We start from the raw sequence: 58,646 nt of genomic DNA, 5'->3' as shown, positions 1-58,646 counted from the left end.
CTGAACAGGAACGCCACCTTGGTTGGGCGCACGGCCTCCTCCTGGGAGGAGGGTTGCCCTCTAGGACGCCGATCCGCCCCTGGAGGCACACACACCTCAGTAGGCTGTTCACATATAACCCTTCTGTGCCCCGGGCAATGCTAGCCCTCGGTGCACGGGATCTGGTCTGCAGGTCCGACCTCTGGGTCCCAGAGTTCAAACTGTATCCCCACCAGGGAGAGGATTTCCGGTCCCAATTCACCCACAGGGAGCCCAAGCTGGGTCTATGTCTCTCAGCCTCTGAGTCGGCACCGTTCTCCTGGGAACACCGTGCCAGCAGCACCTGGGAGGGCGGGTGGGTAGGGAGCTCACAGTCTGAGTTCCCCTGAGTCAGCTGTAGGGTCCCAAAAGGGAAGGTCCCATTCCCTGGAGGTGCCTCTGGCTGGTGGCTGTATTGTCTCTCTGGGCAGCCGCGGGTAGGGTCAGCGGAGGGGAGGAGGAGCCAATATGGCGCCTGCCGCGCGGCTTGGGTCTGTGCACACGGAGGTGCCCGGAGGAAGTTGGGAACCTGGTGCCACGTCTGCTACAGGCTCACCGCTGGCTGGTGGTGGCGGCGGTCTCTGGGCTGGTGTCCGCAGGTCTCTCCACCCGCTGGGGAGCCCACCAGCAGTCCCAAATGCAGGGGAGGGGAAACAGAAAATCCACCTACCCTTGCCGCTGGTCTCCGGACTGCTCCGGCAGTCTCAGCTTCAGAAGGAAATGTCTTAATCTGATCAAGGTTATTCATGAAAAGTAAAGCAACATCATATTTAATCGTAATTGTATTTAATTGTAACATTGAAATCTTTTCCTTTCTGAAGAGAAAGCAAGAGACCATCTTTCTTCTCTGATAGTCCAAATTACACTAAAGGTAGCAGCAGTGCAATAAGGCAAGAAACAAACCAAAAGGCATAGAAATTTATAAGGAGGAAACAATAGTTATAATTCTTCAGATGACATAGTTGCTATGTAGAAAATCCAAAATAATCTACAGATCAACATTAGAATGAGCAAAAAGGAGAATGTTTTCTGGTTGCAAAGTCAACATGAAAATAAGTTGTATTTCTTTTTCTTTCTCTCTCTCTCTTTTTTTTTTTTTTGGTTTTTCAGAGATAGGGTCTTGCTTTGTTGCCTGGGCTCTGGAGTGCAGTAGAGCAGTCATAGCTCAAATGATCCTTCTTCCTCAGCCTCCCAAGTATACAGGACTACAGGTATGCATCACCACACCTGGTGAATTTCTTTTAAATTGTTTTGTAGAGATGGGATCTAGTTATGTTACTCAGGCTGGTCTTGAACTTCTAGCCTCAAGTGATCCTCCTGCCTTGGCCTCTCAAAGTGCTGGGATTACAGGCAAAAATCAGTTGTATTTCTGTATAGAAGCATCAAAGAATTAGAAAATGAAATTTTAAAAGATGGTATTTACAGTTGTATCAAAAATGTCAAATACTTTGAAATAAATATAACAAAAGATGCACAAAATCCCTCTGGAAGCTATAAGATATAATTATGAGAAAACAATGCAAATCCAAATAAATATTTTATTTATAAATAAATATAAATATTTTATATTTATATAAATAGAAAATATTTATATTTTATATTTATTTATATTTTATATTTATTATATTTACATATAATATTTTAAAGGCATGAGTTCCTTCCAAAATGATCTATATATTCAATGTAATTCCAATAAAATCCTGAGCTTGTGTGTGCGTACGTACATGTATAAGTAGATTTAAAGTAGATTTACAAATTTTATATAAAGGCAAAAGACCTAGAATAACTGAGATACTTTTGAAGAAGATCAAAGCAGAAGGCCTTATTATATTGGTTATCAAGACATTTTAAAACAATGTCGCCCGGCACAAAGAAGTGACGATTACCATAAGGCAAATGATTACTTTAGGAGAAAGGGAGAGCTTTGTGATGTGGATGGAACATATGGGAAGCTTCTGGGGTGCTCCCAAAGTTTTATTTATTGATCAGAAGATAATTACATGGGCTCCTGAGTGACTAGTGGCAGCACATGGGAAAGATTTTTTTTTTTGTTTTAGTAAGAAGTTTCTTATGAACAAATTGTGCTTAATAATGAAGTGATTATTTCATATTTTTCTAGTAAATTTGCTATATCCATCATCCCGGAATATCAAGAAAAATGTTATATAAACTCAAAGATGATAATCCCATGTTTTATTTAGGCTTATCATTTATGTACATACATTCAGGAATAACCTGTTTTTACTTATTTTATTTATTTGTTTATGTAGTTTTTATTTCAGAATACTATGGGTTGGGGGGGAGTCTAATTTTGACTGGTTTTGAGATAATCTCAGTTGCTGAGAAGGCATCATTTTCCTTCAGTGAGCGCGGCAGCATCCCTGGGAAGGAATGCTTGGTAAGGACAAAGCTATTGTCCTTGCTCAATGACTTTCTTTGTTCCCCATAGAAATTTCCTGTGAAATATGGAAAAGGAACGTGTTGGAAGGACAATGGCCCTGTGATCCCCGTGGTCTATGATTTTGGCGATGCCCAGAAAACGGCGTCTTATTACTCACTTAATGGCCAGAGTGAGTCTTTAATGCTCCTCTGAACTCTTGGTAGGAAGAGTTTCAGTCTTGATTGAATTCATTCACTTAGGACAGGTAGCAGTTATTAATTAGTAACCATGGCCCGGATCTCTTCTATGCATGTTACTGGGGTTGTTCCACTTAGTCTGCTTGACGGCCTATCGGGCTGAGCTGTCATTAAACTCATTGTAGGAAACAGACGCACTGAGATGTTGGGGAACTTGCTGAGATCACAGGGCACGTACACAGGGGAGCTCGTATCTGCACGAGGAAATTAGGCTCCAGACTCTTTAGTCCTGACAACCCCACTGTCAGCTCCTCAGGAACTTGTTAGGACCAGGCCCAGGTTCATGTACACAGGGCAGAACAGCCAACAAAATGGGGAGGCCTATTTTTGTGTTTGTGTGCGTGTGAGGAGTAACCATTAGTTTATTTTGTGTGAATCTAAAGTCGGCAGCATAGTATCTTTCACAAAGGCTCAGCCTATGCTATCAAAGCCATTATCATTGACATTTGGATTTTTTTTTATTTTAGCATATGGGATTTTAAAATAAAGGAGAGTAAGAAAAATATAACAAGGAACAGAGGGAATCTGCCTTCTAATCGCTGCAACTCCGCCCTTGGAGGTGTTCAGTGTGATTTTCTTGCATAGCTGAATTTCTCTTCACAAGCCTCTGGCATACCAGAGACCCTCCCTGAGGACAAACTCTTGGTTTCTGGGCTGGGAAGAGAACCCCGATAGGAATTTTGGGGTCAGGGTGGACCATTCGTTGGCCTCAGAGGAGCTGAGCTCCAGCAGTGTGGCTGGAGAGTTGGGCTGTAGCCTGAGCTTCAGCATAGAGAATCTCTGGGCTGGAGTAAAGAGGTTATTTCTAGCATCTTCCTTGAATGATGTTTCCTGTCTCTTGTTTTCAGAGGAATTCACTGCGGGATTTGTTCAGTTCAGGGTATTTAATAACGAGAGAGCAGCCAACGCCTTGTGTGCTGGAATGAGGGTCACAGGATGTAACACTGAGCATGTGAGTCTTTGTGGGGAACCACAGGGACTGCAAGGTTGAGCTTGTCACTCTGTGTTGGTATGTGTGTTGTGGGTGGTATGAGTGTGGTGTGAGTGTGTGTATGTGTGTGGGAGTGTGACTTTCTCTTGCTCATTGTTGGGTTTCAGGGGCAAAGCTGTGGGACCCTTTGTCCAGGTACAGACATCCTGTACTTTTGAGGATGAAATCGGGGCTGAGGCTTCACAAGAGCCACTGCTGGATGCTCAGCCTTTGGGATAAAGCACTCAGTCTCCTGCAGCTGGGGTGAGGCTTCCATGCGGGAACATTCTGTGGAAGCCTTTTGAAACTGAGATTCCTTGTCCTTTTTCATCTGTGGTTTAGCTTTCAGACAAAACCTGGTCCTGCCCAACCCTGGCCTGGGCTTTCATAGCTACGCAGTGTGTTGGGGTTACCAGGAGGGTCCTGCACATCACGTTCTAGAACCTCACTCAGGCCATTCCCCCATGTGCCTGTGGGGATAAATGATGGGTATCTATGAATTTTCAGTATTTTAAATGGTATACCAGTTGAACACAGATGATGGGAAGAGTAGAAGTCTAGAATAGCTCACGGTTTTCATTTAGGTGAATGAGTGTCATTTACTAACTCAGGGTGTCTGGGTGATGAGCAGTTTGGGGTTCATGAAGAACATTTAACTCTGTTGGTCCTATGGAGCTTGAGATTCCTATGCGGAGATCCAGGTTGGATTTCAAGGTTTTTAGCAAAAGAAACATCTGCACAGGAGATAGAGATTTGAGGGCCATAGTAATTGTTAGTAACTGAAGCCAAGGTGGTCACGCAATCTATAAGGGACAGGGAGAGGTGTCCCATACTGAGGAGAAGCACTTAAAGGATTTTAGAAGGAAGAGACCCGCCAGGGAATCCTAGAATGAGTGTTCAGAAAAGTTGGAGGACAGTGAGGAGCAGAAAATGAGTTCACTAAAGGTCAAGGTTTAGAGGTGTTTATGGGAGGAACAGATCAACACTGCTAATGGTGAGTCTCTTGAGGACCAAAGACTCCATTGGATTTGGCCATTAGGCTGTCATTGGCCTCACCAGCAGATCTCTCATCTGTGTCTCTTCCTCTCCCTGTTTCCCAGCACTGCATCGGCGGAGGAGGGTTCTTCCCCGAAAACAATCCCCAGCAATGTGGGGATTTTTCTGCCTTTGACTCGAGTGGATATGGAACTCATGTTCATTGCAGCAACAGCCGGGAGATAACTGAGGCAGCTGTGCTTCTATTCTACCGTTGAGAGGGGTGTGGTTCAGAACCCAGACCTCTTCTCCCAACCGTGGGATCCCAAGGATGGAGACCACCTTACCAACTGGATTGTTAATGGCAGAGGAGAAGAGAATAAATTATATTGCATCAAAGCTTGGTGTGTATCTATGAATTATTTTCCTGCAGGGAGTGAAACACTCTAGCAGATTTCAAAGAATGTCTATTGCTCTGGTTGGTTCTACTTCAACTTCTTTTGTGCTTGGAAAATCAGGGCTTAGGAATTCTGATAGAGGAACATGCCCTTGCCACCCTCTTCTAGGTAGCCCTTAAAATAGCCAGATGATTAAAGGGCAGGAGGAAGGATTTTATCCTAACCCTTCCTAAGGCACATGGACTGAACAATTACATCCTTAACCTGAGGATCCTGAAGAAGAAAAGAGTTCATCTGTGGGGGTGCACCATAGAGGAACGAGATACACCCAATGTCCCTATTTGGTATATTGTAGCCTTAGTGGTTGGAGCATTGTTTGTAGGGAAACACTGGACTGGCAGATGTGATGAATGATGATGACTCTTCTTGCCTGGTTCCTTCACTGTTCCAGGGTTCTCATGTTTGGGAGCTTATTCAAAGGAGCCATGTGACCAAATCATCCCCAATGTGTTACTGGTGTAGATTGGATGGCAATGACATCGGTTTTGGCCCATGACTAAATATTAGACATTTTATTATTTCCTCTAGAATGCAAATCTGATTATAACAAATTCTTCCAATTCTCCTCACCATAAGTGCCAATTTCTTCTCACTGGCTAGAAGGTGAAGTTCAAAGTTCTTAGGCCTTAGGGAAATTAGAAGAAGAGGAAGCAGAGGTGGGGAAGAAGGGATAGGGGACGCTGAAGAAGTTTGCCTTAAAAATGTTTGGGAGGGTTCCCTTTGTTTAAACTAGCTTTATTGGGGCCTGTGTTAGAAATTGTCACTATTCTCTCTGTAGTATTTTACTTGCTTTCTGCTACCTGATCTTTCCTGCCTTCTCTCTTATCCCCTGTGCCCATTCTCCATCCTAAGACACAGATGTCTCTGCCCCTCCTCACTCTCAGCTGCCCTTCCTCCAACTAGATCAGACAATAAGAAACCTGAGTAGGTTTTCACCTCTCACCAGTGTTCCCCTGTGTGACTCACCTGTTGTATGCTAGTATTGGCTGGGAGAGCACAGAACAGTGGTGGGACAGGCGTGTGAACATTTTTTCTCTTTTTGTATCCTTTTATTAATTCCAACAATATTTATTAAATGTGTAGTATTAATATTTCCTGGGCAAGGTGCTGGGATCACAGTGATAGAGAAGACAGATGAGCCCAATTCTAAATCTGCAGGTGGCAGAACCCATGGGTCCCCTTGGTGCACGGTGGGAAGGTCTCACAGGAGAGTCCCAGGGATCTGTGGGAGCACAGAGGAGCAGCACCGAATCCCGAAACGAATGTTAGGGAGGACTTCTCTGAGAAGGCGACTTTACCTTCACTCTCCCTTCCACCCTGCAGTGACCACAGAGATCTCTGAACTGGGAAAGTTTTCCCCTGTCATTATATTCAGCGTGCCCCACATCTGTAGTGAGAAGTTGTTCAAGGTCCAAGCTCTGGAATCAAGGGGAGTTAGTACAAATCCTGGCTCTCTAAATTCACCTTACTTTTGAAAAGGTTAGTATACATCATTTTCTCATTTTTTTAAATCCATAAAAACAGATAATAGCAGTATAGTAGTAAAGTTTTCGTGTGTTGTTTTCATGTCACAGGTGGTTTTCATAAATATTAAATGGAATAACTTGTACAGCCTGCAAAAGAGTGCCTGGCTTGTAGTAACTGCTTGATATATGTTAGTTCATATTATATTTTGAAGGCTTTTGAAAGTCTATTTCAATTTAATTTCACTCACTCATGAAAAAGAAATTCAGGACACAGTTGTTGAAGAATCATTGTTCCATCATTTTTGTAAATCTGAGGCAGGTGTGAAGAAAATTAAAAGGTGTTTCCTGAGTCACAGAATGTAGTGGTAGGGAGGGAAAAATCAGAGATATTGCAAGGATAGTTGTACGTGTAAGCAATTTATTAAAACACTGTAAATTTATCTTGCTTTTGTCTATAGAAATAGCAAACAATTTTTTTTTATTATTCTAGGTGTTCTATGTTCCTTCTGTCTTTTTCTTTAATTTCAAAATATTAGGGGGGTATAAGTATTTTTGTTACATGGCTTGAGTCAGGGCTATGTATGTGCCCATCACTTGAACAGTGTTCATTGTACCATTTAGGTGGATTTTTGCCCATCCACCCTCCCTCCTCCACCTTGCTTGATTTCTAATGATGTTTGCTTTCCTCTGTGCACTTGTGTGCCCATTGGTTAGTTCTAATTTATTGGAAAGTACAAGTGGCATTTGTTTTTCCATTCTTGAGATACTTCACTTAGGATAATGGTCTTCCAAATTGCTGCAAAAGGCATTAATTCATCCTTTTTTATGGTTGAGTAGTATTCCATGGTATACCTATACTACATTTTGTTAATCCACTCATGAATTGATGGGCACTTGTGTTGACTCCAGATCTTTGCAATTGTGAAATGTGTTGCAATATATATTTGAGTACAGGTGTCTTTTTGATAAAATCAGTTCTTTTCTTTTGGTATCCACATAGCCAGTAGTGGGATTGGTGGATCAAACTGTAGTTCTACTTTTAGTTCTTTAAGAAATCTCCATACTGTTTTCCATAGGGGTTGTACTAATTTGCAATCCCACCAACACTGTATAAGCGTTCCTTTCTCTCTGCATAAATTCCAGCATCTATTGTTTTGGGACTTTTTAATAAAAGCTATTCTAACAGGAGTAAGGGGATATGTCGTCCTGGTTTTAATTTGCATTTCTGTGATGATTAGGGATGTTGAGCATTTTTTCATATGTTTGTTGGCCATTTGTCTACCTTTTAAAAATCGTCTGTTCACATCTTTTGCCCACTTTTTAATGGAGTTGCTTATTTTTGTCTTGCTGATTTGTTTGTGTTCTGTATATTAGATTCTGGATATTAGCCTTTTATCAGATGTGTAGATTGCAAAAATTTTCTCCTATTCTGTAGGTTGTCTATTTGCTCTGTTGATTATTTCCATAACTGTGCAGAAGCTCTTTAATTCAATCAAGTCCCATTTATTTATTTTGTTGTTGCTGTAATTGCCATTGTGGTCTTTGTCATGAATTCTTTGCCTAGGCCAATATCTAAAAGATTTTTGTCCTACTTTTTGTTCTAGAATTCATGGTCTCACGCCTTCCATGTAAGTCTTTTATCTATCTTGAATAAATTTTTATGAGTGGAGATAGATCGAGGTCTTGTTTTAGTCTTCTGCCTTTGGCTATCCAATTTTTCTCAGCATCATTAATTAAACATGGCTTCTTTTCCCCAGTGTATCTTGTTGTCTTCTTTGACAAAGATCAGTTGACATGGGGGGGGGAGGGTGGCAAGGGCAATATATGTAACCTCAACAATATTTGTACCCCCATAATATGATGAAATAAAAAGAAAAACAAAGATCAGTTGACTGTAGGTAGATGGATTTATATCTGGTTTCTCTATTCTGTTCCATTGGTCTAGGTCTCTATTTTTGTACAATACCTTGATGTTTTGGTTACTATGGTCTTGTAGTTCACTTTAAAGTCTGGTAATGTGATTTCTTCAGCTTTGTTCTTTTTGCTTAGGATTACTTTGGCTATTTGGGCTCTTTTCTTGTTCCAAACAAAGTGTAGAATTATTTTTTCTAGATCAGTGAAATAGGCCATTGGTATTTTGATGGGGATTGCATTGAATCTGTAAATCATTAGGGTATTATAGACATTTTCACAATGTTGATTCTACCAATCCATGAACATGATATATTTTTCCATTTGTGTTGTCTGCAAATTCTTTCCTCAGTGTTTCATAGTTCTCCTTATAGAGATCTTTCAACTCTTGGTTAAGTATACTCCTAGGTGTTTTATTTTCTTTGTAGGTATTTTGAATGATATTGAGTCTTTGATTTGACTCTCAGCTTGACTGTTATTGGTATATAGAAATGAGATTGATTTGTGTATATTGATTTTGTATTCAGAGACTTTGATGATTTATTTATCAATTCCAGAAGTCTCTTGGTGGAGTCTTTGGGGTTTTTCTAGATACAAGACCATATCATCAGCAAAACCCAATAGTTTGATCTCCTTTTCCTTAATTTGGATACTCTTTATTTCTTTCTCTTGCCTGATCTAGCTAGTACTTCCAGTACTATGTTGAATAGAAGTGGTGACAGTGGGCATAGTTGTTCCAGTTCTTACGGGGAATTCTTTCAACTTTTCCCCATTTAGTATGATGTTTGCTGTGGGTTTGTCATATATGGCTTTTATGATTTCGAGATATATTCTTCTATGCCAAATTTGTTGAGGATATTTATCACGAAAGAGTGCTGGATTTTGTCGAATGCTTTCTGTGCATCTATCAATATGATAATATGGTCTTTGTTTTTGCTTCTGGTTATGTGGTGAATAACATTTATTGATTTACATATGTTGAACCATCCTTGCATTTCTGGGATGAAGTCCACTTGGTTATGGCTGATTATCTGTTTGATGTGCTTTTGAATTTAGTTTTCCAGCATTTTATTGAGGATTTTTGTGTCTATATTCATAAGAGATATTTGTTTATAGTTTTCTTTTTATATTGTGTCCTTTCATGGCTTTGATATCAGGGTGATACTTGCTTCACAGAATGAGTTGGGGAAGATTCCCTCCTTCTCAATGTCATGGTATCATTTCTGCACCATGGATACCTTGTAGGTGTGGTAGAATTTGGGTTTGAATCCAAGTGGTCTGGGGTTTTTTTTTTTTTTGGTTGTTGTTGAAAAACTTTTTATTACTGCTTTAAGTTTGCTGCTCATTATTGGTCTGTTCAGGAGTTCTATTTCTTCCTGATTGAGTCTTGGAAGGTTGTGTGTTTCCAGGAATTTGTCCATTTCCTCTACATTTTGTAGTTTATGTGCGTGGTGATTTTCTTAGTATCCATCAACAATGTTGTGTATTTCTGCACTATCAGTTGTAATATCTCCTTTTTCATTTCTGATTGAGCTTACTTGGGTCCTTTCTCTTCTATTTCTGGTTAATTTAACAAGAGATCTATAAATTTTGTTTATCTTGTCTAAGAACAAGCTTTCTGTTTTACTGAGCATTTGTAGTATTTTTGTTTTGTGTTGTTTTCTATTGCATTTAGTTCAGCTCTGAGCTTTGTTGTTTGTTTTCTTCGCTTTGGTTTGGTTTTCCTTCTCTAGGTCTTTGAGATGTGATATTAGTGATTGGTTTTCCTTTGTATGTCAGCTGTTGCTTACATCTAGCTGCTTGTAGAATTTTTTCCCTCATTTTGATTTTGGCCAGGTTGATTACTAATGTGTCTTGGAGATGTCCTAATTGCTATGGATCTTCCTGGTGTTTGATGACCATGTGGTATCTTGACATCTGAATCTCTGATGATACTAGAGAAGTTTTCCTTAATAAGTCCCTTGAATAGATTTTCCATGCTTTTAGGTCTTTCTTCTTTCCCTCAGGGATACCTATAATTCGTATGCTGGTTCACTCAGGGATACCTATAATTTACCTATAATTCATATGTTAGTTCACTTTGCACATCTCTTTAAGTGATTGCTCTGCCTTTTTTGTTATCTTCTCTGCCTCTTTAAATGACTGGGTTACTTCAAGAGCCTTGTCTATAAGCTGTGATATTCTCTCTTCTCCTTGGTTTAATTTGTTGCCGAAGCTATTGGTTGTGTTTCAAACATTTCTAAGTGACTCTTTCATTTTTTTAAGTTCAATTATATCCTTTCTTATGTTGTCTAGCTCTTTAGTGACTTTTTCATTAATTTCCTGAAATATGTTTTTGGCTTCTCTCTATTTTCAACTTTCTTTCCAATTCCATTCCCTTATCTGCCATCCATATTCTGAATTCCATTTCTTTCATTTTGGCAATTTTCTTGTGGTTGGAGTTCACTAGTGTAGCTCCATTGTGATTCCCTTGGGAGTATCAAATTGTTCTGGTTTTTTATGTTGCTAAGGCTCATTTGCTCGTTTCTTCTCATCTAAAACCTCTTTTCTTGACTCTGGGCTAATAGATTTGCAGGGTGCCTGTTCTTTGCTGGGAACTCTCCTGCTTAATATTTTCCTACTCTGGAATGGGGATGCAGCAGGAGAGGGCCAAGTGCACCACAAATCTATAATGCAGCTTTCTGCTTTGTCGTGTTTGACTATAGTTGCCACTGTTCAAGTCTGTGCCGGATGATCTTTATGCTGGGTGTTGGGTTGTTCACTAGATAGTTGTAGGAAGTTTGAGTTGGGGGCTGGGCAAGAGCCTCTCCACTGTAATCCCAGCTACTCAGGAGGGTGAGGATGGAGGATCACTTGAGCCTCGTGGTCAAGTTTGCAGTGAGCTATGATTGTGGCACTGCACTCCAGCCTGGATGACAGAGTGAGACCTTGTCTCAAAAACAAAAAACAAAAAATACCTGCTCATGGCAATAGGCTTCGGCCTTAAAGTTCATTTTGGACTATAAATTAGGGTTTGATTGTCCATTCTGAGGAAATCACAAAGGCCATGCTGGAGCCTGCGAATCTCCAGAAGCTTTGGAGCCTGGGGTGAGACATGCTGGACATAAAAAGGCAGGGACATCTCACAGATTAGCTCTGAGGGTTGCAACTGTCTGCATAGTTATGTAGAAACTTTCACTTCTCAGGGAGGGGCCTCTAATTGCAACTGTTTGGATGGGATCCAGGCAAGCTCTAGGAAAGCTGGAGATGTTTTCTACTCATGTTTTCCTCATTGTACTTCCCCTCAAACAAAGGGTGTATGGCAAAATAATCGGATTCGGGAGAGAGATCAAGGATTAGAGAATTCCAGGCTGCAATGCCATTTTGAAGGGAATCCATGTCTCTAAAAATCAGTCTAGGGATAGCCAGGCCATTGTCTTTATAAAGTAATCTTTTCTACTGAAGTGCAACATGTATACAGAAAAGTGCACCAAATTATAAATGTGCCTCTCAATGACTTATTGTTAAATGAACACACTCTTATATCTATCACTCCCATTCATTACCTCCTCCCTCTACCACAAACCTAACCAGTGTTCTGACTTCTAACTTCATAGGTTAGTTTTACCTATATATAAATGGAGACCTGTGGTATGTACTTCTGTCTCTGGCTTCTTTTGCTCAATATCTTATGAAAGTTATCTCTGTTACTACTTGTAGGTGATCATTTTCATGGCTGTATAGTATTTCATTGTATAGTCAAATATATGACTGTAGCATATAGTATATGACTATAGCATTGTATAGTCATGTAAATGACTATAGCATGATTTACTCACTCATGCTATTATTGATGAACCTTTGGGTTGTTTCCAGTTTCATTTTTCCTATTGTAATAATGTTCCTATGAGCCTTCTGTACATGCACGTTTTTGAGTATATCTCTGAATATTAGTCCTCTGTCAGATTAATAGTTGGCAAATATTTTCTGTAGGTCTTCTTTTCACTCTGTTGATTGTTTTCTTTGTTGTGCACAAACTTATTCATTTGATATAATCCCAGTTGTTTATTTGTTGCCTGTGCTTTTGAGTCTTATTCATAAAATCTTTTCGCAGACCTTATCATATTCTAGATAATATGCAAGTTTTTATAGGGGAAACAAGGATGAAACAGATGTCAATTCTATCCTTAAGAATCTTTCAGACAGAGGAAAATAGGTGTGTAAAATAACAAGTATAAGGGAAGACATAAAATGCTAAGTGTCAGTAACAGGCAAGATATATTTAGACGAAAAAGGAAACTAAGAAGATGGAGATTCCTTCTGGTTAAGGAAACAGGAGAAGTGGCCTAGCATGATAAATAAAAGTTTAAGAGGTACCAATAAAGTTTTAAGGACAGTCTCAGCACAGAAAATAGCCCCGAAAAGCAGGGGGAACACGAGGTTGGAATGGGAAATATGAAAGGCGGGTGCAATTGTTTTTTTTGAAAAAGATACTATTATAAATGAGATGATTTGGTTAATTGATACTACGAGTGTGACATGAACTGGATCAATTTTGCTGGAGCTAAGGAGGCTGCTTTGCCTGAGGAGGGGAGTTAATATGGTCAGTATGATGCTAAGTTGAGAGAAAAGGAGGAGAAGTGGGGCGTGGGCCCTGTAGGATACTTTATTTATTCTGATTTTGCCTTGATTAGGGCTGGCCCTGCCTTAGCACTTCTGGGCTCTAACTGGGCTGTATTCACTCAGTCCCTAGCAGGTATCCCTTTTGTGTCCTCTACGCTAAGTCAGGTAGCACAAGCCCAAGCTGAGAAAACCTTAACATCCTTTAGTTGGCTGGTGGAAGTTCTGCTTGCTCTGAGACCTTTCCCTGCCCCATCTCCTGGGTGCTCAGGCTTCACACCTTCCTCTGACCAGCAGGTGCAGGTTGGAGGAAGCTGAGCAACTCTGGGCCCTGCAGGACTTTGGAGGCTGCAGCTCTTGCCTGTGGGCTCAGGGCTGAGCAGGACTCACTGCTGGGTCTGACGGTCCCCTTGACCACCCTCCGTACTTGTCCACTTCTTCCTGAGGCTGCAGTGGAGTTCGTCACCTGTCCTCTGCCCTCCCTCTGCAGTTACCATTTCAACTCACCTGTCCTTAATCACTGGTAATGGGCCCTCAGAGCTGCAGCAGTAGCAACGGCCGTGACAACAGCCCTGGGACTGGGACTGAGGTCTTTTCATGTCAGCCACTATATGCTCAGCACATAGTATCTTGCCTACTTGCTTTTTCACCATATCAGTCCCACAGCCACACCCCTGCCTCCATCCCATTCCAGCCCATCCACAGACACTGTCTCCAACCATCTTCCTCCTTCCCACACCTGACTGTTGAGGGCTGCAGAAGAAAATTCAACAGCAAAGAGAAGCTATAGGTTTACAGTCTCCAACCTCAGCTGAGCCCCCAGTGTCCTGGAAATCCTTGTTTCTGGTCCATGGCTTCTCCCATCCCCTAAAAGTGATTGTGCATCTTCACCATGTCTTCAAGGCCCTGTGAACCATCACAGCCTCTGCAAGCCAGCAACCTCCTTCTCCAAGACAACAGGCACCTGTTAGGGCTTCCACCAGCCTCGCTAACAACTCCCCAATGTCAGTGGACCTCATCTACTCCTTTAAATGACCATGTTCACCTCTGCTCAGAGCATGTTCTTGACTTAGTGTCCCTCCCTGTGGACTCTGGGCACCACAGCTTCCTCTAGGAGGTTACTGGGGACAGGCTTGGTCTTTCTTCAGCTGCTCTTTTCTGATCGCTTTTCCCCCTTAGTTCATTTCCCTCTCACTGGAAAAACCAAACTGAAAAAACAAAACAGCATCTAGTGTTCATCTTAGCTCCTCTTCATTTGAAGACAAGCCTATCTTAAGAGCATAAACTGATATAATATTCCATAAAAATAAAATATAATGGTGTAATTTCAAAAGCGATCCCGAAGGCAGTATAGCATCAAGATTGTAGATCACACATTGGATTCTTTTTCATTTTAATTTTTTTGGTTTGTTTCCTGCTTTTGGTAATGCTTCTTTTTATTTTACTATCTATTTATTTATTTCAAAATATACAGTCAGAATTTTATTACAGGGTGGTGGGCAAAAATCTAGCTAGAGTGGCTTCAGGAGAGAAGGCAAAGAGAGACTTTGGATATAGTAGAAATGAATAGCTCGGACTTCTGTATAAAAAAAGGAGAATAAAAGGGGTGATACTGGTGAAGGAAATAAAGTCAAAAGAGATTTTTTAATATGAAAGAAATAATCATACGTTGCTATGAATTATTAGGAAGAAAAGTCTTGATGAAGGAAACAGAGGACAGGGTTGGTTGAGTGGACAGAGAGACTAAGATCTAAGTTCCATAGTGACGGTTATGCAGGCACAGAGCAAGTGGGGGTTGGCAGAGCAAGGGCAGTCTGCAAAGGCTTGTCTCTGTTTTCTTTGGCTTTCTCAGTGAAGTGCAAAATGGGGTCATCATCTTCCAAACGTGGAATTGGCTTCACTGGTTCAACCTCCTCTTGCTCTGCTTCAGTCTTAGTGAGAAATTAGCTGACAGAGTTACTGAGTGCTCGTACTCTGTCAAGTGCTCTACTAGAAAATCTATTTATTTATTTTTAATTCAGGATATTATGGGAGTATAAACATTTTGGTTATAGGTAATGCATTTGCCTCGCCCAAGCCAGGGCTACAAGCGTGCCCTTCCCCCATACAGTGGGCTCCACTTCCATTAGCTGTGGGTTTGCCCCCAGAGCCCCCACCTGACCAGCACCCCAAGAGTATTACTACCATGAGAACACCTTAGTGTTGATCAGTTAGTACCAATTTGATGGCAAGTACCTGTGGTGTATGTTTTTCTATCCTTGTGATACTTCACTTTGAAGGATGGGCTCAATCCCTATCCAGGAAAATATAAGAGGTGCTAGATCACCACTGGATTTTTTTGTGTAGTTGAGTAGTATTCCATGGTATACATATACCACATTTTATTAATCCACTCAGGTATTGATGGGTACTTGGGTTGATTCCAGATCTTTGCAATCGTGAATTGTGCTGCTATAAATATTCGGATGCAGATGTCTCTATTACAGAATGTCTTTTTTTCCTTTGAGTAGATTCTTAGTAGCGGGATTGCTGGATCTTATGGTATTTCTATTTTTAGCTATTTGAGGCATCTCCAAATTACTTTCCACAGGGGTTGTACTAATTTGCAGTCCCACCAACAGTGTAAGAGTTTTCCAATCTCTCCATATCCATGCCAGCATTTGTTACTTTGGGACTTTTTGATAGAGGCCATTCTCACTGGAGTTAGGTGATATCTCATTGTAGTTTTGATTTATATTTCCCTAAAGATTAGAGATGTTGAGCACTTTATTGTATGTTAGCTGGCCATTAGTCTGTCTTGAAAAGTTTCTGTTCATGTCCTCTGCCCATTTATTGATGGGGTTGTTTGATTTTTTTTCTTGTTGATTTTCTTAAGTTCTGTATAGATTCTTGTTATCAGCCCATTATCAGATTTGTAGAAAGCAAATATTTTTTCCTATTCTGTAGGTTGTCTATTTACTCTAATAATAATTTTTTTTTTTTTTGAGACAGGGGCTTGTTCTGTCACCCAGGCTGAAGTGCAGCTGAGTGATCATAGCTCACTGAAGACTCCAACTCCTGGGTTCAAGTGGTCCTCCCATCTCACCCCCCCCCAAGTATTGAGGACTATAGGCATGTGCCACTGCACCTGGCTAATTAATTTTAGATTTTTAGAGACAGGGTCTTGTTACATTGCCCAGGCTGGTCTCAAACTCTGGGCCTCAAGTGATCTTCCTGTCTCAGCCTCCTAAGTCACTGGGATTACAGGCATGAGCCACAGTTGATTCTTTAAGTGTTTAATAGTCTGGTCAATAACTTAAGCATTTTCCCGTATAACTCATATTCAATTTGTGATAGCAGAAAACTACATTCTTCTATGTAGGGCTCTACTTTCTGATTGACAAGTGGTTACATAGGAGTTTGCTTACATTTTAGGCACTTTTCCATATTTACGCTAGCTCTCACAATTTTATAAAAGGTAAGAATAAAATAAAACCACTATCAAACTCTTAAAAATTGAACTCATGTTCTGTCACCTCACTCTCCAATCCTGCTGGAGAGAGTGGGTTTGCTCCATCCTTGCAAGAGCCACAAGCCAGAAGAGCAGGTGCCCTTTCCCTGCGGCTGCTCTGCCTGCAATACCCCCCTCCCCAGTCATTTCTCTCCATCCACCAGGCAGGCCCTGACTCGTTCTTCCAATGGCCGCTCCTAGCCACGTCCTCTAGGCAGCCGCCCACACCCAGGGCAGAGGAAGGCATGCTTTCCTTATGCCTGCATCTCACCTGGGTGTACCTGCACAGCACGTTGCAAATCGCAGCTTAGTTGGCTGTTTTAGGTCTAGCGTCCTCTAGACCGTAAGCTCTTCAAATCAGGGCTCAAAACTTTTCTGTTATGTCTTGAGCCAGTGCCCTTAATAACCCCATTCTTTAAAGTAGGAGTGATATTAAAAATATCTACCCACAGATATGGCATGAGCAACAAGCAACTACGGCAGATGGTGGCTCTGAGCAGGGTTGCCAGCCTTGTTGGTGTGCCCTGCCTGTGTGCACCCACAGTGCTGGCTGTGCACAGCCTCCAGCTATTGTCCTTACCTGCTTCTGTTTTGGCTCTGCTCTTCTCTTGTTATGATTTGGCTCTAGTTCTTTTTTTTTTTTTTTTTTTTGAGATAGAGAGAGTCTCATTCTGTTGCCTGGGCTAGAGTGCTGTGGGGTCAGCCTAGCTCACAGCAACCTCAAACTCCTGGGCTCAAGTGATCCTCCTGCCTCAGCCTCCTGAGTACCTGGGACTATACAGGCATGGACCACTATGCCTGGCAAAATTTTTATATATGTTTTTAGTTGTCTGGCTAGTTTCTTACTATTTTTAGTAGAGACGGGGTCTTGCTCTTGCTCAGGCTGGTCTCGAACTCCTGAGCTCGAACGATCCACCCGCCTCAGCCTCCCAGAGTGCTAGGGTTACAGGCGTGAGCCACCGTGCTGGCCTGGCTTCTAGTTCTCATTTACAATCCTGCCCTACCTATGGACTTTGGTTTTGTGGCAAGTACTTTTGGCTCCCATGCTGGAGCCTTAGACTCGGCTTGTCTTGTGGCTCTTGGCATTTCCTCCTGTGAAATACTCAGGACCCATCTGTAGTCTCAGCCCATTAATGCCGTAGGTGAGGTGGAGCTCTGGATGCCTGTCACTTGGCCCAGTGCCTGGCTAATGGACTATAACCGTTGATGTGCCTCCCTGTCTATGGGGTCTTACCCTTGTCCCTGCACACGGCTGACACTGCCATTGCCACTTAACTCTCTGGGCACTTCCCTTCTTCAGTACTGACCAAGGTGATGGCTCCTGTCCCTGGATAGCAAGGAGATGTGCTGGAGGCCTGGGAGTGAGAAGGAGCAGTGACTGGAGCATTAGGTGCTTGTCCCAGACACCAGGCTCAGCACCGGAGGCAGCAGGGATGCGGGGTCCAGGGTCAGAGGTCAGCCAGGACGCCAGCTGTGGGCAGCGCTGGAAGGATCAGGGCAAGGTTGGGATGTGTGTGGAACGGAGAAAGTTTGTTGGTTAGCACGCACAAGACATGCCCGGGGATTATGGACTTCACAGGGAACCAGAAGTGTCCTTTCAATGGGAGGTGATGAAAGCCAGAGAAATTTCAGTGCCATTAATGCCAACTGAGCATGGCCTCCCTACGGAGGTACCAGTTACACTGAAAAGAGTTAATGATTGCCAGTGAGGCGCTCTGGCCTGTAATCCTAGCACTTTAGGAGGCTGTGGCAGGAGGAAAACTTGAGGCCAGGAGTTGGAGGTTTCCGTGAGCTATGATGATGTCACTGTACCCTAGTCCAGGCGACAGAGCGAGACCCTGCCTCAAAAAGAAAAAGAGAAGAAAAAAAGAGTTAATGACATAAAATTGAAAATTGTACTGTGGTTACATCTGAGAACATTCCTGTTATTAGAAAACACACACTATTTTAGAGGCAAAGGCCCATGAAGTATGTAACTTACCCTCAAATGATTGAGAAAAAAAAAGTGTGTGTGTATGTGTGTATGTGTATATGTGAAGAGAACATACATGGTAAAGCAAACAGCATAAAATACTAACCATAGTTGAATCTGGTGAAGGGTATGTGTGTGTTTTTGTACTAGTATCTTTATTTTTGCAACATTTTGTAAGTTTTAAATTATTTCTAAACAAAGGTAATAAAACACTGAAATTGCAGTATGATACATGCACTAATTAGTGTTAGGACAACATTCAGTAGGGGGGACAAAGGTGGAAGCCATCAGCTTTGTCTGGGCTGGGTGTCAGGGAAGGCTTCAGAGAGAAATTTAAGGAGGGACTTGAAGTATGACATCGTGACACAGCTGTCCTCGGGCACTGGAGCTTCTGGTTGGGTGGGAAGGGGAGGTTGCAGGGAAGGACTGTGAGGTCTGAGCTAGCCTGCCACTCTGCTATCACACTGTCACACTGTGTAGCCTGCCCCGACAAAGCAGGAGTCCCCTCCTCGAATGGTGAGGGTCACCTATGTGACCAAGAACGCAGCCCCCTGCCCCTCCAGCCAGTCTCCCATCCCTTCTCACGCCCAGAGGCCCTGGCTCAGGTACCCTCAAAGGGAAGGGGTCAGAGGGAGGGGCCCACAGGCTGGGCTGGGCAGGGCTGAGCTGGGCAGGGCTTGGGTGGTTTGGCTCTCCCCATGAAGGGCTCAGCCTTGTGCCCTGTTTCAGGATCCTCTGCAGAGAGAGCTCTGAGTTCTACCTGGCAAGGACCTTTCCGTCCCTGGCACCTGGGAGGAAGGAAGTAGGGAGCTATCTGTGCTGGTGAGGAAGATGTTTCTGAGACTGAGATAAGATCCTTGTGTGTGGGCAGCTGATGTCTAGTCTCAGACTCAGAAATGGAGAGTTTCAGGGAAAGGAGCCTGTGGCCCCTCTGTAGAGTTGGATAGGGGTGGGGGATATTCCTGGAGGTTCCAGAATGCTCAGCAGCCCATCACTTTGCATTTGAGGTTTCCTGACTCAGAGCTGTCAGGGAGTAAGGACGGGAGGAACACAAGGATGGGCCAGTCAGTGCCCTTGTGCATCTTGCTTCCCCGTAGAGCAGCGGTCCCCAACCTTGTGGCACCAGGGAATGGTTTTGTGGAAGACAATTTTTTCACAGATGGGGCATCACTGCCTCAGCTCCACCTCAAATCATTGGGCATTAGATTCTCATAAGGAGCATGAAACCTACATCCCTCACATGTGCAGTTTACAGCAGGGTTTGTGCTCCTATGAAACTCTGATGCTACCGTTGATCTGACAGGAGTGGGCGCTCAGGCTGTGATGAGAGCTATGGGGAGTGTTTGTAAATACAGATGGAGCTTTGCTCACTCTCCCCCTGCTCACCTCCTGCTATGCAGCCTGATTCCGAACAGGACACATACCAGCACTTTTCTGCAGCCCAGGGCTTGGGGACCCAGCCTTAGAGGGCGATGACCCGACTCTGCTTCCTGCTGTTCCTCTCCATGACCACCAGAGGGTGCAGTGCAGGTAACGCTCTCCTGGGAGAGCAGTTCCTTCTGCTCCCTTCTGGCTGGCCGGGGTGGTGGTGGTGGGGGGGACGGGGGGCGGCGGGGGGGGGGGGGCGGAGGGAGTAGAGCTGAACTGGGTTCTAAGTCCTGGGCCAGAGGAGGAGTCATGGAGATGCACGGAACTGACGGTGGAAGCTTGGGCAACATAGCAAGACCTCCTCTCTACAAAAAGATAAAAAATTAACCAGGCATGATGGCACACACCTGTAGTCCCAGCTGAGGCATGAGGATCGCTGTAGCCCAGGGGCTTGAGGTTGCAGTGAGCTCTGATGCCGCTGCACTCCAGCCTGGGAAACAGAGCAAGGAACTGTCTCAAAAAAATTGTTCTAGCAGAGTCTCCTAGAATATCCAAACACTGAAGACTAATCTTTCTATTACTACATCCTTAGCAGACTCTGGTCTGGGATCTGGTTAAGGTCTATTCTTGCAGTTGTAGACATTTAAGTGTTCTTTATTTCAATAAATGTCATCTGAATCCTTTCCTAATCATACAATGTGCTAGTATCCCTTGGTATGTGGGAGAAAACCTTATGTAAAATATAGGCACTATGCACTGTTGTTGATTGAGTTTTGGTTTTCCCAGCTGAGGTGAGCTGCTGGTGGCAATGGGAGAAAAAAAAGAAGGTTTTTGAAATAATTTTTCTTGCTGATAATCATGCTTTTCACACATTTGCACACATTCTCATGTTGCTCCTGGTATTTCACTCCTTACAACAATCTTGTGAGGTAGAGTTTGTTATCCACATTTACTTACATGGCAACTGAAGTCCAGAAGGCTGGAGGGGTTTGCTCAGTGTCACAGAGCTAACTAGGACCAGATCCTGGACTGGAGCTCAAGTCTCTGGGCCCACAGGAAGTTCTCATTCCAGTGTACCAACTATGTGTTCATGTCAGAGCTAGATATTTCACTGAATATGTAATTCATAAAAGGCACCATTATTATTTGTGCCATTCAATATCAAATACAAACTATCACATGCCATTGAATGAAGATGCATTAAATATCTGAGATATAACAGTGTTAAATACAGTGCTATAAAAGGTATAAGTTTTACCTGAATATCTGACTTGGAGTTGGATACAGTTCTATTTCCTTTCATTAATATATCCGGAAAAACGTGATTCAACACTTTTTATTTACAAATATACAAAGTGTTAGCTTAACAAATCTAGGGACTCTTAAACCTTTTCCTGTGAACTGCCATGAAAGACATGTAAACAGTGAAGAGGTCTTACTACTGTGTTAAGATGTTAATAACGCAATATAGGATTGATGCAATACCTTGGAGGAAGTCATCCATTCCACTGGTGAGGGAGGAGAGGAGTGAGTAACGTTTTTGCTCAGGAGCCTGGGAATGACACTGGGACTGGAATGATGGAGCAGGTATTGAAGCATCAGAAGGAATTTGTACTGGATCAGTGATCTAAAATGCAGTCTGAGGACCAGTGCTACCATAGAATGAGCCTCCTGCCAACCTGAATGAGTTTGCATTGGTTTCCCTGAGTTCTATGAGCCATTCTAGGAACTCATTGACCTCAAGAAAGGGATTGTGGGAACCTCCCATGTATAGCTGGTCGGTGAAAGTATGGAAGACCTGGACTTGTGACTGGCATGAGGAATGGAGGAACAGTCATGTGGTCCTGATCTCTTACCCTGCAGGGTCTCTTCTGTCTCCAGGTAGAATTGTCGATATTGAGTTAAATTGTAAGGCACCATGCCTATATCTACCAATAATTGGAGAATTGCTTGGTGTGGAAAACCCCCCACATTTTGGTGGCCAGAAATGTTGAGTATAGTCAAGAGTTAACAGGAGCTTTCCTTACAACCAAAGATTGAGTAGCTTACCATAGGTAGAGTTCAGGTTCAAGGAGTTCAAAGAAACTTTTTAAGAAGAAGTAACTCCCAATTTATTCAAATAGAGACTATTACATACTCACTTTATAAAGCTAGCATAACGGTCAGGGCAAAACCTCACAAAAGAGCATGTGAAAGGAAAATAACAGACAAATCTTACGCATGAATACAGATGCCCAGTTTCTCAGTAAAATACTGTCAAGCTTTATACATATCTCTCTCTATATATCTATCTATATATAGATATCTAGATAGATATATAGATATATAGATAGATATATATATGCATAAAAGAATCCATGATTGCCAAGTTGAGTTTATTCCAAGAATGCAAGTTTGCTTGAACATTAGAAATTCAGACTGAGTGTGGTGGCTCATTCCTATAATGCTAGTACTTTGGGAGGCCAAGGTGGGAGGATCACTTGAGGACACAAGTTTGAGATCAGCCTAAGCAAGAGCCTGACCCAATCTCTACAATAAATAAGATAATTAGTGGCGCGTGGTGGTGCACACCTGTAGTCTCAGCTACTTGTGAGGCCGAGGCAGGAGGATCCCTGGAGCCCAGGAGTTGGAGGCTGCAGTGAGCTATGATGACACCACTGCACTATAGCCCAGGCACAGAGTGAGAGTGTCTGAAAAACAAAAACAAAAACAAGTCAGGAAAAGAAAAACCAAAACTTTAGAAAATCAATTAATGTAATTCTCTTGAATAACAATAGGATAAAAAGAATACATCTATCATATTGATAGATTTAAAAAGATGACAGATACAATTTGACATACATTCATGGTATAACATCATTCATGAATATTTTGAACATTCAATCATGATGAAAACAAGTATAACAAAGGATTTCCTTCCTTCCTTCCTTCCTTCCTTCCTTCCTTCCTTCCTTCCTTCCTTCCTTCCTTCCTTCCTTCCTTCCTTCCTTCCTTCTTTCTTTCTTTCCTTTCTTTCTACAGCCATTTTATTCTTATAGTGAAAACAACTCTGTTTGTAATCTCACCAAGCCTTACAGACACAGTGACTCGCAAGGTCCCTAATCAATTGCTCTGAGTTGCCTGGTAGCTCAACAGAGGCTCCAGGCCTCAGTTGTCTTGAAGAGTGTTGCCTTCCCCAGTATCTGAAGCAATCTTCAAGGCAACAATCTGCAAGACAACTGAGACCTGGAGCCTAGGTCAAGCTATCTAGTGGGGCTTGCATCAGGAGGGCCAGTCTTGCTCTCTAGTGGACCAGGCTACTAAGGGCTAGGATCAATCCTACATCTGGATACTGTATCTGGCCTGACCCCTGGGTATGCTGCCCCAGTGCGTGTGCAACCAGGCCTCAGTTTCCTTTCCCAGTGCACAGTTTTCTAACCCTAACTAAAGCCCAGATCACTTGGCTGACATCCCAGAATCACTTTTTCCTTCTCAGTCTTTGTGCTTTGGACCTCCAGGACAATGGTGAGTAGAAGTGATGAGAGCAGACATCCTTGCTCTATTCCCATTCTTTGAGAGAAGGTATTTAGTCTTCCACCATTAAATACAATGTTAACTGTACATTATTTGTAGAGGCTTTTCATTAAATTGAAGAAGTTGCCTTCTATTCCTAGTTTAGTGAGTAACAAGGGAATTTTTTAATCTCATAAAGATTATTCATAAGGAAGTACAGCAACATTATACTTAATTGTACCACATCAAAATCATTCCCTTTGTGAAAGGAAACGATGATACCCAGTTTCTTTTCTAATAGTCCACATTACAGTGTAGTAAGGCAAGAAACAAACTGAAAGGCATAATTGGTAAAAAAGAAATAATAGTTGTAATTTTTCAGATTATACAGTTGATATGTAGAAAATCCAAAATAACCTAGAGATCAATATTAGAATGAGTAAAAAAGAGAATGTTCACTGGTTGCAAAGTTGACATGAAAATCGGTTCTTTCTTTTCTTTCTTTCTTTCTTTCTTTCTTTCTTTCTTTCTTTCTTTCTTTCTTTCTTTCTTTCTTTCTTTCTTCTTTTCCTTCCTCCCTCCTTTTCTCTTTCTCCCTTTCTTTTTTCTTTTCTTTCTTTCTTTCTTTCTTTCTTTCTTTCTTTCTTTCTTTCTTTCTTTCTTTCTTCTTTCTTTCTTTCTCTTTCTTTCTTTCTTTCTTTCTTTCTTTCTTTCTTTCTTTCTTTCTTTCTTTCTTTCTTTCTCTCTCTCTCTCTCTCTCTCTCTCTCTCCCTTCTTTCTTTCCTCCTTCCTTCCTTTTCTTTCTCTCCCTCCCTCCCTCCTACCTTCCCTCCTTCCATCCTCCTCCCCTTCCCCTTCTCCTTCTCCTTCTCTTTCTCATTGCTTCCTTCTTCTTAGAGACAGGGTTTTGTTTTGTCACTCAGGCTCTGGAGTACAGTGGAGTGATCATAGTTCAAGCAATCTTGCTTCAGCCTTCCAACTAGCTAGGACTACAGCTGTGTGTCACACACCTGGCTAACTTTTTTCTTAATTTTTGTAGTGATCGGGTCTCGCTATGTTGTTCAGGCTGGTCCTGAACTCCTGGCCTCTGGTGACCCTCCTGCCTTGGCCTCCTGAAGTGGGGTTACAGGCAAAAATCAGTTGTCTTTCTATATAGAAGCATCAAAGCATTAGAAAATGAAATTTAAAAAGATACCATTTATGATAGCATAAAAAATGTCAAATACTTAGAGATAAATACAATAAAAGATGCACATAATCCCTATGGAAAAGCTACAAGATTTAATTATGAGAACGCAATGAAAACCCAAATAAATGGGGAAATATTCTACAAGCAATATTTTAAAAGCATCAGTTCTTTACAAAATGATCTATGCATTCAATATAATTCTAAGGTGTGTGTGTGTGTGTGTGTGTGTGTGTGTGTGTGTGATTTAAAGAGACTTATAAATTTTATGTAGAGGCAAAAGACCAAGAATGACTGAGATACTCTTGAAGAAGAACAAAGTAGGAGGCCTTGCTCTATGGGATATCAAGATGTTTTATAAATCTGTAAGACTGAAAACAATGTGGCACAGGCACAAGGAAGAGATGATTACATTAAGGCTAGTGATTACTTTAGGGGAAAGGGAGAGGTTTGTGATGTGGAGGCAACAGGAAGCTTGTGGGGTGCTGGCAAAGTGTTATTTATTGACCAGGATGATAATGACAAAGGTATTTCCATTTTTGTAATTCATTAAACTGTATAGTTAAATCTTAATTCTTTTTCAATATATGTGTTGATTTTTACAATGAGGCTTTCTTTGTTTTAAACAATAAAACAGAACCAAGTGACTTGGAGATGCAGGTGCTGGGCTGGAGCGAGGTGTGGGGAGGGGTTTCTTCCACACTGTTGCATCTCAGTGCACCCATGGTCTGTGAAGTTGGTTTTTGTTTTATGCCTCTGGTACACTTGGAATTATTTTGACATGGACTGGCCATTGATGCTGAATCTAAATCCAGAAAATGCAATACTCCATTAAAAGCAATGTCTATCCCTTTGTTTTATGATCTTACAAAGGGTAGACAATTGCTTGTAATGGTGTATTGCATTTTCTGGATTTATGAACACCCCCCGCAATAGTTTCCAGCTTGTCACTAGCCATGACCTAGCCTCAAACTCTGGCACGCTCCTCAATCCCAAATTAGGCTGAGTAGTGCAATACCAGTTGGCTGCAATAGATATCTTCTAGCATTTCTTTCTCTTTCCTCCAGATCTCTTCACTGTCAATCCAGTAACATTCCTTGTTGGTTCTAGAGTTATCCTTTTAACTCCTCTCATGAAAGATTTGTGATTAAGGAGGCTAATCTAAAACACACATAAGGCCCAGAGGGGGCAAGAGAAAGGCGGAGAGGGCAAGTGCCAGGCGTTCATACAATTGCACTGACCAATAGCAACGGGCTCTTCATTGCTTTCAGACGTGTGAACAATCCACCTCGAATGAGCACATAGAAACGACCACGTGGGGACACAAGGGGATGTGGCGATCTGTAAGCCCAGGAGACAGACTTCAGAAGAAACCAGCCCTGCCCACATGTAGATCTTGGACTTCTAGCCTCCAAAACTGTGAGAAAGCAAATTTCTGTTGTCTAAGCCACCCAGCGTGTGGTATTTTGTTATGGCAACCAAGCAAACTAGGAAAGCACGTGATCTTCCCTGGCCAATGAGACATGAGGAAAAATGTACAGGAGGTCTGTGAGCAAAGCTTGCTCTCTCTGAAAAAGGAACCACAGAAAGAGATGATCCCTCTTCTCCCCTGTCTTGTAAGTGGTGCCAGGAACACCCATAACCATCTCGTACTCAGACACAGGAGGAAGCCAAGGTAGAGAGGCTGAAAGAGCCTAGGTCCTTCAGACATCGGGAAGCTGCTGAGTTCCCCCAGCCCTGAGCCGGCTCTCTCTTTTGGATTTCAGATTTCATGATGTTTTGCTTTTTGTTTAAGTCACTTTGAGATGGGTTTTCTATTAGTCACAGTTGAAAGCATCCAAACTGATCTAGACTTGAACTAAACAAGTGTCAATGGCCATGGGATTTGGAGGAGATGGTTTGGGAACAGGTTCAGAAGGAAGTGGGAAGTAGAATTCCAGGACAGAATCACTGATTGTGGGATGATGGTGGTTAGAAGGTGGAATGTCCATGGTACATGAACAGATCCACAATTTTGGCTATTAGATGCTGTCAATTGTAGGTTGTTCCAGGACTTATGTACCACTAATGAAGAGATGCATAATGAGGGTAAAGCTGATAAAATATGAAAAAAATGCATCTTAAGATCAGAAAAAGAAAGTACTAAACTAAGTATACATTTTCTCTGGAGCTTTTCTTCTTGGGTGCTATTTTATTTTGGTCTACCAATACATCTGAGTATTTTTTGTAAACCAGTACTATGATCCTACAAAGTAGAAACTATTAGCTTCACAAAAAAGAGATTCACGGTATTTTCCTAAGAACTGCAATATTATTCATGCTATAATGACATTACATGGTAATATATGTCGTCACTGAGGAGGATGTGATCAATTCTATTATGGCTGAAGGGAGAGTTTAAGAAGTGAAGGATGACATCAGGATGGGAATGATACAGGAGGTTTGAAACATCATTTGACTGACTCATTTGATTTAGTCTCAAATGTACTCTGTAGCAAATTTTCACTAGTTTGTGGAAAAATGGGAAAAATTAAGGACGAAGTGGTGAGTCTTTCTGTGAAACTGTGTATATTCAATCTAACGATTTATATTTCTTGTGAAATGATCATTTTCCTATTTTGCTGTTAAAATGTCCTTTCTGTATGAAATGATGATTATTGTAGATATTTAATTAAAAATTTTTTTTGCAAGAAAGGAAGACACAAACAAAAACTCCATGGCAACTCTAGTTAGTCTCTTCATCTATTTTCTTTGGGAAATATATTGGTCCATGGAGTCACCAAATCTGGGAACAACACCAGTAGGCTAGCAGGTGACCTTTAAGATTTGTCCTTTAGAGCCTGCTAATTGCATGAGTTATCGTTGTGTAAAGCACCTGGCCTGAGTCCTCACCTGCACCGGGCATCCTGCCAGGGGAGGGTGGGCTGGTGGCCTGGGCCAGGCCCCGCTGGGCTTTCTCCATAAAGGGCCCAGCGCATCACCCACAGCAGGGGCCTCTGCAGAGAAAGCTCCACCCAGCTGGCAGCTGACTCTGAGCTCCTGGCTGCTGTGAGGGAGGAGGCAGCTCCCTGTTCTGGAGGGAGCTCAGCTGAGATTCTCACATGTCTGTGAGTGGGTAATCCTGGTTTGAGCTCAGGTCTGCTTTTGGTCCCAGAGATGTGTGGAATTGAAAGCAAAGGCAAGGGGCTTTGGAGTCTTTGTAGGATCGGACAGTGGTGGGAGCAGGGATGTAGAGAAAAATGTGGTGAAGACAGTTGTTAGGGACAGGTGCAGGTGGGCCACAGTAATCCCAGGAAAAGGCAAGGAAGGCAGAAATGAGGAGGCCAATGGGCATGTAGAACCTAAGCCACATCTGCAGGAATTTGTGGTTGGGGACTTTCCCTGTCCAGGAGCACGTGCAGAACGTAGGAGCTCATGACCCAAAGTGACCTTTTCCCCATTGACATAGTAAAAATCACACCCGCCAGCACCATGGCAGTTTACAAATGTCATGGCAACTCCTGGAAGTTACCCTGTAAGGATAACATTGGGGAGGGCCCTTAGGTCTAAGAACGCCCCTCCTCTCACAGGGAAATAATGAATATTCCACCCACCATTTAGCATATCAGAAGGCATAGCCATAAAAGCAGAAGCGTGGCAAAACCCCAGTGTCTCCTCAACTTGGGGAGACAGACCTGTTTCCCCTCAGGAAACGGACTTTTGCTTCTACTTCTATGCTGAAAAGCCTGCAATAGAAGCTGCTGTGTGGAAGTGCTAAGTGTCTGTCATGGCTCTGTGTCACCAGCCCTGCTTGTGATTTGTCCAAGGAAGGAGCCAAAGAACCAGGACAACAGCTGTGAAAAAATGGACCCTGACAAGAGTGACCTTCATCTTGTTTTCTTTAGGTCACAATGACCCAACTTGGCTTCCTGCTGTTCCTCATTGTGGCCACCAGAGGGTGGAGTCAAAGTGAGTCACCTCTCTCAGGGCTGAGGTTCCTCCACTGAGCTCTAGTGTTCAAGAGGAACAAAACCAGCTGGGTGGTTCCCAGGATGCTGGTCTCTCTTGGGCCACAGGGGATGGCTCTGAGATGCACAGAGGTTGACTTGGATGTAGGCAAAGTGCTGATTTCTGGCCTCTTGTGGGAGGAATCTGGCCTGTAGCTGTGATGGTGCTGCCCGAGGCATGTCCTGGGTCCAGCTCTGTGCCCCTGTGTGGCCCTGAAGGGGCTCTGGTGAGAATGGGGCTGCTCCCAGCCACTCCCCACATCTGTGGCCTTGGCCATGGGAATTGCCGTGGGAATTGCACTTTCTGCTTTTTGCCCAGAGAAAATTCTTTTCACAGTCTTCCTTTCTTTACCAGAAGTAACAATGGCATTTTAAAATTTGTATTTGTCTTCAGTGTTATTTATTCCTTTTGACATAAGTAAAGGCTGTTTCTAAATATCTTCTCACTTCATCTTCCCAGAAACATCTCAGTAGCTTTGTTTTAGGCATGTGGAAACTGGGGCTCAGATATGTTAAGTAAATTCCAAGGACACTCAACTAGTAGGCACTGAGTTACTTACAACTGAATACCTTGACCTCTAAGCCTGCAATTATTGTCATTCATCTAGATATTTAGAATAGTTTGTGGATTCTTTAGCCTCAGTATTAGCATATAAGATTCTTCATTCTGTGTTTCTGCCAGTTTCTTCGCCATAGTCTTACCTCTGCTCCCTACCTCACATCCTGTGTTTCAGCCACATTGAGCTACTTATATTTCTTCAGCAGGCTGAATTATGCTTTTTTTCCTCCTTTCCAAGCTCTGGGACATGCTATCCTCCCTGCCTTGAAGTCTCTTTTTCTTCCTACTGATGAATCATGTTTATTCTCTCAGTGTAAGCTAAGGAGGACACCTGTCACTAAGACACGAGACAATCCCTGCCTTGCCCCCTTGTACTCCCAAACAGCTGCCCTTTCTCCAGTCTGTCCTTTCCATTCTGCATTCTCCCCTCATAGTCTTTCTTTTGCTCTCCTGAGCTTGTCTATCTGTTTTTGTTTTGTTGTTTTTTGAGACACGATCTTGCTCTGTCACCCAAGCTAGAGTGCAGTGGCATCATCCAGGCTCACTGCAGCCTTATACTGCCAGGCTCCAGTGATCTTCGTGCCTCAGCATCTTAGGTAGGTGAGACTCCAGGTGTGCACCACCATACCTCACTGATTTTTCTATTTTTTTTTTTTATACTGAGAAGTTCTCACTCTTCCTCGGGCTGGTGTTGAATTCCTAGCGTCAAGTGATCCTCGAACTTCAGCCTCCCAGAGTGGTAGGATTATAGTTGTGAGCCATCGCACCTGGCCTTGTCTGTCTTTATCATTCATTCTTCTCAATATAATTTTTTTGATGACTTATCAACAACTCCCTCTAGGGGCAAGCTCTTGGGGGGATGTTGAATTTCTTTGACTGCCCAGTGCTTAGGGCAGGGCCCGACACAGGGTGAGGTCACGTGGAGGCAGGCATGCATGAAGCCTGTGCTGGGTGTTGGGTCCAATGGGCTGAATGAATATGACACTGGATATCTCTGGGCTTTACCACCCTGGCAGTGAGGCTCTGCTACCACGGGGTGGAATTATTTGGGACTAGTGACAAGGAGAGGATGGGTTTTGTAACAAATCGGCAGTGAGAATAAAACTTTGCATTTTCTCTAGAGGCTAATACTTCCTTTGAGCATTCGTCCAGCTCTTCTGCGTTCCCATCTCTGCTCAGAAGCTGCAAGGATATCAAAGCTGAGTACCCCAGCTCAGGTGGTGAGTGATGAGACATTTAAACAGAGCCCTCTCAGGGCAATCAGAGTTTTGTTCTCTAGGAGGTATTTCTTTCTGAAGCTAAGAAAAAATTGTAGTAAAATGTATATATATTACATATTGGATAAAATTTGTCACTTTAATTTTAAACCTAAAATTTTATCTGCCACTACCTATCTCTGCAATTGTTTATCACCTCCGTACCCACTCAGCAACAACTCCACATTGCCCTCTCCCCCAGCCCCTGGTAGCTGCTATTCTGCGTTCTGTCTCTATGGATTTGGCTTTTCCAGTTACCTCATATAAGCAGAGTCATGTGATATTTGTCTCTTTGTGTCTGGCTTATTTCACTCAGCAAAGTGTTTTCAAGATCTATCCATGTTGTAGCATGGATATGTCATTGCTTTTTATCCACTGTGTCTGTATACATGTAAGCAAACACACACTCACACATATATACACCCTGCATTTTGTTTGTTCATATGTTGATAAATATTCAGGTTGTTTCTCCCTTTGATTCTTGTGACTCATGCTGCAATGAACACTGCTGCACTAGCATCTGCTTGAGTCCCTTTCCCCAATTCTTTTGCATATAAACCTAGCAGTGGAGTTGCAGGGTCATAGGATAATTCCATGTTTAACCTGGGAGGAATGACACTGGCCACTGGGAGTTTTGTTGACTCTGTGTTCTGCCTCAGTCTCAGGAAGGTGATCTTCTGAGCTCTGGGAGATTCCAGGCCCCCCAGGAACACTTAGTGGCAGGACTCAGGGAGGAGGCTTTAGGCCATGTGTCTGGTTCCTCGGGCCTCTGTGGTCGTGGGGCTGAGATGGCCGTGAGCTCTCAGACAGGCTCTGGCTGGTTCTGTCTGCAGATGGCCTGTATTTCCTCTGCAGCGAGGATGGTGTCGTCTACCAGACCTTCTGTGACATGACCACTGTGGGTGGCGGCTGGACCCTGGTGGCCAGCGTGCACGAAAACAACATGTATGGGAAGTGCACGGTTGGCGATCGCTGGTCCAGTCAGCAGGGCAACAGAGCAGACTACCCAGAGGGGGACAACAACTGGGCCAACTACAACACCTTTGGGTCTGCAGAGGCAGCCACGAGTGACGACTACAAGGTTGGTGGCACTTCCCACGCACTGGGAAAGGGTGAGGAGTGAGTGTGTGTGGCCACAGCATGCAGGAGGGAGGGTGGGAAGGGGGACATGGACACAGGGCTGGAGAAGAGGAAGGGAATACTTATACATCTTGAATCTCAACTTCCTTGCACCGAGGCAGTTAGGGACATTGGTGGTGGGGAGTCCTCACCTGCTGGAAGTGGGGGTGTCTGAGCACATGCGACCTCCTGCCCCACACCCAGAGCCCAGGGCTGTCAGCTCAGCTGAGGGCTGCATGTGTGGGCCTTTGCCTCGTGGGACACCCTGGCCCCGTGAGGCTGAGTGTGTGTTGCTGTGCAGAACCCTGGCTACTACGACATCCAGGCCCAGGACTTGGGCATCTGGCATGTGCCCAACAAGTCCCCCTTGAAGCACTGGAGTAACAGCTCCCTGCTGAGGTACCACACAGAAAATGGCTTCCTCCTGGGACTTGGACATAATCTGTTTCACCTCTACCAGGTACACAGGGCAGCTGGCTGGGGCTGGTTTTATGGGTGTGCAGAGAAGCAAGTGTCTGAGATTTGGCAGAAACTGTCTTTAGTGGTCCAGGCTCCCATCATCTCCTAATCTTGATTTCTGGTGGCTTCTGTCGTGCTTCTCTCAGGAATTCTGAGCCAGGCAAGAGAAAAGACCTATGGGAGAGGATAATTGGGTCAGAAGGCAATGGGAAGAGAGAGAGAGAGAGAGAGAGAGAGAGAGAGAGAGAGAGAGAGAGAGAGAGAGAGAGAGAGATTGTGAGGAGAATGACATGGTCTGGCCTATTGGATGCTTCCGAGTGATAAGCAGCAAGAAAAGGGAAAGACTCTTCTGAATGACTCTGAGATAATCTCAGTTACTTAGAAGGCATTGTTTGCCCTCAGCGAATGGCAGCATCCTGGGAGGGAATGATTGGTAAGGACAAAGCTACTGTGCCTCCTCAGTAACTTTTTTGTTCTTCACAGCAATACCCTGTGAAATATGAAGAAGGAACATGTTTGAGGGACAACGGCCCGGCTTTCCCTGTGGTCTATGATTTTGGGAATGAGCAGAAAACGGCATCTTATTACTCTCCTCTTGGCCAGAGTGAGTCTTTAATGCTCCTCTGAACTCTTGGTAGGAAGAGTTTCAGTTTTGATTGGATTCATTCAGTTGGGACAGGTAGCAGTTATTAATCAGTCACCACGGCCTGGTTGTCTTCTATGCGTGTGACCCGTGTGGTTCCATTCGGTCTGCTTGACGGCCTCACCCGGCTGCGCTGTCATTAACCTCATTGCAGGAAACAGACGCACTGAGAGGTTGGGGAACTTGCTGAGGTCACAGGGCTGGTACACAGGGGAGCTCGCATTTGTAATGAGGAAATTTGGCTCCAGACTCTTTACTCCTGACAACCCCACTGTCAGCCCCTCAGGAACTTGTTAGGACCAGGCCAGGTTCATGTACACAGGGCAGGACAGCCCACAAAATGGGGAGGCCTTTTTTCTTTTTGTAATTGTGAGGAGTAACCATTAGTTTATTTTGTGTGAATCTAAAGTTGGTGGCATAGTATCTTTCACAGAGGCTGAGCCTGTGCTATAAAGTTTAAAGCTGTTATCATTGACATTTGGGATTTTAAAATAAAAAAGAGTAAGAAAAATGTGACAAGTAACAGAGTGAATCTTCCTCCTAACGGCTGCAACCCTGCACTTGGAAGTGTTCAGTGTGATCATCCTGCATAGCTGAATTTCTCTTCACAAGCCTCAGGCAGACGAGAAGCCCTCCCTGAGGACAAGCTCCTGGTCCCTGGGCTGGGAAGATGTCCCTGATGGGTAGTTTGGGGCCAGGATGAACCATCGTTGCCCTCAGAGGAGCTGAGCTCCAGCAGTGTGGCTGGAGAGTTGGGCTGTAGCCTGAGCTTCAGCATAGAGAATCTCTGGGCTGGAGTAAAGAGGCTATTTCTAGCATCTTCCTTGAATGCTGTTTCCTGTGTCTTGTTTTCAGAGGAATTCACTGCCGGATTTGTCCAGTTCAGGGTATTCAGTGTCGAGACAGCAGCCAATGCCTTGTGTGCTGGAATGAAGGTTACTGGATGTCACCCTCAGCATGTGAGTCTTTGTGGGGACCAAAGGGGCTGTAAGGCTGAGTTTGTCACTGTGCGTTGGTATGTGTGTTGGGTGTGGTATGAGTGTGGTGTGAGTGTGTGTATGTGTGTGGGAGTGTGACTTTCTCTTGGTCATTGTTGGGTTTCAGGGGCAGAGCTGCGGGACCCTTTGTCCAGGTACAGACATCCTGTACCTTTGAACACTGAAATTGAGGGCTGAGGCTTCACAAGAGCCACTGCTGGATGCTCAGCCTTTGGGATAAAGCACTCAGTCTCCTGCAGCTGGGGTGAGGCTTCCATGCGGGAACATTCTGTGGAAGCCTGTTGAAGCTATGATTCCTTGTCCTTCATCTGTGGTTTAGATTTCAGAGAAAACTGGTCCTCCCTTACCCTGGCCTGGGCTTGCATAGTTACACAGTGTGTTGGGGGTTTCCAGGAGGGTCCTGGAATCACATTCTGGAAACCTCACTGATTCCACCCCACCATATGCCTGTGAGGATATATGATGGATATTGATGATTTCTAAAGTGTTTACATTGAATACTGGTTGAATACAGAGGATGGGAAGAGAAAAAGACCAGAACAACATCATGGTTTTCGTTTGGGTGAATGAGTGTCATTTACTAAGTCAGAGTGTCTGGATTGTGGTCCATTAGGAATATTTAACTGTCTTTAGTCATATGGAGCTTGAGATTCTTGTGTAGAGACATGGGTTGGATTTCAAATTCTTCAGCACAAGAAACATCTGCACAGGAGATAGAGATTTGGATGTCATAGTGAATTGTTAGTAACTGAAGCCAATGTGGTCATGCAATCTATAAGGGACAGGGAGAGGTGTCCTGTAGTGAGAAGAAACACTTAAGGAATTCATGAAGGAAGAGTCCCACCAGAGAATTCTAGAATGAGTGTTCAGAAAAGTTGGAGGACAGTGAGGAGGAGACAATGAGGTCACTAAAGCTAAATGTATAGAGGTTTTCATGGAGGGAAAAGATCAACGCTGCCAATGGCGAGTCTCTTGAGGACCAAAGACTGACCTGGACTTGGCCCTTAGGCTGTCATTGGCCTCACCAGCAGATCTCTCATCTCTGTCTCTTCCTCTCCCTTTTTGGCAGCACTGCATCGGTGGAGGAGGGTTCTTCCCAGAGGGCAATCCCCGCCAGTGTGGGGATTTCTCTTCCTTTGATTGGAATGGATATGGAACTCACATTGGTTACAGCAACAGCCGGGAGATAACTGACGCAGCTGTGCTTCTATTCTACCGCTGAGAGGGGTGTGAGACCTCCTGTCCTAACCGTGGGATCCCAAGGATGAGGAACAACTTACCAACTGGGTTGTTAATGGCAGAGGAAAAGAGAATAAATCATATTTCATCAAAGCGTGGTGTGTCCTTGAATTGTTTTCCTGCAGGGAGTAAAACACTCTAGCAGATTTCAAAGAATGTCTATGGCTCTGGTTGGTTCTACTTCAACCACTTTTTTATTGGAATGTCAGGGAGGTGTCTCCGGCTGGTGGCTGTATTGTCTCTTTGGGAAGCCGTGGGTAGTGTTGGTACCCATCTACCCAGTATGGGGATTGATGGGTCAAATTGTAGGTCTACCTTTAGTTCTTTAAGAAATGTCTATACTGTTTTCCATAGGGGTTGTACTAATTTGCAGTCCCACTAACACTACATAAATGTTCCTTTCTCTGTGCATACATGCCAGCATCTATGGTTTTTGAACTGTTTAATAAAATGCATTCTAAGAGGAGTAAGGTGATAAGTCATTGTGGCTTTAATTTGCATTTCCCTAATGATTAGGGATGTTGAGCTTTTTTTTCGTATGTTTGTTGGCCATTTGTTTATCTTCTTTTGAAAAACTTCTGTTCATTGGCTGTGCAGAAGCTTTTTAATTTCATTAAGTCCCATTTGTTTATTTTTGTTGCTTAAAGAGCAAACAGACAACCCACAGAATGGGAGAAAATTTTTGCAAGCTACACATCTGATAAAGGGCTGATAACTAGAATCTATTTAGAACTCAGGAAAATCAGCAAGAAAAAATCAAACAACCCTATCAAAAAATGGGCAAAGGACATGAACAGAAACTTCTCAAAAGAAGACAGAATAATGGCCAGCAAACATATGAAAAAATGTTCAACATCTCTAATCATCAGGGAAATGCAAATCAAAACCACAATGAGATATCACTTAACTCCAGTGAGAATGGCCTTTATCAAAAAGTCCCCTAACAACATATGCTGGCGTGGATGCGGAGAGAGAGGAACACTCCTACACTGTTCGTGGGACTGCAAACTAGTTCAACCTCTGTGGAAAGCAATATGGAGATACCTCAAAGCGATATGAGTAGATGTACCATGTGATCCAGCAATTCCACTACTGGGCATCTACCCAAAAGATCATAAGTCACTTTATGAAAAAGACACCCGCACTTGAATGTTTATAGCAGCACAATTCACAATTGCAAAACTATGGAAACAACCCAAGTGCCCATCCATTCATGAGTGGATCAATAAAATGTGGTATATGTATACCATGGAGTACTACTCAGCTTTAAGAAACAACGGTGATATAGCCCCTGTTGTATATTCCTGGATAGAGCTGGAACCCATTCTACTAAGTGAAATATCTCAAGAATGGAAAAACCAGCACCACATGTACTCACCAGCAAATTGGCATTAAAGGATCAACACCTAAGTGGCCATATAGGAGTAACATTTATCGGGTCGGTAGGGTGGGAGGGGGGAGGAGTGGATGGGTGTATACAACCACAATGAGTAAGATGTGCAACGTTTGGGGGATGGACATACTTGAAGCTTTTACTCGACGGGGGCGGGGGGCATGGGCAATATAAGTAACATTAACACTTGTATCTCTGTAATACGCTAAAATAAAAAATAAATAAATAAAAAAAAGGAAAAACTTCTGTTCAGATCTTTAGCCCACTTTTTAATGGAATTGTTTATTTTTGCCTTGCTGATTTGTTTGAGTTCCAGGTGTTAGATTCTGGATATTAGCCTTTTATCACATGTGCAGATTGCAAATATTTTCTTCTATTCTGTAGTTTGTCTATTTGCTCTGTTGATTATTTCCATAGCTATGCAGAAGCTTTTTAATTCAATCAAGTCCCATTGATTTATTTTGTTCTTGCTATAATTGCCATTGTGGTCTTTGTCATAAATTCTTTGCCTAAGCCAATATCTAAAAGACTTTGTCTTACTTTTTGTTCTAGAATTCTTATGGTGTCACTCCTTCCATGTAAGTCTTTTATCCATCTTTAATGAATTTTTGTGAGTGGTGATAGATAGGGGTTGTGTTTCAGTCTTCTGCCTTTGGCTATCCAATTTTCCCAGCATCAGTAATTTAATAGGGCTTTTTTTCCCAAGTGTATCTTATTGTCTGCTTTGTCAAAGATCAGTTGGTTGTAGGTAGATGGTTTTATATCTGAGTTGTCTATTGTGTTCCATTGGTCTATGTCTCTATTTTTGTAAAAATCCAATGCTGTTTTGGTTACTATAGCTTTGTAGTATAGTTTAAAGTCTGGTAATGTGATGCCTTCAGCTTTGTTCTTTTGGCTTAGGATTTCTTGGCTATTTGGGCTCTTCTCTTGTTCCAAACAAAGTTTTGAAATTATTTTTTTTTCTAGATCAGTGAAATAGACCATTGGTATTTTTATGGGGATTGCATTGAATCTGTAAACCATTTTGAATAGTATAGATATTTTCACAATATTGATTCTACCAATCCATGAAGAGGATATGTTTTTCCATTTGCATTGTCTGCAAATTCTTCCCTCAGTGTTTCATAGTTCTCCTTATAGAGATCTTTCGCTTCCATGGTTAAGCATACTCCCAGGTATTTTATTCTCTTTGCAGGTATTTTGAATGTATCAAAATTGGTATTTTGAATTGAGCCTTTCATGTGAGTCTCAGCTTGAGTGTTATTGGCATATAGAAATGCTATTGATTTGTGTATATTGATTTTGTATCCTGAGACTTTGCTGAATTTATTCATCAATTCCAGGAGTCTCTTGGTGGAATCTTTGGGGTTTTCTAGATACAGGACCATATCATCAGCAAAAAGAAATAGTTGGGCCTCCTCTTTCCCAATTTGGATATCCTTGATTTCTTTCTTGTCTGATCTGCCTAGTACTTGCAATACTATGCTGAATAGAAGTGGTAACAGTGGATATACTTGTCTTGTTCCAGTTGTTAGAGGGAATGCTTTCAACTTTTCCCTAGTTAGTACTTGCTGTGGGTTTGTCTTATATGGCTTTTATAATTTTGAGATATGTTTCTTCTATGCCTAGTGTGTTGAGGCTATTTATCATGGAAGGGGCCTGGATTTTTGTCGAATGCTGTTTTTTTTTTTTTTTTTTTTTCATCTACCGAGATGATCATATGGTCTTTGTTTTTGCTTCTGGTTATGTGGTGAATCACATTTATTGGTTTACATATGTTGAATCATCCTTGCCTTCCTGGGATGAAGTCCAGTTGGTTATGGTGGATTATTTTTTTGCTGTGCTTTTGCGTTTAGTTTGCTGGTATTTAATTGAGTATCTTTGTGTCTATATTCATAAGGGACATTTGTTTATAGTTTTCTTTTTTTGTTGTGTCCTTTCCTTGTTTTGATATCAGGGTGATGATACTAGCATCATAGAATGAGTTGGGGAAGATTTCCTTCTTCTCAATGTTATGGTATCATTTCTTCACTATGGATATCTTGGAAGCATGGTGGAATTTGGCTTTGAATCCATCTGGTCTGGGGCTTTTTTTGTTGTTGTTGAAAAACATTGTATTACTGCTTTAATCTTGCTGGTCATTACTGGTCTGTTCAGGAGTTCTATTTTTTCCTGATTGAGTCTTGGAAGGTTGTGTGTTTCCAGGAATTTGTCAATTTCCTCTACATTTTATAGTTTATGTGCGTGGATATTTTCTTAGTATCCTTCAACAATGTTGTGTATTTCTGCACTATCAGTTGTAATATATCCTTTTTCATTTCTGATTGAGCTCATTTGGGTTCTTTCTCATTTATTTCTGATTAATTTAGCAAGAAGTCTATAAATTTTGTTTATCTTGTCAAATAACCAATTTTTTGTTTCACTGAGCATTTGTATTATTATTTTTGTTGTTGTTGTTTTCCATTGCATTTAGTTCTGCTCTAACTTTGTTATTTCTTTTCTTCTTCTGGCTTGTGCTTTTGTTTGGTTTTCCTTCTCTAGGTCTTTGAGATGTGTTATTAGGTTGCTACTGTATGATATTTCTGACATTTTGATGTGGGCATTTCGGACTATGAGTTTTCCTTAGAAATGCCTTAGGGGAATCCCATAGATTTTGAAAGCTTGTGTCTCCTTTGTCATTCAGATCAAGGAACTTTGTGATTTCCATATTAATTTAATTATTGACCCAACAATTGTTCAGCAGCAGGTTGTTTAATTTCCATGCCGATGCGTATAATTGAGTGTCAGTATTGTAATTGATATCTAGTTTTATTCCACTATGGTCTGAGAAGATAGATGGTATGATTTCAATGTTTTAGAATTTATTGAGACATATATTGTGGGCTAAAATAAAGCCTTGGAGAATGTCCCACATGATGATGAGAAGAATGTATATGCAGTAATTTTGGGGTAGGTTGTTCTGTACATGTCTGTTAGGTCCATTTGTTTTAGGGTCCCATTTAAGATCAGTGTTTCTGTATTTATTTTCTGCTTTGATGATTTGTCCAGCTCTAACAGTGTGGTGTGGAAGTCCCCACTAATTGCACTACTACTATATATTTCCACTTTTGGCTCTAGTAGAATTTGTTTTAAGTGTGTGGGAGTTCATGTATTCGGTGATACAAAAAGGGACAGTATCTTATTGCTTTATTTTCCCTCTTATGGTATTGTTTTATAAGAGTTGTGAGCTTTAGCTTTTTTGGATAATTTTACACTGTTGGATATGTCTTGTGCTGATTCACAGATGATGCAATTCTGAGTATTTCCTCCAGGGCAGGTCTGTTGATGACAAGTCCTATGAGTGTTTCCTTATCTGTTAAAGACTTAATTTTTCCATTACTTGTGAAACTTAGTTTTGCTTGATATAAAATTCTAGACTGGTAATTGTTCTGTTTTAGAAGATTCAAGATGGGGCCCCACTCCCTTCTGGCTTGTAAGGTTTCAGTTAAGAAGTCTGCTGTTATCTTGATTGGTTTTCCTTTGTATGTCAGCTGTTGCTTACATCTAGCTGCTTGTAGAATTTTCTCTTTCATTTTGACTTTGGCCAGGGTGATTACTAATGTGTCTTGGAGATGTCCTAATTATTATGAATTTTCCTTGTGTTGATGACCATCTGGTATCTTGATAACTGGATCTCTGATGATACTAGGGAAGTTTTCCTTAATAATTAATTCCCTTGAATAGATTTCCATGCTTTTAGCTATTTCTCCTTGTCCCTCAGGATACTTAAAATTCGTACATTAGTTCACTCAGGGATACTTATAATTCATATGTTAGTTCACCTTGCATATCTCTCTAAGTGATTGCTCTGTCATTTTTGTTGTCTTCTCTGCCTCTTTAAATGACTAGGTTAGCTCAAGACCCTTGTCTATAAGCTGTGATATTCTCTCTTCTTCTTGGTTAGTTTGTTGCTGAGATTTTCTGTTGTGTTTTGAAATTCTCTAAGTGACTGTCTCATTTTTTAAGTTCTATGATGTCCTTTCTTATGTCATCTAGCTCTTTAGTGACTTTTTCATTAATTTCTTGAAAATTTTTTTAGCTTGTTTCTGTCTATTTTCTACTTTGTCTCCTATTCCATTGCCTTATCTGCCATCCATACTCTGAATTCTATGTCTTACATTTTGGCAATTTCTTTGTGTTTTCAGTTCACAGTGTGCCTCCATTGTGATCCCTTGTGGGATTGAATTGTTCTGTTTGTATATGTTGCTAGGGTTCCCTTGCTAGTTTTTCTCATCTGAAACCTCTCTTCTTGACTCAGGGCTAATTGGTTTGAAGGGTGCCTGTTCTTTGCTGGGAATTCTCCTGCTTAATATTTTCCTACTTTGGAATGTTGATGCATCAGGGGAGCAGCAAGTGCACTACAAATCTATAATGCAGCTTTTCTGCTTTGTCTTGTTCGCCTGTGGTTGTCAGTGTTGAAGGTTGTGCTGCATGATCTTTATGTTGGGTATTGGGCTGTTCACTAGACAATGGTAGGAAGTTTGAATTGGGAGCTGGGCTAGAGCCTCTGCTTGGTAGTCCCAGGTACACAGGAGGCTGAGGATGGAGGATCACTTGAGCCTGGAGGTCAAGTTTGCAGTGAGCCAAGATTGCTCCACTAGACTCCAGTCTGGGAGACAGAGTAAGACCTTGTCTCAAAAACAAAAAACAAAAAATACCTGCTCATGGTAATAGGCCAGGACCCTAAAGTTCATTTTGGATGATAAATTTTGGGTTTGATTATCCATCGTGAGGAAACCACAAAGGCCATGCTGTAGCCTGTGAATCCCAAGAGAGTGTAACTTGAAAATTGAAATAATAATTCATTTTATTCTTACACAATTGTTATCATGAGTATAACCTGTTCTTCTGTAGCAATAAAATATAAATAAAAATCACCTTATTAGGCTCCTTTGAAAAAAAAGAAGGCCAGGCGTTGTGGCTCACGCCTGTAATCCTAACACTCTGGGAGCCTGAGGTGGGCGGATTGCTCGAGGTCAGGAGTTCAAAACCAACCTGAGCAAGAGCAAAACCCTGTCTCTACTATAAAAATAGAAAGAAAGAAATTAGTTGGCTAACTAATATATACATAGAAAAAAATAGCCGGGTATGGTGGCACATGCCTGTAGTGCCAGCTACTTGGGAGGCTGAGGCAGCAGGACTGCTTGAGCCCAGGAGATTGAGGTTGTGTGAGCCTCTCTGACACCATGGCACTCACTCTAGCCTGGGCAACAAAGGAAGACTCTGTCTTAAAAAAAAAAAAAGGAAAGGAAAGAAAAAGAGAAAAAAAAAGAAAATGCATGTAATATACTTAACCTACTGGACAGCATAGCTTAGCCTAGACATAAATGTGCTCAGAATAGTTACATTAGCCTATGGTTGAGCAAAATCAAATAATACATAGTCCATTTTAAATATAGAGTCTGGGATATCTGATGTAATTTATTGCATAGTGTACTGAACATGAAAATGAGAATCGTATGAGTATTCCAAGTATGGTTTCTATTTCATGCAATCATAAAGTCAAAAAAACTATAGGCTGAACCCTTGTGAGTTGGAGACCATATGCCCTTTGTAAACCCATGATCAGAGAAGAAAACACAATAGACATGAAACGTATTTGTTATAATATTTGGTAATTTCTCCCAGTTCTTGAAATAGCTCCAGAGAACCTGGCTTGTTGGCACACATCTGTAATACCCGGAGTTTGGGAGGCCAAAGTAGGAGGATGAGTTGAGGTCAGGACTGTATGACCAGCTGGGGCCACATAGCAAGATTCATCTGTCCAAAATATTACAAAATTATCCATGCATGGTGGCACACACTTGTAGTGCGAGCCACGCAGGAGGGTAAGACAGGAGAATAGCTTCGCCCAAGCAGCTTGTGGTTGCAGAGAGGTATGATGACGCCACTGCACCTTACCTTGGGTAACAGAGCTAAAAATGAAAAAATAGAAAAATCCTCAAAGGGATAAAAATGAATGGAGTATCTTGTTTTACTCATAACAAGCCCCTTTTAAGCATGCCCGAGTTAACGTTTATGGGGCTATTTTGTAATAGTCCCTGTGGGTGAGGGGCTGGTTGCCAGGGAAATTAACCAGAAAACAGGAGGGTTGAAACTTTTGTTCCCCCTCTCCTCCTATGAGGACAGGAGAGGCACTGGAGTTTGATTCATTCAGCAATGGACAGTGACCCAATCAATCATGCCATTGAATGAAGATGCATTAAATATCAGAGATCTAAGAGTGTTATATAGTGTGCTATAGGAGGTATACATTTAATTGAATATGTGTCTTGTAGTTGGATAGAGTTGTATTTTCTTTTGTCAATGTATCCGGAAACATATAATTCAATACTTTATATTTACAAGCACACAAAGTGTTAGCTTAACAAATCTAGGGCCTCTTAAACCTTTTCCTCAGAAGTGCTGTGAAAGAACTCTAAACAGTGAAAATGTGTTCCTACTGTGTTAAGATGTTAATAACACAATATAGGATTGATGGAATATCTTGGAGGAAGTCATGCATTCCACTGGTGAGGGAGGAGAGGTGTCATAACGTTTTTGCTCAGGAGCCTGGGAATGACACTGGGACTGGAATGATGGAGCAGGTAGTGAAGCATCAGGAGGAGTTTGTACCGAATCAGTGATTCAAAATGCAGTCTGAGGACCAGTGCTACCATAGAATGAGCCTCCTGCTGACCTGAATGAGTTTGCATTGGTTCATTGCAAAATGAGAAAAATAATGAGAAATATTATTTTTTATAAAAATGGATTTATTTAAGCTAAAAGTATATATTTATGTTGAGATGATGACTTTCCTCTGCTGTCATTAACATATATTTTCTTTTGTGAAATCATTGTTATAGTTGATTTAAAATCTGTTTTCACTTGCCAAAAGAAAAAAAAAAAAGAAAAAATCAGACACATGGTCATTTGTATGTGGTAGAGATTACTTGGTAGGGCTAGAACTCCCAGTGTGCTCTCAGTGTTGTAGACTTCTGAGATTGATGGTGATGATGGTGACTTACAGTTTCTCTGAGAAACTGCCTCAGAATTGCCCATCCTTGTGCTGCAGAAAGCTGAGGTCATGGCTCCTTTGCCGTGTCTGTGCTTTGAGATTTCTTATAGGCAGCCTTCTGGATGGTCACTCTTTCTGCATATCCAATGCTTGCAAGTTTTTTTTTTTTATTGAGCGGCTAATAACCTAGCTATAAAGAGAGTTATTTCATACAATGAAAAATTAAATCTTCAGGAATATGGCAATTCTAAGTTTCTACATACCAACAATATGGTCTCAAAGTAGAAAAAGCAAACATTGTCAGGACTACAAAGACAAATGTACAAATCCAAGACCATAGTGGGAGATTTTAACCTACTTCTCTCAGTAGTTAATACAGCAAGCAGAGAAAAAGCCTGCAGAGATGCAGTAGATTCAAATAGCATGGTGAAGACACTTGACCTAGTGGCCATACACAGAACACTGCATGCTACAACTGCCAAGTATACATCGTTTGTAGACACCCCTAGGAAACTTCCAAAATATTTACTATGCACTGGGTCACAACAAGGCTTACTAAATAGCAAATGATTGTAATCATTGAAAGTATGTTCTCTGATCACAATGCACTTACACTGAAATCCATGAGGAAAGGTAACTGGAAAATCCTGACATGCTTGAAAGTTAAGAAATGCAGGTGCCCTTTGTCTTAAGATGGCATTATATCCTGGTAAACCCATCATAAGATGAAAATACTGTAAGTTTAAAATGCGTTTAATATAGCTAACCTAGTGAACATCATAGCTGAGCCCAGCTGTATATGTGCTCAAAATAGTTACATTAGCCTATGGGTGCACGAAATGAAATAATGCAAAACCCATTTTTAAAAGAGAGTCTGGGATATCCTACGTAATTTATTGTATAGTGTACTGAACATGAAAAATAGAATGGTTGTATGAGTATTCCAAGTATGGTGTCTACTTTATGCCATCAAAAAGTCAAAAAACATTAAGTTGTACGCTTGTGAGTTGGAGACAATGTTCCCTTTTTACGACCCATGGTGATAGATGCAACCAGGATAGACATCAAACCTGTTTGTTATAATATTTGGTAGTTCCTCCCCATTCCTGAAATAGCTCCAGAGTGACCAGGCATGTTGGCACGCGTTTCTAATACCAGGAGTTTGGGAGGCCGAAGCAGCAGGATGAGTTGAGGTCAGTACTGTGTGACTAGCCTGGGTCACATAACAAGATTTATCTGTACTAAATATTACAAATTTAGCCAGGCATGGTGACACACACCTGTAGTGCGAGCTACTAATGAGGATGAGGCAGGAGGATAGCTTCAGCTCAGCAGCTTGTGGTTGTGGAGAGCTATGATGACGCCACTGCAACTTAGCTTGGGTAACAGAGGTAAGAAGGAAGAAATGAAAAATCATCCAAGTGATAAAAGTGAAAGGAGTATCTTGTGTTACTTATAATAAGCCCCTTTAACCGTGCCCGAGTTAATGTTAATGAGCTGATTTTTTGATAGTCCCTATGGGTGAGGGGCTGGTTGTCAGGGAAACCAACCAGAGGACTAGAGGATGGAAACCTTTTGTCCCCCCTCTCCTCCTATGAGGACAGGAGAGGCACTGGAGTTTGATTCAGTCACCAATGGACAGTGACTTAATCAATCATGCCAACGAAGATGACTTAAATATCAGAGATATATAAATATAGTGCTGTAGAAGGTACACATTTTATTTGAATATGTGTCTTGTAGTTGGATAGAGTTGTATTTCCTTTTGTCGATGTATCTGGAAATATATAATTCAATACTCTTTATTTACAAGCACACAAAGTGTTAGCTTAACAAATCTAGGGCTTCTTAAACCTTTTCCTGAGAACTTCTGTGAAAGACATGTAAAAGTGAAAATGTCTTACTACTGTGTTAATATGTTAGTAACACAATATAGGCTTGATGCAACACCTAGGAGGAAGTCATCCTTTCCACTGGTGAGGGAGGAGAGTTGTGTGTATCGTTTTTGCTCAGGAGCCTGGGAATGACACTGGGACTGGAATGATGGAGCAGGTAGTGAAGCATCAGGAGGAGTTTGTACCAGATAAGTGATTCAAAATGCAGTCTGAGGACCTGTGCTAGGGTACAATGAGCCTCCTGCCAACCTGAATGAGTTTGCATTGGTTTCCCTGAGTTCTGTGAGCCATTCTAGGAACTCACCGACCCCGAGAAGGGGATTCTGGGAACCTCCCATGTATAGCTGGTCGGTGAACGTATGGAAGACCTAGACTTGTGGCTGGCATGAGGAATGGAGGAACAGTCATGTGGTTCTGATCCCTTACCCTGCAGGGTCTCTTCTGTCTCCAGGTAGAATTGTCAGAATTGAGTTAAATTGTAGGGCACCATGCCTATATCTACCTTTATTGGAGAATTGCTTGGTGTGGAAAATCCTCCCTATTTTGGGGGCCAGGAATGTTGAGTGTAGTCAAGAGTTAACAGGAGCTCTCTTTACAATCAAAGATTGAGAAGCTTACCATAGGTAAAGTTCAGGTTCTAGGAGTTCAAAGAAACATTTTAAGAAGTAACTTCAAATTTATTCAAATAGAGCCTGTTACATACTCACTTTATAAAGCTAGCATAACGGCCATAGCGAAATCTCACAAAAGAGTATGAGAAAGGAAAATAACAGACAATTCTTACACATGAATACAGAAGCCCAGTTTCTCTGTAAAATACTATCAAGCTTTATACATATATATATGACATATATACACACACACATATATATATGTAAAAGAATCTCTGATTGCCAAGTTGAGTTTATTCCAAGATGCAAGTTTGCTTGAACATTAGAAACTCAGACTGGGTGTGGGGGCTCACTCCTGTAATGCCAGTACTTTGGGAGGCCAAGGCGGGAGGATCACTTGGATAACTAGAGGACACGAGTTTCAGATGAGCCTAAGCAAGAGCCTGACCCAATCTCTACAACAAATAAGATAATTAGCAGGGCATGGTGGTGCATACCTGTAGTGCTAGCTACTTGTCAGGCTGAGGCAGGAGGATCCCTGGAGCCCAGCAGTTGGAGGCTGCAGTGAGCTAGCCAGGCAACAGAGTCAGAGTGTCTTTAAAACAACAACAACAAAAAAACAAGTCAAGAAAAGAAAAACCAAAACATTAGAAAATCAATGAATGTAACTCTCTTGAATAACAATAGGATAGAAAGAATACATCTATCATATTGATAGATGTAAAACGATGACAGATACCATTTGACATACATTCATGATAAAATATCATTCACAAATATTTTGAACATTCAATCATGATGAAAACTAGTATAAGAAGGGAATTCCTTCCTTCTTTCCTTCCTTCCTTCCTTCCTTCCTTCCTTCCTTCCTTCCTTCCTTCCTTCCTTCCTTCCTTCCTTCCTTCCTTCCTTCCTTCCTTCTTTCCTTCCTTCCTTCCTTCCTCCCTCCCTCTTAGAGACAGGGTTCTGTTTTGTCACTCAGGCTCTAGAGTACAGTGGAGTGATATAGCTCAAGCAATCCTGCTTCAGCCTCCCAACTAGCTCGGACTACAGCTGTGTGTCACACACCTGGATAACATTTTTCTTAATTTTTGTAGAGATTGGGTCTCACTATGTAGTTCAGGCTGGTCCTCAACCCCTGGCCTATAGTGATACTCATGCCTTGGCCTTCCAAAGTAGGGTTACAGGCCAAAATCAGTTTCTTTCTATATAGAAGCATCAAAGCATTAGAAAATGAAATTTAAAAAGATAGCATTTATGATAACATAAAAATGTCAAATACTTAGGAATAAATACAATAAAAGATGCACATAATCCCTATGGAAAAGCTATAAGATATAATTATGAGAAAACAATGAATACCCAAATAAATGGGGAAATATGCTACAAGCAATATTTTAAAGGCATCAGTGCTTTCCAAAATGATCTATGTATTGAATATAATTCCAAGTGGTTTGTGTGTGTGTGTGTGTGTATGATTTAAATAGATTTATAAATTTTGTATAGAGGCAAAAGGCCAAGAATGACTGAGATACTCTTGAAGAAGAACAAAGTAGGAGGGTTTGGTCTACTGGATACCAAGATGTTTTATAAATCTGTAAGACTTAAAACAATGTCACACGGCACAAGGAAGAGATGATTACCATAAGGTTAGTGATTACTTTAGGGGAAAGGGAGAGGTTTGTGATGTGGATGGAACATATGGGAAGCTTCTGGGGTGCTGGCAAAGTTTTATTTATTGACCAGGATGATAATGATACAGATATTTGCCTTTTTGTAATTCATTAAACTGTATATTTAAGTCTTAAATCCTTTTCAGTATATGTGCTCATTTTTACAATGAGGCTTTCTTTGTTTTAAACAGTAAAACAAAACCAAGTGACTTGGAGATGCAGGTGCTGAGCTGCAGTGAGATGGTGGGGGAGGGGTTTCTTCCACACAGTTGTGTCTCAGTGCACCCATGGTCTGTGAGGTTTGTTTTTGTTTTATGCCTCTGGTACACTTGGAATTATTTTGACATGGACTGGCCATTGATGCTGAATCTAAATCCAGAAAATGCAATACTCTATCCCTTTGTTTTATGATCTTACAAAGGGTAGACAATTGCTTGTAATGGCGTATTGCATTTTCTGGATTCATGAACCCCCCTCCAACCCGCCGCCTGCACCTCCTAACAGTTTCCAGCTTGTCACTAGCGACGACCTAGCCTCAAACTCTGACACGCTCCCCGATACCAAATTAGGCTGCGGAGTATTGGATATACCAACTGGCTGCAATTGATATCTTCTAGCACTTCTCTCTCTTTCCTCCAGATCTTTTCACTGTCAACCCTGTAAAATTCCTTGCTGGTTCTATAGTTATCCTTTTAATTCCTCTCACGGAAGATTCACGATCAAGGAAGTAGATGTAAAACACACATAAGGCCCAGAGGGGGCAAGAGAAAGGCGGAGAGGGCAAGTGCCAGGCGTTCATACAATTGCACTGATCAATAGCAACGGGCTCTTCATTGCTTTCAGACGTGTGAACAATCCACCTCGAATGAGCACATAGAAAAGACCACGTGGGGACACAGAGAGGACATGGCGATCTGTAAGCCCAGGAGAGAGACCTCAGAAGACACCAGCCCTGCTAACATGTAGATCTTGGACTTCTAGCCTCCAAAACTGTGAGAAAGCAAATTTCTGTTGTCTAAGCCACCCAGCGTGTGGTATTTTGTTATGGCAGCCAAGCAAACTAGCACAGCACGTGATCTTCCCTGGCCAATGAGGCAAGAGGAAAAGTGTACAGGAGGTCTGTGAGCAAAGCTTGCTCTCTCTGAAAAAGGAGCCACAGAAAGAGATGATCCCTCTTCTCCCTTGTCTTGTAAGTGGTGCCAGGAACACCAATAACCATCTTGTCCTCAGACACAGGAGGAAGCCAAGGTAGAGAGGCTGAAAGAGCCTAGGTCCTTCAGACATCGGGAAGCTGCTGAGTTCCCCCAGCCCTGAGCCGGCTCTCTCTTCTGTAAGTTTTGCTCCTGCTGGAGGTTTTTCATGAGGTTTTCCTTTTTGTTTAAGTCACTTTGAGATGGGCTTTCTATTAATCAAAGTTGAAACTGTCCAAACTGATTTAGACATGAATTGAACAAATGTCAATGGCCATGGGATTTGGAGGAGATGGTTTGGAAACAGGTTCAGAAGGAAGTGGGAGGTAGAATTCCGGGACAGAATCACTGATTATGGGATGATGATGGTTAGAAGGTGGAATGTCCATGGTATTTGAATAGATTCACAATTTTGGCTATTAGATACTGTCAATTGTAGGTTGTTCCAGGACTTATGTACCACTAATGAAGAGATGCATAATGATGGTAAAGCTGATAAAATATGAAAAAAATGCATCTTAAGATCAGAAAAAGAAAGTACTAAACTAAGTATACATTTTCTTTGGAGCTTTTCTTCTTGGGTGCTATTTCATTTTGGTCTATAAATACATCTGAGTATTTTTTGTAAACCAGTACTATGAGCCTACAAAGGTAGAAACTATTAGCTTCACAAAAAAGAGATTCACAGTATTTTCCTAAGAACTGCAATATTATTAGTGCTATAATGACATTACATGGTAATATATGTCGTCACTGAGGAGGACCTGATCAATTCTATTATGGCTGAGGGAGAGTTTAAGAAGTGAAGGATGACATCAGGATGGGAATGATACAGGAGGTTTGAAACATCATTTGACTGACTCATTTGATTTAGTCTCAAATGTACTCTGTAGCAAATTTTCACTAGTTTGTGGAAAAATGGGAAAAATTAAGGACGAAGTGGTGAGTCTTTCTGTGAAACTGTGTATATTCAATCTAATGGTTTATATTTCTTGTGAAATGATCATTTTCCTATTTTGCTGATAAAAGGTCCTTTCTGTATGAAATGATGATTATTGTAGATATTTAATTTAAAATTGATTTTTGCAAGAAAGGAAGACACAAACAAAAACTCCATGGCAATTCTAGTTAGTCTCTTCATCTATTTTCCTTTTGGAAAATACAGAGGTCCCTGAAGTCACCAAATCTGGGAACAACACCAGTAGGCTAGCAGGTGACCTTTAAGATTTGTCCTTTAGAGCCTGCTAATTGCATGAGTTATCACTGTGTAAAGCACCTGCCCTCAGTCCTCACCTGCACCGGGCATCGTGCCAGGGGAGGGTGGGCTGGCGGCCTGGGCCAGGCCCCGCTGGGCTTTCTCCATAAAGGGCCCAGCGCATCACCCACATCAGGGGCCTCTGCAGAGAAAGCTCCACACAGCTGGCAGCTGACTCTGAGCTCCTGGCTGCTGTGAGGGAGGAGGCAGCTTCCTGTGCTGGAGGGAGCTCAGCTGAGATTCTCACATGTCTGTGAGTGGGTAATCCTGGTTTCATCTCAGGTCTGCTCTTGGTCCCAGAGATGTGTGGAATTGAAAGCAAAGGCAAGGGGCTTTGGGATCTTTGTAGGATCGGACAGGGGTGGGAGCAGGGATGTAGAGAAAAATGTAGTGAAGACAGTTGTTAGGGACAGGTGCAGGTGGGCCACAGTAATCCCAGGAAAAGGCAAGGAAGGCAGAAATGAGGAGGCCAATGGGCATGTAGAACCTAAGCCACATCTGCAGGAATTTGTGGTTGGGGAGTTTCCGTGTCCAGGAGCACGTGCAGAACGTAGGAGCTCATGACCCAAAGTGACCTTTTCCCCATTGACATAGTAAAAATCACACCCGCCAGCACCATGGCAGTTTACAAATGTCATGGCAACTCCTGGAAGTTACCCTGTAAGGATAACATTGGGGAGGGCCCTTAGGTCTAAGAATGCCCCTCCTCTCACAGGGAAATAATGAATATTCCACCCACCATTTAGCATATCAGAAGGCATAGCCATAAAAGCAGAAGCGTGGCAAAACCCCAGTGTCTCCTCAACTTGGGGAGACAGACCTGTTTCCCCTCAGGAAACGGACTTTTGCTTCTACTTCTATGCTGAAAAGCCTGCAATAGAAGCTGCTGTGTGGAAGTGCTAAGTGTCTGTCATGGCTCTGTGTCACCAGCCCTGCTTGTGATTTGTCCAAGGAAGGAGCCAAAGAACCAGGACAACAGCTGTGAAAAAATGGACCCTGACAAGAGTGACCTTCATCTTGTTTTCTTTAGGTTACAATGAACCAACTTGGCTTCCTGCTGTTCCTCATTGTGGCCACCAGAGGGCGGAGTGAAAGTGAGTCACCTCTCTCAGGGCTGAGGTTCCTCCACTGAGTTCTAGTGTTCAAGAGGAACAAAACCAGCTGGGTGGTTCCCAGGATGCTGGTCTCTCCTGGGCCACAGGGGATGGCTCTGAGATGCACAGAGGTTGACTTGGATGTAGGCAAAGTGCTGATTTCTGGCCTCTTGTGGGAGGAATCTGGCCTGTAGCTGTGACGGTGCTGCCCGAGGCATGTCCTGGGTCCAGCTCTGTGTCCCTGTGTGGCCCTGAAGGGGCTCTGGTGAGAATGGGGCTGCTCCCAGCCACTCCCCACATCTGTGGCCTTGGCCATGGGATTGCCATGGGAATTGCACTTTCTGCTTTTTGCCCAGAGAAAATTCTTTTCGCAGTCTTCCTTTCTTTACCAGAAGTAACAATGACATTTTAAAATGTGTATTTGTCTTCACTGTTATTTATTCCTTTTGACATAAGTAAAGGCTGTTTCTAAATATCTTCTCACTTCATCTTCCCAGAAACATCTCATTAGCTTTGTTTTAGGCATGTGGAAACTGGGGCTCAGATATGTTAAGTAAAATTCCAAGGACACTCAACTAGTAGACACTGAGTTACTTACAACTGAATACCTCTGACCTCTAAGCCTGCAGTTATTGTCATTCCTCTAGATATTTAGAATAGTTTGTGGATTCTTTAGCCTCAGTATTAGCATATAAGATTCTTCATTCTGTGTTTCTGCCAGTTTCTTCGCCATAGTCTTACCTCTGCTCCCTACCTCACATCCTGTGTTTCAGCCACATTGAGCTACTTATATTTCTTCAGCAGGCTGAATTATGCTTTTTTTCTCCTTTCCAAGCTCTGGGACATGCTATCCTCCCTGCCTTGAAGTCTCTTTTTCTTCCTACTGATGAATCATGTTTATTCTCTCAGTGCAAACTAAGGAGGACACCTGTCCCTAAGACATGAGACAATCCTTGCCTTGCCCCCTTGTACTCCCAAACAGCTGCCCTTTCTCCAGTCTGTCCTTTCCATTCTGCATTCTCCCCTCAGCGTCTTTCTTTTGCTCTCCTGAGCCTGTCTATCTGTTTTTGTTTTGTTTTTTTTTTGAGACACGATCTTGCTCTGTCACCCAAGCTAGAATGCAGTGCCATCATCCAGGCTCACTGCAACCTTATACTGCCAGGCTCCAGTGATCTTCGTGCCTCAGCATCTTAGGTAGGTGAGACTCCAGGTGTGCACCACCATACCTCGCTGATTTTTCTACTTTTTTATAGAGAGAGGGTCTCATTCTTGCTCAGGCTGGTGTTGAATGCCTAGCCTCAATTGATACTCGAACTTCAGCCTCCCAGAGTGGTAGGATTAAAGTTGTGAGCCTTTGCACCTGACCTTGTCTGTCTTTATTATTCATTCTTCTCAATATAATTTTTTTGTTGACCTATCAAAAACTCCCTCTCAGGGCAAGCTCTTGGGGGAATGTTGAATTTGTTTGACTGCCCAGTGCTTAGGGCAGGGCCGGACACGGGGTGAGGTCATGTGGAGGGAGGCATGCATGAAGCCTGTGCTGGGTGTTGGGTCCAATGGGCTGAATGAATATGACACTGGGTATCTCTGGGCCTTACCACCCTGGTAGTGAGGCTCTGCTACCAAGAGGGGGAATTATTTGGGACTAGTGACAAGAGACGATGGGTTTTCAGACAAATCAGAAGTGAGAATAAAACTCTGATTTTCTCTAGAGGCTAATACTTCCTTTGAGCATGAGTCCAGCTCTTCTGCGTCCTCATCTCTGCTCAGAAGCTGCAAGGAAATCAAAGCCGAGAACCCCAGCACAGGTGGTGAGTGATGAGACATTTAAACAGAGCCCGCTCAGGGCAATCAGAGTTTTGTCCTCTAGGAGGTTTTTCTTTTTGAAGCTAAGAAAAACTTGTAGTAAAAAATATATATATATATATATATATTGCATATTGGGTAAAATTTGCCACTTTAATTTTAAACGTAAAATTTATGGGCAGTAATTACCTGTACAAGCTTGTGCAACCATCACCACTATCCATCTCTGCAATTGTTTATCACCTCTGTACCCACTCAGCAACAACTCCACATTGTCCTCTCCCCCAGCCCCTGGTAGCTGCTATTCTGCGTTCTGTCTCTATGGATTTGGCTTTTCCAGTTACCTCATATAAGTAGAGTCATGTGATATTTGTCTCTTTGTGTCTGGCTTATTTCACTCAGCAAAGGTTTTCAAGATCTATCCATGTTGTAGCATGGATATGTCATTGCTTTTTATCCACTGTGTCTATATACATGTAAGCAAACACACACACACACATATATACACCCTGCATTTTGTTTGTTCATATGTTGATAAATATTCAGGTTGTTTCTCCCTTTGATTCTTGTCACTCATGCTGCAATGAACACTGCTGCACTAGCATCTGCTTGAGTCCCTTTCCCCAATTCTTTTGCATATAAACCTAGCAGTGGAGTTGCAGAGTCATAAACATTCTATGTTTAACCTGAGAGGAATGACACTGGCCACTGGGAGTTTTGTTGACTCTGTGTTCTGCCTCAGTCTCAGGAAGGTGATCTTCTGAGCTCTGGGAGATTCCAGGCCCCCCGGGAACACTTAGTGGCAGGACCCAGGGAGGAGGCTTTAGGCCGTGTGTCTGGTTCCTCGGGCCTCTGTGGTCGTGGGGCTGAGATGGCCGTGAGCTCTCAGACAGGCTCTGGCTGGTTCTGTCTGCAGATGGCGTGTATTTCCTCCGCACCGAGGATGGTGTCGTCTACCAGACCTTCTGTGACATGACCACAAAGGGTGGCGGCTGGACCCTGGTGGCCAGCGTGCACGAGAACAACATGTATGGGAAGTGCACGGTGGGCGATCGCTGGTCCAGTCAGCAGGGCAACAGAGAAGACTACCCAGAGGGGGACAACAACTGGGCCAACTACAACACCTTTGGGTCTGCAGAGGCGGCCACGAGTGACGACTACAAGGTTGGTGGCACTTCCCACGCACTGGGAAAGGGTGAGGAGTGAGTGTGTGTGGCCACAGCATGCAGGAGGGAGGGTGGAAAGGTGGGAACATGGAAACAAGGCTGGAGAAGAGGAAGGAAATACTTATACATCTTGAATCCCTATTTCCTCCCCACAAGGCAGTTAGGGACGTGGGTGGTGGGGAGTCCTCACCTGCTGGTAGTGGGCGTATCTCAGCACAGGCGACCACCTGCCCCACCCCCAGAGCCCAGGGCTGTCAGCTCAGCTGAGTGCTGCACGTGTGGGCCTTTATCTCGTGGGACCCCCTGGCCCCGTGAGGCTCAGTGTGTGTTGCTGTGCAGAACCCTGGCTACTACGACATCCAGGCCCAGGACTTGAGCATCTGGCATGTGCCCAACAAGTCCCCCTTGAAACACTGGAGTAACAGCTCCCTGCTGAGGTACCACACTGAAAGTGGCTTCTTCCCCCGACTGGGACATAATCTGTTTGGCCTCTACCAGGTACACAGGGTGACTGGCCGGGGCTGGTTTTATGGGTTTGTGGGGAATCAAGTGTCTGAGGTTGGGCATGAGTCGTCATCAGTGGGACCATCTCCCATGTTATGGTGTCCTTGATTCCTGGTGGCTTCTGTCCTGCTTCTCTCAGGACTTCTGAGCCAGGCAAGAGAAAAAACCTAAGGCAGATGATATTTGGGTCAGAAGGCAGTGGGAAGAGAGAGAGAGAGAGAGAGAGAGAGAGAGAGAGAGAGAGAGAGAGAGAGAGAGAGAGAGAAAGAGAGAGAAAGAGAGAGAGAAAGAGAGAGAAAGAGAGAGAGAGAGAGAGAGAGAGAGATAGATTGTGAGGAGAATGACATGGTCTGGCCTGTTGGAAGCACAGCTTCCGAGTGATAAGCAGCAAGAAAAGGGAAAGACTCTTCTGAATGACTCTGAGATAATCTCAGTTACTTAGAAGGCATTGTTTGCCCTCAGCGAATGGCAGCATCCTGGGAGGGAATGCTTGGTAAGGACAAAGCTACTGTGCCTCCTCAGTAACTTTTTTGTTCTTCACAGCGATACCCTGTGAAATATGGAGAAGGAACATGTTTGAGGGACAACGGCCCGGCTTTCCCTGTGGTCTATGATTTTGGGAATGAGCAGAAAACGGCATCTTATTACTCTCCTCTTGGCCAGAGTGAGTCTTTAATGCTCCTCTGAACTCTTGGTAGGAAGAGTTTCAGTTTTGATTGGATTCATTCAGTTGGGACAGGTAGCGGTTATTAATCAGTTACCACGGCCCGGTTCTCTTCTAGGGATGTGACCCGTGTAGTTAGTTCCATTCGGTCTGCTAGACGGCCTCACCCGGGCTGAGCTGTCATCAACCTCATTGCAGGAAACAGACGCACTGAGAGGTTGGGGAACTTGCTGAGATCACAGGGCACGTACACAGGGGAGCTCGCATCTGCACTGAGGAAATTTGGCTCCAGACTCTTTACTCATGACAACCCCACTGTCAGCCCCTCAGGAACTTGTTGGGACCAGGCCAGGTTCATGTACACAGGGCAGGACAACGAACAAAACGGGGAGGACTTTTTTCTTTTTTCATTTGTGAGGAGTAACCGTTAGTTTATTTTGTGTGAATCTAAAGTTGGCGGTATAGTATCTTTCACAGAGGCTGAGCCTGTGCTATAAAGTTTAAAGCTGTTATCATTGACATTTGGGATTTTAAAATAAAAAAGAGTAAGAAAAATGTGACAAATAACAGAGTGAATCTGCCTCCTAACGGCTGCAACCCTGCACTTGGAAGTGTTCAGTGTGATCATCCTGCATAGCTGAATTTCTCTTCACAAGCCTCAGGCAGACGAGAAGCCCTCCCTGAGGACCAGCTCCTGGTCCCTGGGCTGGGAAGATGTCCCTGATGGGACGTTTGGGGCCAGGATGCACCATCGTTGCCCTCATAGGAGCTGAGCTCCAGCAGTGTGGCTGGAGAGTTGGGCTGTAGCCTGAGCTTCAGCATAGAGAATCTCTGGGCTGGAGTAAAGAAGGCTATTTCTAGCATCTTCCTTGAATGCTGTTTCCTGTCTCTTGTTTTCAGGGGAATTCACTGTGGGATTTGTCCAGTTCAGGGTATTCAATGTCGACACAGCAGCCAATGCCTTGTGTGCTGGAATGAAGGTCACTGGATGTCACCCTCAGCATGTGAGTCTTTGTGGGGACCAAAGGGGCTGTAAGGCTGAGTTTGTCACTGTGCGTTGGTATGTGTGTTGGGTGCGGTATGAGTGTGGTGTGAGTGTGTATGTGTGTGGGAGTGTGACTTTCTCTTGGTCATTGTTGGGTTTCAGGGGCAGAGCTGCGGGACGCTTTGACCAGGTACAGACATCCCGTACCTCTGAGGACTGAAATCAAGGGCAGAGGCTTCACAAGAGCCGCTGCTGGATGCTCAGCCATGGGATAAAGCACTCAGTCTCTTGCAGCTGGGGTGAGGCTTCCATGCGGGAACATTCTGTGGAAGCCTTTGAAGCCGAGATTCCTTGCCCTTCTTCATCTGCGGTTTAGCTTTCAGAGAAAACAGGTCCTGCCCAACCCTGGCCTGGGCTTGCATAGCTACACAGTGTGTTGGGAGTTTCCAGGAAGGTCCTGGAATCACCTTCTAGAAACCTCATTGAGGCTACCCCACCATGTGCCTGCGAGTATGAACAATCCATATTGATGATTTCTAAAGTGTTTACATTGAATACCGGTTGAATACAGAAGATGGGAAGAGAAAAAGACCAGAACAACATCATGGTTTTCGTTTGGTTGAATGAGTGTCATTTACTAAGTCAGAATGTCTGGATGGTGAGCAGTTTGTGGTCCATTAGGAATATTTAACTGTGTTTTAGTCATATGAGCTTGAGATTCTTGTGTAGACGAACGGGTTGGATTTCAAACTCTTCCCCACAAGGAATATCTGCACAGGAAATAGAAATTTGCCTGTCATAGTGAATTGTTAGTAACTGAAGCCAATGTGGTCATGCAATCTATAAGGGACAGGGAGAGGTGTCCTGTAGTGAGAAGAAACACTTAAGGAATTCATGAAGGAAGAGTCCCACCAGGGAATCCTGGAATGAGTGTTCAGAAAAGTTGGAGGACAATAAGGAGCAGACAATGAGGTCACTAAAGCTAAAGTTATAGAGGTTTTCATGGGAGGAAAAGATCAACGCTGCCAATGGTGAGTCTCTTGAGGACCAAAGACTGACCTGGACTTGGCCGTTAGGCTGTCAGTGGCCTCACCAGCAGATCTCTCATCTCTGTCTCTTCCTCTCCCTCTTTCCCAGCACTGCATCGGCGGAGGAGGGTTCTTCCCAGAGGGCAATCCCCGCCAGTGTGGGGATTTCTCTGCCTTTGATTGGAATGGATATGGAACTCACTTTGGTTACAGCAACAGCCGGGAGATAACTGAGGCAGCTGTGCTCCTATTCTACCGTTGAGAGGGGTGTGAGACCTCCTGTCCCAACCGTGGGATCCCAAGGATGGAGAACAACTCATCAATTGGGTTGTTAATGGCAGAGGAAAAGAGAATAAATCATATTGCTTCAAAGCTTGGTGTGTCCTTGAATTATTTTCCTGCAGGGAGTGAAACACTCCCGCAGATTTCAAAGAATGTCTATGGCTCTGGTTGGTTCTACGTCAACCACTTTTTTATTGGAATGTCAGGGCTTGGGAATCTTGATAGAGAAACATGCTCTCTGCACCTCCTTGTAGGTACCCCTTAAAATAGCCAGAGGAATAATGGGCAGGAGGAAGCATTTTATCCCAACCCTTCCTAAGGCACATGGACTGAATAATTACATCCTCAAGCTGACGGTCCTAAAGAAGAAAAGAGTTCATCTGTGGGAGTGCACCAAAAAGGAACAAGATGCACCCAATATCCCTATGTGGTATACTGTAGCCTTAGTGGTTGAGGCATTGCCTGTAGGGAAGCTCGGGTCTGGCAGCCTGTGATGAATGATAGTGTCTCCTTTTGGGTGATGCCTTCACTGTACCAGGGTTCTCATGCTTAGGTGCTTATTCAAAGGAACCAAGTGACCAAATCATCATCAATGTGTTATTGGTGCAAATTGGATGGGGATGACATTAGTTTTGAGCAATGACTAAATACTAGACATGTGTTTCCTCTAGAATGCAAATCTGTTTATAACAAGCCCTTCCAATCTTCCCCTCCTCCAGTGTCAATTACTTCTCATTAGCTAAAATGTGAAGTTCAAAGTTCTTAGCCCTTAGGGAAATTAGAAGAAGAGGAAGCAGAGGAGGGGAAGAGGAAGGGAAAGAGGAAGCAGAAGAAGTTTGCCTTTAAAATGTTTGGGAGGATTCTCTCTGTTTAAACCAGAATTATTGGGACCTGGGTTAAAAATTGTCATTATTCTCTCTGTAGTATTTTACTTTCTTTCTGCTGCCTGATCTTTCCTGCCTTCTCTTACTCCTTGTGCAAATTCTCTGTTCTAAAACACAGATGTCTCTGCCCGTCATCACTCCCAGCTGCCCTTCCTCCAACTAGAGCAGACAATAAGAAACCTATGTTTTCACCTCTCACCAGTGTTCCCCTGTGGGTGACTCACCTGGTGTGTGGCCAGACAGTGTGGCCCGGGAGCGCACAGAACAGTGGTAGGACAGTCAAGTCAACATGTTTTCTCTTTCACATATTCTTTTTTTCAGTCATTCCAATGAAAATTACTGAATGTGTACTATCTCCTGGGTAAAGTTCTGGGACTAT

General features: G+C 42.8%; 1 protein-coding gene across 6 annotated transcripts; it reads left to right on the top strand.

Moving 5' to 3' along the window:
- The first annotated feature begins 26,112 nt into the window (after positions 1–26,112).
- LOC109730183 (intelectin-1-like) lies at positions 26,113–57,473 on the top strand. 6 transcript variants are annotated; one of them, XM_076000296.1, is made up of 8 exons: positions 26,113–26,158; positions 28,427–28,490; positions 30,209–30,307; positions 31,177–31,424; positions 31,764–31,922; positions 32,405–32,525; positions 33,420–33,523; positions 34,632–34,894. In XM_076000296.1, the coding sequence occupies exons 1-8, from the start codon at positions 26,135–26,137 to the stop codon at positions 34,782–34,784; spliced, it is 972 nt and encodes a 323-aa protein (XP_075856411.1). In that variant the 5' UTR covers positions 26,113–26,134; the 3' UTR covers positions 34,785–34,894. The 6 variants fall into 6 exon arrangements, with proteins under 6 accessions (XP_075856411.1, XP_075856410.1, XP_075856409.1 ...); XM_076000295.1 differs by lacking the exon at positions 26,113–26,158 and adding an exon at positions 26,538–26,630; XM_076000294.1 differs by lacking the exons at positions 26,113–26,158; positions 28,427–28,490; positions 30,209–30,307; ... (3 more) ...; positions 33,420–33,523; positions 34,632–34,894 and adding exons at positions 26,564–26,630; positions 50,885–50,948; positions 52,661–52,759; ... (3 more) ...; positions 55,989–56,092; positions 57,211–57,473.
- Positions 57,474–58,646: the final 1,173 nt, after the last annotated feature.

This window comes from Microcebus murinus, chromosome 2 (assembly GCF_040939455.1).
Source record: "Microcebus murinus isolate Inina chromosome 2, M.murinus_Inina_mat1.0, whole genome shotgun sequence".
NCBI classification, from domain to species: Eukaryota; Metazoa; Chordata; class Mammalia; order Primates; family Cheirogaleidae; genus Microcebus; species Microcebus murinus.
The sequence above is the reverse complement of the archived record's forward strand: the minus strand, read 5'-3'. Positions and strand labels throughout refer to the sequence as shown.

What these genes read in the sequence shown, in the direction of transcription:
- LOC109730183 (XM_076000294.1), top strand. Translation starts at nt 26,568, where the DNA reads ATGCTGTCAATTGTAGGTTGTTCCAGGACTTATGTACCACTAATGAAG. An exon ending in ATCTGTTTGGCCTCTACCAG is followed by an intron (nt 54,419 to 54,967) that starts GTACACAGGGTG and finishes TGTTCTTCACAG; the next exon opens with CGATACCCTGTGAAATATGG. An exon ending in TTACTCTCCTCTTGGCCAGA is followed by an intron (nt 55,089 to 55,988) that starts GTGAGTCTTTAA and finishes TCTTGTTTTCAG; the next exon opens with GGGAATTCACTGTGGGATTT.